Genomic DNA, 71,769 nt, shown 5'->3' with positions numbered 1-71,769 from the left:
TGTGAGTGTGAGTGTGTGTGTGTGTGTGTGTGTGTGTAAGAGAGAGAGAGAGCGCCTTGGCCACTTTCTTTGGAAAAACAAACATATTAAAACATTTCATTTGAAGTCGGTCTTTTTTTCTCCCAATAGAATAACAAGTCAATGCACCAGAGTGGTGAATCAGACCAGTGTGGCTTTACCCTCAACCCACAGAGTGTACCCAACCTGGACACACACACACACACACACACACACACACACACACACAGTACCCTGTACGTCTAGCCACCGTATAATGTGGGAACACAGTTCATACAAATGATTCACCTACGACTCCACAGACGCCACAGACCGGCGATACATGACCTGTAAGTGCTAATAAACCCTGTTTACAAATCCAACAGAAACACACTGCTGTCCTAATCACACCAAACATTTCTGGTGCACCTGCTGTAAAACACATAGAAACCCTTACATGTTTCTCTCTGGTGTTCTGTTTTTAAGTGTGTTTCCTGCCTCTACTCCTAATGCTTAAGGATCAACCTGCTATGCTCCAGTAATATACGCTTCCAACTCCATTCCTGGTACATGGCCTTCTTCACCTAAATACACCACTAAACAGAACCAAGGGCTCAACATAATGTCAGATAGGATGAGGCGTGTGGATGGAAGGAGATGGAGGAGATGGAGGCAGTGTCTGAGCTCACCTGTGCGAGTACTCGGCCACCTGCTGGAGCTCATCAGTCTCCTCATGGTTTCATACCGGCTGTCACAGTTCTCTTTACTGAAGCAGTACCATCCACCTGGAGACCAGAGACATTGGTGTAGTATTAATAAAAGATAAACAAAACTTAACCAAGCTTTTGAAAGCCCATCATTGGTATATTGATGTGTGTGTGTGTGTGTGTGTGTGCTCACCCTCTAAAAACACCAGCCACCTCCTGCTTCCTTTAGACTCCTTTATGTAGTACCTAAAGGCAAAAAATAAATGAAAATTATTAGGTTTGTGGTATTAATCCTCACAATATATTACATCGATTCTCATCTGTTCTGGAAATCCCTCAGCTGTGTTATTATCTTAAATTGATGCAATATATTTTGATGGAGATGTGTACACAAACCCCTAAGCAACACTTTTAAATCAGTAAAGCTGTTATTCTTAAGAGTAAAGTAAGCTGCTATATGTTTAATCTCTATAGAGAGATGCCAATTGTTTACACAGCAAGTTGTTCTCACCCCTCCACTTCCAGGCCCTCGTTGCTCTCCAGCAGCTCAACGTACACTCACAGTATTTTACACAAAAACAATCAACTGTGTTCAAGTTCTGGGTTCTCTCAGGGTCACATCAATCTAAGTGTGCACATCAAACTCTATGTGCCCATATACAAGCACAAGCTACAATTTCTCTAATAACAGCAGAACTATCTTGAAGCAGTTAGCTCTTGCTTCTGATGTAACAAATCTGGGCAGTTTTCCTTCTACTCCAAGCGTGTTGACTTTTCCGGAGCCATTGTGTTCGCAGCAATAGGAAAAGAAGCGGTAGTTGGCTTCACATCTCAGAGTAAGCATGTACTTGGCTCACTCTGTGGTGGATTTGTGTGGGAATCTGCGATTAATAATTTAGCGAGAAAAATTGGATGAAATGGAAAAAAGTAAATGAATGAGTTTTAAAAGGTCAAGAGAAAAACAGTCCAAGTACCTTGTAGTACCTTTTCCCACAAGCCCCTCTGTCCATCCCACTAGGTCCAGACAGTTCTGTGTCTCTCCAGAAGTCTCTGACCCGCACGCTTAAGGCTGCCAGCCTGCTTCACGTTACTGGCGTCCAAAAACATGCGCTCTAACCTTCGCCTTTGATCAGCAAATTGAAACATTTGGCTTTGATTTCACAGCTGAAGCCCTCACTCGCTCCTCATTTTATTTGGAGCCCATTTCAAAGAGTTCTGAAAACTATTATTAATTATTAAATTAGAGCACTATGTGTAGTGGCCTCCCAACAGGTGATTATGCTCAATTATCCAAGTGACCCGATTCATGCTAAACCCCAACATCCCCCCCCCCCCACCCTTTAGCCTTTCCAGGAAAAGAGGAACTTTCAAAGACATGGCAGTCTTGGGTTGAGCATCAGACATTCTGAAGTACTAGTAAACACATGCTTGGTTTGTTTGAGTTCATTTATGAGCTTTGAGTGGAGGAGGCAGTGTAATGGGTCACTAACAGAACGGCTATTTTGAGACAGGAAGGTCAGCGTCTCCGTGTGGGGGCCCTGCACTTTGGGTATGTTCCTAAACAACAGATTTGCGATTGATGGTACACAGCCAGATATGTGTCTGTGTAGATTTGCATCCAGAGCGGACAGATTTCAGTCTAGGAATGTGTCCACCACTTGTTTGAGTTGATGAAGCCCTTCGGGGGGATGAAGCCCATTGTTTTCAAGACTCCACTGCCAGTCCGTTCACTTGGACTTGCTACTAAACAAGACTGGTTGGGTTGCCAATTTATTCAGTACACATACATTCTCCTGCTACACATGTTCTATTGATCAGCTACTCACTGCCATTTTCATCAATTGAAAAGACCCACTATGGATATGATTCATGTCACGGGGCGTGAGGAGTAGATTTTAAGGAGGCGGACACACTCGCTACAACACAGAATTTAATATAGAAATGACATAACAAAACGAACTTGAGTAGAAACACGAAATAACACTACTAGACTGGGGCATGAAACAGGCAGGAGACAACGAGAAACGAGCTAGAGAAACAAAGACTATGATAACAATTGGGAAACAGAACGAGCAAGAGAACAAGACATGAACAAACCCTAACACAAAAACAATTCACAATGAAACAAAGAAACAAACAAAGAAAATGACCGATCCCAGGAAGTGAGGGAAGAGGGCTTAAATAAACGAACTTAACTAGACACACCTGACACAGATAACGAGGGACAATGACAAAAGAGGCGGAGGTTAGAGTGAAACGAGGGCGGGGCTAGAAATGACAACAAACAGACAGAGCCACATGGAAGAGGAAAACAAACCAGAAAGTGTCAAGATGTGACAATTCAGCTAATATTAATGAATTAATGGCCTGAAAAGTTGAGTAACAAATTCGATAGAAATGCCCAACTCTATTATTCAACTGATAATAAAACCTAGTAACACAGTGGTGATGATAGGAACCAGACGTCTGAAGATGCCTCACTTCCTTACTGAAAGTTGTTAAATGAAATGGTTATGAATGTACTGCTTAAATCCTGAAACACTGTTAAACAATAATTCATTCATTATCTGTAAGCGAGGAAACCCACGCAGACACAGGAAGAACACACCACACTCCTCACAGACAGTCACCCGGAGGAAACCCCCGCAGACACAGAGAGAACACACCACACTCCTCACAGACAGTCACCCAGAGGAAACCCACGCAGACACAGGAAGAACACACCACACTCCTCACAGACAGTCACCCGGAGGAAACCCCCGCAGACACAGAGAGAACACACCACACTCCTCACAGACAGTCACCCGGAGGAAACCCACGCAGACACAGGGAGAACACACCACACTCCTCACAGACAGTCACCCGGAGGAAACCCATGCAGACACAAGGAGAACACACCACACTCCTCACAAACAGTCTCCCGGAGGAAATCCACGCAGACACAGGGAGAACACACCACACTCCTCACAAACAGTCACCCGGAGGAAACCCACGCAGACACAGGGAGAACACACCACACTCCTCACAGTCAGTCACCCGGAGGAAACCCACGCAGACACAGAGAGAACACACCACACTCCTCACAGACAGTCACACCGAGCGGGACTCGAACCCACAACCTCCAGGTCCCCGGAGCTGTGTAACTACATGTAGGTTCACAGGTTGTATGAATAGTAAGTTAAAAGGCTACATTTGCATTGTAGACATCATAGATTCTGGTTTTCTGGAGTTTATAGGACTCTTTCCAACAAACCATTTGTCATAGAAGAAATTCAACTGGATCACAGAGAGATTTCATTAATAATGGAGCAGTTTCCTACAGAATCATAAAGAATCCAGTCACTGTGCGGTCACTGATTTATATCCCTGTTTGACACAGAGTGTTGGTGCCAGAAAGTTTTCCGGTTGAAAACACACGTATTTACACATTTCTATACTTGTGAGGACTTCCATTCATTAGCAGGAGACCTAACCCTAGCCTTAACACAGTAACTACATAGGAATAGTTTAGTCAATTTCCAGAAAAAAGGCAGGGATTTTGTGAGAACCATCTCAATATTCTCAGATCTTCAAAGTCTTCATGGGGATATTTGCTCCCCACAAAGACCTGAAAACAGGAACTGACACACTGTACATTAATCTCTCAGATGTTGTATTTCACACATAGACACTCTGTATGTCGGACTCTCTCTATTACACGGTGAGTCCATGTGGTCTCTGTTAGTGAAGTGAGAGTCCATCTCAGTGGCCAACAGCTGCTACTGAACCACATTCAACACCGGTTCCTCTCTCTCTATCTATCAACTTCAGTCGCTTTATCACACAGATCCAGCAGAAGCGAAGGAAAAAAAAGCCTCCAGAATAAAGCCATCAGACACACAAACACACACATGCACACGCACAGCCTCCAAGATGAGAGAGAGAGGGGCCATCGTTTCATCTCCCGGATGAGAGAAGTTGGAGATGGATGGAGGGAGTGAAAGGGAGAAGGAAAAGGGTAGGGAGGAGAAAGCGTCCATCTGTGTTTGGAGTTCAAACAATTTGAATTTACATCCTTCGGATTTACAGTTCTGTGCAAAAGCCAAAGGCCACACTTCTTTCGTTTAATTAATTTCCAGGCAAAACAGACACTGAGTGCAGGTTATCTGTATTTCAGGAGGTATTTCTGAAGAGATTAGAGGGATAATGTAGGTGAAGGTCAAAGGAAGTTACGTGGAAAAAAGCAAAGTGTATATGGGACTCCCAACAACCGTGCAAGACCTGGCTGACGTCCAAAACGCTTCTCATCTCGCTTTTCTCATTGAGAGACAGGAGTAAATCAAACTCCACTATCACAGATACGTCTGTCCATTCTTCCATTTTGAGAAGACTACTCAACACCGTGGGTCTGAAAGAATGTGGAAGCAGAACTTACCGATGCATATCTCTTTGAAACACTGAAAGCAAGTGTTTTGAACAGAATGGAAGCTGTAATAAAGGCAGGGTGGATACGCTAAACCCTGGGAAATGCTTCAGTGTCCAGGCTTCTTTGTAATTGACTGTTAAATATACGTTTCTGCTTTTTACTGACGCTGAAAAATGAATAACTAGTACTTCTTGGCTACGGGGTACTCTCTGGCTGCTGAACAGTACTGTATCTTCACATATACATCCATGGGCATAGACTGAAGTCACTCTTTGATCATAGATTAGCTTCAGCAGACAGCTGGAAGCATGTGTATGTGTGTGTGTGTATGTTTGAGAGAGGGAAAGACTGTGTGTATCTATAGCTGTGTGTAAGAAACAGCATTTAGATGTGGGCAGAAAAATGTGTAGTATGTCCATGTTTGTATGTGTGTGTGTGTGTGTGTGTGTTACTCGCAGTATGGCGGCCAGACAGCAGTGGAAGTGGAGTTTTTTGCCTCATATAAAGCACTGTGTCTCCTGTGGTGGAATCCCTTTGATGTGTCTCTGGTCTTGGTGAATAAACTGTAGGCCTCTAACATGTAAGGAAGAAACACAGCCTCATCTGCCTGATCCTGGATCAGTCAGAACATTAAGTTTCTAACAGGGAGCATTGCTGATACGACCTGCTGAGCTGCAGTGATATTAGGAGAAAATGTATTCAAACGCCACATTGTACAATAGACTCAGTAGTTGAGCAGTCATTCTCTGGGGAAAAAATAATGGTGTTTTTGGAAAATCACCACTTCCATGTGGAAGAATGAGACTTGAGGTTTTAACTCGGTTACTTGGGTATTGTTTCACTGGGACAGCTCTTGATGGCACTTCGAAACGCGTAGCAGAATGGAGAACATCTCTGTTCATTGTCTAAGGCAAATCAACAGCCCCGAGACCTTTATATCCTGAATTATTTAAAAACCTAACTCTGCGTGTGAAGCAAAAGTGTATGTGAAGCAAGGTTAAAGACATGTAAAGTGATTTTCCTCCACCAGTCCCAATAGATTACTGTAACAATAGAGTATAAGGGATTCTTTCTCTAACCTCTCACCACAACAAGGTCCCAGACTTCTGCATCACAGTTTGTGCCCCGACACCTGCTTAATTAGCAGCAGCTTCTAATTATGCATTATAGCCAATGGGACTCATTGCTGTTCTCAATCTGATGCATATTTATATGATTATACCATATCAGAAATGATTATCACACTATTGACTAATTACAATATACAAGCACAGACAGCGGCACGGTGGCACAGTCATAGTGTCGCTGTCACACAGCTCCAGGGGCCCGGGATTGTGGGTTTGAACCCCGCTCCGGGTGACTGTCTGTTAGGAGTGTGGTGTGTTCTCCCTGTGTCTGCGTGGGTTTCCTCCGGGTAACTGTCTGTGAGGAGTGTGGTGTGTTCTCCCTGTGTCTGCGTGGGTTTCCTCCAGGTGACTGTCTGTGAGGAGTGTGGTGTGTTCTCCCTGTGTCTGCGTGGGTTTCCTCCAGGTGACTGTCTGTGAGGAGTGTGGTGTGTTCTCCCTGTGTCTGCGTGGGTTTCCTCCGGGTGACTGTCTGTGAGGAGTGTGGTGTGTTCTCTCTGTGTCCACGTGGGTTTCCTCCAGGTGACTGTCTGTGAGGAGTGTGGTGTGTTCTCCCTGTGTCCGCGTAGGTTTCCTCCGGGTGCTCCGGTTTCCTCACACGCTCCAAAAACACAGTTGGTAGGTAAATTGGCGACTCAGAAATGTCCATCGGTCTAGTGTCTGAGTGAATGTGCCCCCTCAAGGTGGTGTTCCCGCACTACACCCAGTGATTCCGAGTAGGCTCCGGACCCACCGCGACCCTGAACTGGATAAGCGCTTACAGACAATGAATAAATGAAAAAGTACAGCAAGGTCTGTTCAAATGCTAATACATGCAAGTGATAGCTAAATGCTAATCAACACTATATATAGTGGCTTTAGTGAATGGTGCTCTGTAGTTTGTCTGCTCTCTTGAGTGGATAAGCTGGTCTACACTCCTTAGAAGTAATTTAATGTTATTCTACACACTTCAAGCATGGATATAAGCTAGTTTATAGTTTTATGCATGTTTATGTGCTATCCTAAGCTAGTTATGAGTAATTATATGCTAGTCAATATGTGCTAGCGGGTGATGAGCTAGTCTATATTTTGTACAGAGTTTTTACATGCCAGTTTATACTCCTTATGAGTGGTTATGTGCAAGACTATACTATTTTAGACTATACTATTTATTTGTAGTTATATGAAGCATTCAATCCTTCTTGTTTATAACCTGTTAAATGTAGTGGCTGGGTATTTGGCTGGAGGAAGTTGCCCTGATCATCAGGATGATAGAGAGAAGTGCAAGTATCTTCACTGGTCATGTTTTGGTTGATATTAATGTGGCATGTATTTCAGATCATGATGAAAAACTAATTTTAACCTCTTTATTTATGCTTATTCAGCAAATATACTGATTACAGTGTAAACTGGAGTTATATTAAGTTACAGTAGTGTGTAACGTAGGTTTAGACCCACCATCATCTTCTGATCTTTTGAATGGATTATTAAAACCTAAATGCAAATCTTAAACTTACTTCAAATACATTTATACATTTAAAAGTATAATAGCCAATACGGCCAATCAGGATTTTATTCTTTATTAAGTAAGGCATCAGTTACAATATCTTCATTAGCCATGCCAGCAGCCCTGCGAGCCGATGCCCAGTTTTATGGTTAGTGAACTCACCCGGCAGGTGAGCCATCGTTGCAGGTGACTGTGGAGTTGTCCAGAAAGTTCAGCTTCATGTCCTGGTCCAGTCTTCGAGCGGAGCAGGGGTACAGCGACTGGGCCAAGTTCTGCACCTGCCGCATCAGCGTGTCCATGTTCCCCTCCACAGGGGTGAAGTCAAGGGGAAAACTCTCGGTCCCCTCACTCCTGCTGCGGTAAGAGGGGGCTGAATGTGTCCGTCCCCCTCGTGTCCTCCTGCTCTCCACAGCTTCAGCCAAAAGAATCACCACCACCACAGCCAGGGCCAGCGTCCCAGCTCCCATCTCCATACAGGACAACGGTAACAGTCACTCTTCTATGAGTCCAGCAGTGCTTTTCTGTTCAGGAGGAAACCTAATAATCACTCCTGGGGATTTCTTCCAGAACTATTAGTTTGTGGTTCAAAAATTAAAAATTAAAAAAATTAAAAATTAAAAAAATTAAAAATAAAAAAAAACTTACTAATTTACAGATTAAAAACTATTGTTTAATTAAAAATGTCTCATATAAAATTTAAAATCTGTATTAACGTAAGTAGATTAATAACAAAATGTAGTAGCTTAAATATAAAAATTTAAAAAGTATTATAACATTTTTAAAAAAGGCTTTTTTATTTAAATAAATAATTAAAACCCCGCCCAAAAACTCCAAGTCTCTCAGCTCATTTGTCCAAAATATTAAAACACGTCCTGAGATGAAGGTGCCATTCAGCGCGAAATCAAACCGTAACAAAAATAAAATGACTCTTCAACTGATGCACGGAAGGCTGATGGACTGATTGATCTGGGTCTATTTCCTGTGGCTGATCTCTCTGTGGGTCTCCACGCTGCTGCGGTGGGTTTTATTGTAGACGCTCACTGCGCTCAGCCAATCAGAGCAGTGGGCCGGGCGAAGGGGGCGGGACTCCGGTACTACGCGCGCGTTCTTCTCGTGTTTTTTTTTTTTTCTCTCTCTCTCTCTTTGAAGTTTACGCAGATCGATCCTTTGATCTCTGCGAGTCTTTAACCGATGTCTGAAAATCAATCAGTCACTCAATAACACATCTGCCGCTAAAGGATTAAGCGTTATTTCAGGAATTCACATTTAGTTCAAAAGTATGCAAAATAAGGGAGAGACTTTTTTTTGGTCAAACATCAGTTAAATAGGAAAATAATCCCCTTTCTTATACATTCTAGAATTTTATCTGAATTAAACACCACCAACAAAAAACCACAACCATTTTTATTTGATTTTTACCTGAACATTACATTTATTTAGTAATTTAACGTGCCTTGGCTGTTGGTGTATTACAGGAGAGCAATGCAAACCTCTCTTTACCTCGTAGCTTATGTGTTGTAACTAGCAAATAGCCGTCATTCTGCAAGCTGCAAGTCAATATTTTAAAGTAAACGTTTGCTATATATTTGCTGTAAACATCTCCCCTCTTATAGTGATGGCACAGTAGTAGATTTTCTAACGTAAACACTGAGAATACTCCCTTCTGATCATAAGTCTTGGAGCTAGGAATCAGATTCACGTGTAAATACTTTAACGTTGATGCTTGGCACTGGCTTTTAATTCAGAAAAATATTGTTCAAACGTCGTGAGAGCTGTATCCCACCACTGATGGATTTATGAATCAAATCACACCCTAAGTCCCCTAAGAATATCACCATTACCTTTCACCATTAACAACGTTAACATGCTGTAACACTTATTTAAATGTGTCTCTGATGTGAGATATGGAAAAGGCAGGTCACAGATCTCAAAAACTTCCTGTTTTTTTTTTTTAAAGTGTGGTATGCTGGTGATTTAATAATAAAATAAAATCCAAACAAACAGAGCCCTTTTAAATGGGCTGGAAAAACACGCACGGGCGTTCAGATGAAAACTCCTTTCGCTAAATAACTTCCGTTCTGCTGTACACTTGCTTTGCTTTGAGAGGTCACACAAACACAGGGCTCAAAAGGCCCTTAGCGAAAAACTTCTATTTCCTTGCCCTGATAGTTTGGATGGATAAGGGACGGAAACTGTATGTTTATTCAGACGGCGGTAATTTCCCCAAGGCAAAAGCTGGCTCTCTTTCACCTTGGTAGCTTTGAACATGAATGAATAGGTATACAGGACTGTTCAGAGGTGCAGAAACGTACAACATTTGGGGCTTACAACAACTGGGTTAAGCCTAGGCTGGGACTAAATTGAAGACCTAATGATGAATCACCACTAAAAGTCCTTAAAAATCTATGTTTAAGCTCAGTTTGTGTCTGGGAACACGACACATGAACCTGGAGTTCAAGCCCAGGTGATAAATGCATACAGTGTCTGTTCAAAAAGCCCACTTTTGTTTATTTAAAATTCAGTCAAAATGGCATTGGAGTATATTTGAATGTCTATAGACAACAGATATAAATGAGCAATAGCATAAACAAAATAAGTAAAACAAAACTGTAATCTAAAACATTTTGAAAGTTGTGCATCAACAGGGACTCCTAACAACCACGCAAGACCAGGGAAACAACCAAAACAGTTAGACAAAGTTTCATCACTGAGACACTGAGAAATTCAAGCTCCATTCTCAATTCAGAGCTGAAACACAGTTGTTGTTTGTGTCCTTATTTCCAGTGTGAACATTCATTCATTCATTCTTTATCTGTAACCCTTATCCAGTTCAGGGTCGCGGTGGGTCCAGAGCCTACCTGGAATCATTGGGCGCAAGACAGGAACTCACCCTGGAGGGGGCGCCAGTCCTTCACAGGGCAACAAACACTCACACATTCAGTCACACAGTCACACATTCACTCACACACTCACACCTACGGACACTTTTGAGTCTCCAATCCACCTACGAACGTGTGTTTTTGGACTGTGGGAGGAAACCGGAGCACCCGGAGGAAACCCACGCAGACACAGGGAGAACACACTACACTCCTCACAGACAGTCACCCGGAGGAAACCCACGCAGACACAGAGAGAACACACCACACTCCTCACAGACAGTCACCCGGAGGAAACCCACACAGACACAGGGAGAACACACCACACTCCTCACAGACAGTCACCCGGAGGAAACCCACGCAGACACAGGGAGAACACACCACACTCCTCACAGACAGTCACCCGGAGGAAACCCACGCAGACACAGGGAGAACACACCACACTCTTCACAGACAGTCACCCGGAGGAAACCCACGCAGACACAGGGAGAACACACCACACTCCTCACAGACAGTCACCCGAAGGAAACCCACGCAGACACAGGGAGAACACACCACACTCCTCACAGACAGTCACCCGGAGGAAACCCACGCAGACACAGGGAGAACACACCACACTCCTCACAGACAGTCACCCGGAGGAAACCCACGCAGACACAGGGAGAACACACCACACTCCTCACAGACAGTCACCCGGAGGAAACCCACGCAGACACAGGGAGAACACACCACACTCCTCACAGACAGTCACCCGGAGGAAACCCATGCAGACACAGGGAGAACACACCACACTCCTCACAGACAGTCACCTGGAGGAAACTCACGCAGACACAGGGAGAACACACCACACTACTCACAGACAGTCACCCGGAGGAAACCCACGCAGACACAGGGAGAACACACCAACTCCTCACAGACAGTCACCCGGAGGAAACCCACGCAGACACAGGGAGAACACACCAACTCCTCACAGACAGTCACCCGGAGGAAACCCACGCAGACACAGGGAGAACACACCACACTCCTCACAGACAGTCACCCGGAGGAAACCCACGCAGACACAGGGAGAACACACCACACTCCTCACAGACAGTCACCCGGAGAAAACCCATGCAGACACAGGGAGAACACCCAGTGTGAACACTGGGTCTGAAAAGACGTGGAATTACCAAGAAACTTTTACTGAGAAAAGGACAAAGACACAAAAGAAAACATATTTACAATTTTTAAAAAAGCAGCTGCTTTTTAAGGATAAATGACCGGACACCCCACACAGCCCTGACCTCAAAGCCATAAGATGTGGTTGAATTTCGAATTTTGAGAAACAGAAAATGCAACCAACATCTATGACTGAACTTTATTCTTGTAGATTTCAATCTACCTATTGAATCTAAGGGTTAAATTTTAATCCCTGTTTTGTGTCAATGTCTGTGAAACACATGTTGGTAGGTGGACTGACTGTGTGACAGTGCAGAAAGGTGTGAATGTGAGTGACTGGCTGAGTGTGTGGTGCCCTGTCCATGGTGTGTTCCTGCCTTGTGTCCAGGTAAGTTCTAGACCCACAGCAACCCTGAGCAGGATGAACTGGTTACAGAAAATGAATGAATGAAGAGGCTGAACAGTGCCACTTAGTAGGTATGTCCAGTGTAATATTATGGGATTGAGCATGCAGTGCTTGGTATTTTACTGTTGCTGTGAAACTAATCAAAAACAATCAAAAGAAAAGTGTTCTTAAAGGCAATTAAACCTTTAAGTCAGTATGGAGCATTTCTATTGATCCAACTGTTATGAAAGATTTCACACATATAAAATAACATAACAAAACATACAGATTATATGAAACTGTTAGGGAGATATACATTTTTTACTGTGCATTGTCCAACCTCAGTGATGAGACGTATGGTGATTCAGACAGCAGGTGGGAATATGTGGTGACTAACATAGGGGAGATAAATTGGGCACAAACAAAAAACACCTTCCAGAGGAAATAGCCTAGTAATAGGGAGTCACACCCTCCACAGATCTTCAAAGGGATCATAGCTCTGTGCTGAGTGTAGTTTAGGAGGCAGCGGCCCACATACTCCCCACCCTTTCCCCCTACTGCACAGTAATGGATCTGAACATGATTCCTCCTGACATACCTCTCACTCCTCATACCCCTCAGACACCATCCAGTTAAAGAGCAAAAGCATGGCCTTTAAATCACTCACATGTGGTTCATTTACAGCAGACACAGCTCAACACAAGACAAGCACGAGGGGCTTGAGGGTCCTAAACATGAGAGGAAATGTTTCAGATGTGGATACATGGAAATCTGGCCAAAATGAATGGCACAGTATAATATTCTACTTGTTATTTTTCTTTTTTTAAACAATTCCACTGAGCGTATGTGTGCACATGGTGGTTTTTACAATTACGGACTACAGTCCATCTGTTGCTTTAGATACTGTTTGGGTCCCTTTTACTCTTTCCTTCTAAAGCAGGTATGATCTGGATGTTGGGTCATTGTCAGCGCTGCGGTGACGTAGTGTGTTATTGTGTGTTGTGGTGGCATAAGTGGATCAGACACAGCAGCAATTCTGGAGCTTTACATCACCCCACTGTCACTGCTCGACAGGAATTAATCCACCACCTAAAAATATTCATCCAAATGTGTTATGTGGGCAGTGTCCCGTGACCACTGATGAAGGACTAGAGGATTTGTAGTCCACTAAATTGGGTGTGTCTAAAAGAGTGGGCAATGTTGGAGTAGGTAATGTACTACTCCAGCAGCACTGCTGTGTCTGATCCACTCATACCAACTCACCACCATGTCAGTGTCATCGCAGTGTTGAGAATGACCACCAATCTGTGGTGTTGTTGTCGAGGGCCTGACAATTGCGTTGGATAGAGATACACAGTCTACAGACTGAATACTGTGTAGAACTAAAAAGTTCACATATGTAATAAGAGTAAAGTGAGACTTTTATCGCAGCTCTGAAATATTTTGTGGCACTTAAGTGTAGCTTTAACGTATTTCAACGTACAAAATCAACAAAAACGCGCAACGTCAACAGTGCACAAACCTTTGGTTCAGCGCTGCCTCAAATAAAGTTGCTTCAAACAAACACAGTGACGTCAGTGTGCGATGGCAGCCAGCAGTACTGCGGTGTCAGTCCTCACTCCAAACGGACGGAGACAGACCGTTAAAGTCTCTCCAAATACACCTTTACTGCAGGTAAACATGGTCCGTAACACGCAGGGGGTTTCAGCATACAGCTGTGGGTGCCATTTCTCACAGTCATGGTGTTATTTTATTGTCTTTTTTGGGAACAGTGCCTGCTCGTTCTCTAGCTCCTTACTCCAATTCTCCGTTCCACCTTAAATACCGCAGGAGTTCCATTCGTATCAGGACACACTACGCTAGATAGCATAATGGAAATGCAGGCTAATTTAAGGTGGAATGGAAAATTCGAAAACGGGGGATACTGCGAGCCAACGAACTGTCTGTAAATGTGAAAATACAGAAATAATAGATAAATTCACTGCTATTTTTAAAATCTGCAGGTCCTGGAAGAAGTCTGTAAGAAGCATGGGTTTAATCCAGACGACCACGGGTTGAAGTCAGTTTCTTTTTTTAATATTTAAAAGATGTATAGTCTTGTAAAGTTTAATATGTTCTGTTCCTGTTGACAGATATTTTAGTTCACATTAGGGGAAAACTCAGGAATTAATTTACTGTAGTGTGGTGCTGCAGGAATAGTTAGATAAATGTAGAAATGTTAAACAGCAGTATAAATTTCATAGTGTTAGCTAGAGATTTTATCCCTATGTTTTATGTAAACTGTACTTGGGTTGAACGTTTAATTGTGTTTGTATCAGAATTGAATTGTATGTGTTTATTTTATCCTGCGTTATTTAACATTGCCTTAACAAATGTTAATTGGGGAATATGCAGAGCTAGTGTGGCACATCACATTCTGTATGCTAGCTACAAATCCATAAATATGTATATACTGTTAGTTATCAGGTGAGCTCTGGGGTATATGCATTAAATATAATTACACAAAATACTGTAAGCTATCATGCAGTTACCTGACACTGTGTCCTTTTTATGATTTGCTAAATAATCAATCAGTGTCTTAATATGTCCAGGTTTTTGTTTCTTTCCTGTTTATACGTTGTTCACAAGAATACTGCTTATTAATTTTCTGGTTGTAAAAGTGATTTAGGTTAACCCGTTAACAGCAGATGTATGTGAAAGTGCTTCTTAATTTGAACTACTAAGTGGGCACTGTTGTAAAAGCAAGAGTATGAGGCACACACTTAACACAGAGCTGGAGAGTTTATCTGCTGCTGGTATGTGTCCTTTGTGTCAAAGTGCTTTTCTGCACCCAGTGCTTTGTATTACCTCTCTAACTGCGTGACTCTTTTATCCACAGGTTTCAGAGGAATGTGCTGGATCTGACACTGCAGTGGAGATTTGCCAGTCTGCCAAATAATGCTAAGCTGGAGGTGGTGCCAAGCACCCGGCAGCGGGGAGGGACAGAAGGCACGGTGGGTTATTAAGCCATCAGTAGTCTTCTTTGCCACATGGAAGCGCTTGGCTGATAGATTGTGTTGTGCCCTCTTCAGATTCACACGCCCAACTGTGAAGAGAATACTATAATATAGTCTTTGACATGAATAATAATATTAAAGGGTATTCCCTGTGTTCTATGTACAACATCTGGCTGAAATTATTAATGTCAGGGAACAGCAACAGACAATGAACTGAAAAAAATGACAGATTTTCAGGTTTTTTGGCAGCAAACACCTGCCACTTCTAATGTTTGCTCACTCCAGTCATTCCTGCCAGGTGTAGGTAGCTGATAGCTAATATACACATAAATCAGTGATATTTAGAGTGCCAGATTGGCAGATGCCCTGACATCTGCTTTTATAAATTTTGTTTTTATTTTCTTATCACAGGATACATGGACAAATTACGTTTTACGTTGTACATTGTGGGCCATAGTATTGGGCTGACACAACTGATTTAAAGGAGCTCCTTTCTGTCTTATATTGCACTTGCGATTCGTGAGAGAAAGTGCTTAAACCCCATGGTGCTGTGTGGTAGATTACTTCACCATCCCCAGTGTCCAGAACACAAAACGTGTGCGCTCACTTTACTGCTACAGAGTGGGTCATAAAAATAATCAGCGCCTTGTTTGATTCCTTGTTCCAAAACATTTATTCCTCGGCTTTGAACATTTAAAGTGCATTTTTCCTCCTCACACGCACGCTCACATCAGCCTACAGTGAACACTCTGTCTCTTTCTCTCTGTCTCTCTCTCTTTCTCTCTTTCTTTCTTTCTTTCTTTTTCTCTGCCCAGCAGTAATTTCCACTTTCTGTTTATGTGCTGGTGTAATTAGGCATCCCTATTACAGGGCCATGTGGCCGGGCCTCGCTGGGTGTTAACATGGTCATGGCATCCTTTTCAAGTCCATCCCAGCTGCAGGCCCACGAGGCCAGCTGCCTCCAAGCTCTGCATAAACAACCCTGCCTTGTCTGGCCTGTGTCACACAGTGCCATCGTAGTAGTGGACTCAAGTGGAAATTTCTTGAAGGAGAAGAATGGACACATCTGCCGAACAGGTTCCTTCATCAGAGCCCATCCACTCCAACCCCCAGCCCCCAAACTACGCCCCCACCCCTTTTTCTGACCAGGCCTCATATTGGTTGCAGATGGCTGCTTGTTTGTACAAGTAACTAATTATTTCAAGGCAGGACAGAAGCATTTTCATTGTGGCTGAGTTTTTTATGTAGCTCATAGAGGATCAGAGCCGGATGATTATTTTTCGGGTTGAATTCAAGAAAAAGTTTGAGGTTATGGCAGGTGCACTTTCTTGGCTTCACTTTTTATGAAATCCAAAAGTTTGCAGACACCTGCTTCTGCAGAATTCTGACATCAGTGGTGATAATAAGCAGTTTGCTGTAATGTCAGCGGCCTCTAATTTTCTAGGAAAGATTTACAGTACATGGAGCTGAGGTTGGATGATATTATTTGGTTCCAAAGCTCCAGATATCTTATTTTTTTGTAAAGATTTGTTATAGTGATTATACAATTTGTGTGTAATCCAAAGCCTGGTTGAGTAGATGTTTCTTTTTGTACAACCGAACAATGAATGTAGATAATGTTCTCTAGCACTCGCATGATTTCCCATTTGAATCCATTTTTAAAAGTGAACACAGACAGATGCAGCAAAAGAAGAGCTTCCAGTTGTGTTTAACCTTTTACTCTTCGTTGGTCACAGACAGTGATCTTAGCTCATTCATTCATTCATTATCTGTAAGCGCTTATCCAGTTCAGGGTCGCGGTGGGTCCAGAGCCTACCTGGAATCATTGGGCGCAAGGCGAGAATACACCCTGGAGGGGGCGTCAGTCCTTCACAGGGCAACACAGACACACACACACACATTCACTTACACCTACAGACACTTTTGAGTCACCAATCCACCTACCAACATGTGTTTTTGGACTGTGGGCGGAAACTGGAGCACCCGGAGGAAACCCACGCAGACACAGGGAGAACACACCACACTCCTCACAGACAGTCACCCGCAGGAAACCCACGCAGACACGGGGAGAACACACCACACTCCTCACAGACAGTCACCCGGAGGAAACCCATGCAGACACAGGGAGAACACACCACACTCCTCACAGACAGTCACCTGGAGGAAACTCACGCAGACACAGGGAGAACACACCACACTACTCACAGACAGTCACCCGGAGGAAACCCACGCAGACACAGGGAGAACACACCAACTCCTCACAGACAGTCACCCGGAGGAAACCCACGCAGACACAGGGAGAACACACCACACTCCTCACAGACAGTCACCCGGAGGAAACCCACGCAGACACAGGGAGAACACACCACACTCCTCACAGACAGTCACCCGGAGGAAACCCACGCAGACACAGGGAGAACACACCACACTCCTCACAGACAGTCACCCAGAACGGGAATTGAACCCACAACCTCCAGGCCCCTGGAGCTGTGTGACTGCGACACTACCTGCTGTTCCACCGTGCCGCCCATCTTAGCTCATTGGTATATTTAAAAAATAGAGGTCACCTGACTTGAGTTTTATTTGAACAAGCAAGTTTCTGGGTGTTTGTAGCTGCACTCACACATTCTGTCTCAGCACACAAAAAAGGAAATCGGATTCGGTTTGGGCACTGGACACTTGGCAGGTGAAATGACCCTACAATGCACTAGCATGGATCTGTGACCACACCACATGAAACTCTCATTGACGGAATGCCAAAAACATGTACATGAGAAGTATTAGAGGCTAATTTTCCATCGCTGTCACTGTGGCCACATGCTCGCACGCAGTTTAGCAGGTCGCTAACATGTAGGTTCGTTTGTTTACAGCCACTCTGCTGTTATTAATCAGTGTCTTGCAATCTATCTTTCTCTTTTTTTTCAGTATGTTCCATTTGGTTTGTTTGTTGACGGTGGGGGTAAATACCTTGAATAAATAAACAACACACGTGGTTCGCCCTTTCCTTTTTTTTAACCCTTATAAGATAATGGTTTGTCGTGAGAGGTTAGTGATGCGAGGTATGGGGTTTCGGTGGAATGCTCGGGTGTTTTGAAGGCCGGGGAAATGAGGTCAAGACCTGGGCCGAGGTTAATGACATCGTCGATCTGCTGCGGCCTTCGCTGCCCTCTGTCATCCATGTGTGCCGGCTGGGCCACCCACCGCCAAACACATAACACCGATTGTTATAACATGGTTGTCAGATTTACGCTCTGCATCTAAAACACGTGTTCAGCCCGCACACGTCCAATCAGTCTCAGCGGTCAGCCGTGGTTGAAGTGCGCTTATTTGTAGCTTATTATTTCCTGAAAGTTTAATATTAATTAAGTAATTAATTAATTTATTTATTTATTTTTACTTCTGCTTCTCAGCATTTAGCTGGATCAGGCAGTGATAATGCTTTGGTCCCTCATACAATGAATTCTTGCAGATGGTCAGGATAATTTTGTATTGATTTTCCACTGAGCGTATGGTAAACATAAATGGATCTATAATGTTCCTCGTATCAGGATTTTTGAAAATACCTGCACATCGATTGTTTATCGTAATTGAAACACTGGCCTTTGTGATACTGTCCCTAAATATCATATAAAAATAGGGATGTATGATATTACTGTCTCATTGCCATCAGCAGTGAACAGTTAAAAACAGTTTTAGGCTTTAAACAGATGATTAGAAGTTTGATGACGTATTCTGTACTGGAATTTTTACTGGATGCTTGGCTTGTGCTAAAATGTTTATTATTTTATTGCATTTATAATGTTTTACCATTCTCTTAGAATACATTTCTACATATGAATGTTTCTTTCAGCTGAAAACTGCGCTTTTACACTGAAGAGCGCAATGTTTGTTTTGTTGCTGGATGCGAGGATGAAAGCAGATGAAAGTCTGTGTCGCTCTCTCTCTCTCTCTCTCTCTCTCTCTCTCTCTCTCTCTCTCTCTCTCTCTCTTCCCCCCCCCCCCCCCCTCGCCCTCTCCCTCTGATGGTTGTTCTCATACCTCTCTGTTAATTTGTGAGTAAAGGATGAAGGGAACGGATGGCTGGCCAGAGTCTGACCGCACCCACTGTAAAGCACAGCGGGGAAAAGTGGTAACCACGCTCTTCACCTCCCTCCCTTATGTTTACGGGATGTCGGAGGGGGAAAAATGCTCGTCCATGTCCAAATGTGGTTGTGGTACATTTACCAAGCGCTGAATCATTACACCAGGACAATTCAACTTATACACACAAAAAACTCTGTCCCTGATTTCCTGCATTTATCCACAATTTTCATGCTGTTTTCAATTTTAGGGATATTTCCACTGCTATTTTTGTAGTGGATGCATCATAACAAAGAAGGGGTTTAACTGCATTGATTTTTGCAATGCTTGAATTTGGTTTCAAGGTTCCACATTTATATTCTGTGAAGTATACACTCATTCATTTGTCGAAATAAATTTCCAATACTGTTTTTGAAAGTGGAAAGCTTTTTGTGCTGTTTCCAATATTCCACTGTTGGTCAAAGCAAACAAAATGATCTAATCCAGTCTGGTTATAATGTGATAATTCATGATGATGTTTTTTTGTGGGTTACCCCGGTGGCACATGTCACGTCACTGGCACCCAGCTTCAGAGTCCTGTGGTTGTTGGTTCAATCTCTGTCTCAGGTGACTGTCTGTGAGGAGTGTGGTGTGTTCTCCCCGTGTCTGCGTGGGTTTCCTCCGGGTGACTGTCTGTGAGGAGTGTGGTGTGTTCTCCGGGTGACTGTCTGTGAGGAGCGTGGTCTGTTCTCCCCGTGTATGCGTGGGTTTCCTCCGGGTGACTGTCTGTGAGGAGTGTGGTGTGTTCTCCCTGTGTCTGCGTGGGTTTCCTCCGGGTGACTGTGAGGAGTGTGGTGTGTTCTCCCCGTGTTTGTGCGGTTTTCCTCCAGGTGTTCTGTCGGTAGATGGGTTGGCTGTGTGAAATTTCCTGTTGCTGTGAGCGAATGTGCCATTACGATAGACTGGCACTATACAGGGTGTAGGTTGCCTGAAGATTACAGGTTACAGGTCTCTAACTTTCACACTTGGTAGGGCAGGGGTTGGGAACCTGCAGCTCACAGGCCACTTAACGCCACCAGTCTTGGCCCACAAGGTATGTCCTAGATTTTTTACTGGGACTATGTATTTCTCCTATCTGCAATAGTCACTAGCTGATATTGAAATAAAATGAGCCCTGTGCACAGGATTCAATCAGCTGCAGGAACCGTGATCGCAGTTTCATCCAATAGCTGCATCTTTGATATGACCTAGGTCTAGTTTAGCAAAAATGGCTAAACAAAGGATAAACAATAATGAGTGTCATGTCTTTTTAAGAAGTATGGACAGTGCATATCATTTTAGCCGATGTGAAGTAATAGCTGGGTGTTTCATTTGGGGAGAAGCCCTGGCCGTTCTCAGTTATATCAGTACACAAAACACACCACAAGCCACACAATGCAAATTATGCCCTCTCGCAGGATTGCTGTGAGCAGAGAAATTAAGGTTGTGTAAGTAAAACTGAGGCTGTCGCAGATGGTCCTCACCACTGTAGCATTACGTTTTGAATGGAAGTATACATTAAAATGTGAAAGGTCAAGTGGCTCACAGAATCTCTGTGGCTCACTTCATATACTTCACTGCTTTTCAGCAGATTTGATCTGAAGTGTCAATTCGGTGTGTGTGTGTGTGTGTGTGTTTGATTTTCTCATGTTTAGGTGCGGATTGCGCTGCAGTTGGAGGATGGGTCTCGTCTCCAGGGCTCGTTCTCCAGTGGTCAAAGCCTGTGGGAACTGCTTCAGCACTTCCCCCAAACCAGGTGTGTTGAGGACCCCAATACTGGTGTCATCCTTTCTTGTAAATCTTTGATATACACTGGTCTAATGACACGTTTTGGTCATCCTCTATGTGACAACAATATAACACCCCTTCTAATGCTGTTAACTCAAGTTATCTCATCTGCTTGTGGTTATCTGAAAAAATGTAAAAGAAAAATCGCAGGCCAAAGGCAGTCTGCTTTAGGATAGCTGTTGCTTTTTTAAAACTATGCTCACGCTGTATTTTTGTGTAGCTGTAGTTTTCTGCATCATTTCAATAAGCAGGCGTTGAAATGAACTTGCATGTAGTTCTGATCCAAAGCCAAACACAACACCACGCCACTCGGGTTACGTTTTGGTTTTGAGACAAATTGAAAAGCAGAGCTGAAACAGACTGCAGGATACAATCTGAAATAAGTGTGTGTGTTTGTGTGTGTGTGTGTGTGTGGGTGTGTGTGTGTGTGTGTGTGAAACCCTAAATGAAATTGAAACCCAAATAGATGAAAACTATTAAACTTAAGCTATTATTAATCACTTCATCTGAATCTTTAACTACTTCAAATTTAGCACCCACAGGTTCAAATGTAGGTTCAAATTTAACTTAGTGTTGTTTTACGATAAATAAAATATAATAACTTGTTATATACTAGTATTTAACTCCTAAAGTAAATGTAGTATTGATGTATCACTAGTAATAACTGAGTAATTAGGCTATGGTTCAAGAATTGCATAAAACTGTTAAAGAAGATGAATAATGATTTAAAAAAAGGAACAACAAAAAAGGCAGTTAATTTGTTATTGTCTCTTATTATTTGTATTGCAATTAATCATCAGCTGAAGTTTCTTGAAGCTGACAGGCCTAACCTTTACAGCTTTTTGATGTGGTCAGTGTGTGTGAATACTGTAAATGCTGCACACGCTTGTCTTCCAACACCTCAGGGCCACAGCAGAACACACACACACACACACACACACACACACACACACACTCTCACACACTCTCATTGCTCTCATACCACAGTGTCTTTCTTATCAGGCCCCACCGATTCCACTGGGTGGTTTGGCACCTGTTCTTAAGCCTTACTCTTATTGGCTGTGGTGAACTGGCCACCATCCAGCTTGTTCTGCTCTCTGTTTCTGCCTGTTTCTCATCATTGTGACATCACAACTTCATTCTTTTATTTGTTTTTTTTTTTTGTTTTGTTTTGTTTTGTTTTTCCATGGATGCTTCCAGATTTTTTTGGAACATAGTAATCAAAGACAAAAGAATTTAAGCAAACTGTTTCCTTTGATATACCTTTACGAGCTGCGTAACGAAAATCTATTACACCTCACACATGGAGGACACACACATAAATTCCCGATAACACACATGCTGCTTGACACTTGGTCTTACTCACCGACGCGCTCGTAAAGCCCATCGTAAAAAGGGCTGAAGCATGACGTTCCTACGCACACACACATGCGCATTCATAAGGCACTTAGTCACTCTCTCAGAGACTGATTCATGGATGCTTAACATGATCACTCATTTGTTGGTATGTGTCAGTTTATTGAAATTTCCACTGTCTTGTGTATTTTGATTTATCTTGTGTGGTTTTATTAAAAACAGTCCAAATTCTTTTTTCCATTATCTTTTTCCAACTTCTCTTTAGCTTTTTTTTTTTAAATTAAAAAGACTAGGGTTTTTTTCTGTGATTTTAAGACGATCCACCATTGTGTCAGACACCCGCTGATCCAACATTTCTTTTGAAATTAAGAGTATTCATAGAGAGATGGTCCTCTCTCTGCTGCAGTAACAGCTTCTGCTTGCCTTTTGTTGTTAGAATATTTCTGTGACCATTTTAATGGCATTCAGCCAGCAAGTCTAGTACCAGTGCTGGATGATTAGTTTTGGCTCCCCAACGGCCGTTCATTTAATTCACAGCTGATTTGAATGGAGCTCTGTTACTCCAGGGAACAGCAAACAATCCGTTTGCAATCAATCAAGTTTTTAAAAAAGGAAATAAAGTGAATCCAAATCTCTAAGGCCAATGGACACTCAGACCACAGGGGGCTAAAATGTGAAGTGATTGTGGTCAGTGGCACTGGACGGTCCGCTTTGGCCACTCCAGTCTGTGTGTTTCTGTATTTGATTTCTCTGTTCTTATCAGGATATCTGAGTTGGAGGTGCCAGGATCTACACCAGTGTGTGTGTACATGAGAGATGAGGTAGAATATCTCTCTTTTCCTCTTTCATTCCACCCTTCTTCTGTCTCCTTTCTCTACAAATGTCTTTAAGATCTGATGAGATATTTATATATTTGTGTGTGTGTGTGTGTGTGTGTGTGTGTGTCTATAGGTTAGTGGACAGGAAGCTCTTCAGAAGACCACACTGAGGTCACTGGGGCTGACCGGAGGCAGTGCCATACTGAGGTTTATTTCTTTAGTTTTGCACTAAGAGACTAAAAGGCTAATGTAGATTAATGTAGACCAAATGTCAGTCTCAGTGCTCTGCTGGGAATGATCCATCATCCAAAGGGGATTTGACTATTGAAGAACCGGGTAAAAGGGGACTAGCAAAGTATGAGGAGCAGTGCATCTATATATTCTCTAGATCCACTGTTTTGAGTTCTATATTTTCATTTATTTAATTTACTCTGTATAGATGTCTTATCTATTTTAGACTGAGAAAAGAGAAAACAAAGAGATTGCAGTGTGAGCCATTACTTTAAACTGACTGTCTCTGTCGGTTCCTCTCAGATATGTAGTGAAAGGGAGTAACACTCTTGGGCCGAGTGAACCCATGGAGACAGCCGCCACGCCAACTGACAGCGATGCCACGGCAACCACATCCCATCCGCCTCCTGAGCACCTAGAGGCGCACAGTGGGGCTACCACAGCTGTCAACCCAGTCTCACCTGATAGGCCAGATGAGCCGACACCTGCTCCGGTTCCAATGGAAACCCCCAGCCCACCCCCACAGGGGACAGAAACCACTGCTCAGACACTTCCAGTTCAGCAGAAAGAGGCGGAGCCATCTCAAGACTTACAACAATCAGTACGGCCCAAAATCAGACAGACCGGTAACCAGGGGCAACAAGAGTCCAGTGCAGAGCAACAGGTGGATGATGAACAGCCAGGGCCATCCCACGCCAGCGCTCCCACACACAGTCACTTTGTGCCTTTTTCTGGAGGTGGACAGCGGCTCGGGGGATCCGGCGAACTTCCTCATTCTTCATCGTCCTCTCCCTCTTTGTCACCACATTCCAGTGGGCCGCCAAAAGCCAAAAAGGCCAAACCCAGCCTTGAAATCCAGGTAAGAGGATGAGAGCCTTCCTAGACAAAGTAATTGATTCTGAATATAAATAGAAGTATTAAAATTGTTTATGAATAAACATAAAAAATGGCAGATATTTGCATGAAACCTATCTGCTTGTTAGTCGTGACATATCGACCTTGAGGAACGTCATGTCCGGGTCCAAAGCGCTGCTCAGTATAGCGAACTCAGTGATTTTGCCGCTAGATTTAGTGACTTTTCAGACGTTCTAGGGAGAACACACCACACTCCTCACAGACAGTCACCCGGAGGAAACCCACGCAGACACGGAGAACACCCCACACTCCTCACAGACAGTCACCCGGAGGAAACCCACACAGACACAGGGAGAACACACCACACTCCTCACAGACAGTCACCCGAAGGAAACCCACGCAGACACAGGGAGAACACACCACACTCCTCACAGACAGTCACCCGGAGGAAACCCACACAGACACAGGGAGAACACACCACACTCCTCACAGACAGTCACCCGAAGGAAACCCACACAGACACAGGGAGAACACACCACACTCCTCACAGACAGTCACCCGGAGGAAACCCACACAGACACAGGGAGAACACACCACACTCCTCACAGACAGTCACCCGGAGGAAACCCACACAGACACAGGGAGAACACACCACACTCCTCACAGACAGTCACCCGAAGGAAACCCACACAGACACAGGGAGAACACACCACACTCCTCACAGACAGTCACCCGGAGGAAACCCACGCAGACACAGGGAGAACACACCACACTCCTCACAGACAGTCACCCGGAGGAAACCCACACAGACACAGGGAGAACACACCAAACTCCTCACAGACAGTCACCCGGAGGAAACCCACGCAGACACAGGGAGAACACACCACACTCCTCACAGACAGTCACCCGGAGGAAACCCACACAGACACAGGGAGAACACACCACACTCCTCACAGACAGTCACCCGGAGGAAACCCACGCAGACACAGGGAGAACACACCACACTCCTCACAGACAGTCACCCGGAGGAAACCCACACAGACACAGGGAGAACACACCAAACTCCTCACAGACAGTCACCCGGAGGAAACCCACGCAGACACAGGGAGAACACACCACACTCCTCACAGACAGTCACCCGGAGGAAACCCACACAGACACAGGGAGAACACACCACACTCCTCACAGACAGTCACCCGGAGGAAACCCACGCAGACACAGGGAGAACACACCACACTCCTCACAGACAGTCACCCGGAGGAAACCCACGCAGACACAGGGAGAACACACCACACTCCTGAGCTGCGAATGCGTAAACAGTGCTGCCAAAGACATGTTTGCTTCTTTTTTACGTTTAATTTATTCCATTTGAATGAACCCCTGAACCAAGATAACAGAATTGATTGAGATATTCAGCTTTATTCAAACCATAAACACATGCCTTATGAATGTATGAGATAGCACCAAAGGCGCGATTGGACCTGGAAACGGCAAAAAATCACGTGTGGCATCACACTTAACGAAATGTCTGCATTAGTGTGTCTCAGTTTAAAATGAACCCTGTCTCACAGTGATGCAGGAAGAAGCCAAATTTGCATTCCAGGGTGGATGCATATGTACATAGGGCACGAAACTATATTCTTGGAAAGCAATGTTTTGATTGAAACATGGAGCATGTGGTTGACCCCTGCTTGACTACTGTTTTAGTCCAGCTCATATATAATCTCTGTTTCACAAATTAAGGAATGCTTTCTGCTCATTTTTAGACTCAACCAACTTCTTTTTTTGCCTTTTTTGATGAAAGTGTAGAAGTCAAGCTCAACAACCTCAACCAAGTCTGACCTCCTTCGCTCTTAAAGCTCTAGATAAGATAACATTCTACGAAATTAGCTTATTCTCTTGGTGATTTCTATCTTCTATCAATTGGACCATTGCTTTATTTATTAGCACATATAAACAGGAGAGTAAAGCTGAATAATTTCCTGTTGATTTTTATTTTTTAACTTGTGGAGAGTGTCCGTCCTACTGAGTTTCTTTGTCGTACACTAACAGACCAGCCACTGGAGGCATGCTTGATTGCTAACATGCTGTTTGCTGTATCTGCTTTTTCCCCCTTTGAAACTCTTATGCTGGCGATGGCTTTGAAGTGCTCTTGCGGAGGAATAGAGACTTGAGGCTGTTGTGTCTATTTAAACATGTCCCAGCTGAAGGAAGATATCACTCACATGCACAAACACACACACAGTTCACATGCACGCTAGGGGTGAACAATATGTCAGCTTGTATTTGTTATTGAGATGAATTCTGTCATGATATGGTTTTTTGTGTCTTGTCATAGGCATCAGGTGCTCTTAGGATGCTGCATGTGTTTGCTTTTGCGGAGCTTGTGGTGGAAATGAATTTGAAATAAGATTTAAATGCTGCTACTTTATTAATAGCTTGAGGATGATGTAGCTGGAGATCTGTGAATTAGCTTTTTTCTAACTCATTCACTCATGGATGTTGAATAGTCTAAAGTTTCTCCACATGATGGGTACCAGTAGTACATAAGTCATACTTTCATTCATTCATTCATTATCTGTAAGCGCTTATCCAGTTCAGGGTCGCGGTGGGTCTAGAGTCTACCTGGAATCATTGGGCGCAAGGTGGGAATACACCCTGGAGGGGGCGCCAGTCCTTCACAGGGCAACACACACACACACACACACTCTGACACTTTTGAGTCGCCAATCCACCTACCAACTTGTGGGGATTTTTTTTTTTTTTTTTTGGACTGTGGGAGGAAACCGGAGCACCCGGAGGAAACCCATGCAGACACAGGGAGAACACGCCACACTCCTCACAGACAGTCACCCGGAGGAAACCCACGCAGGCACAGGGAGAACACACCACACTCCTCACAGACAGTCACCCGGACAGTCTTTCTCTTCTACTTGTTTTTCAGCATAATGTAATGGTCTGTTGCTCTGTTTTCTTAATTATGGGACACCATTCATCGCTTTCTACTTCAGGAGCCAATGCCTTTGCAGTAGCCACACTGTCACTCATCTGTCTGGAATAGTTTCAGCCTTGTCATTTGCCCCCTGTCCACCATTGGACGGGCGTTTCTGAGGTTTTTTCCAGTCCTCTCTTTCTTTTGTGGCTTCTGATGTGTTTTTTTTTTCTTTGTTTATTTTCAGAGTTTGGCTTGTGTCAAATACGGAGGAAAGGATTCAGAGAATGGAGAAGACATTTTGGAGGTAAACAAAGAAATATACATCTGTCCATTCATCCATTGACTGAAGCATAGTAGGCAGCTGGAGCTGTAGATTCAAATGAATCCTCCTTTTCATAAGTTTATATATTATAAAGCTTTTAAACATGGTTCATTCAGTCAGAGCCTTAATATTAATATAATAACACATTTATTGTGGCACTGTGATTAAGGGGCTGTGTTGACAACACAGACAAGGAATGGAAAAAAGAAAGGAGATGGCAGAGTGATGGCACACATGCCAGCTTAGCATGTGGCACTACAGCGGTGGCACTACAGTTGTCATGGCAACAGCAGTGGCCACACTCGTAGACACAAACACAACACACTCAGAGCCTCCATAGATGTGCTTTAAATAGCCCAATGATGGTTCAGGAAATGTCAGATTTAGGCCTCCTCACCTTATCTCCTAGAGAGCTCAGTTTATATTAAATAAAATAATATATTTTTAATGTATATAAATCCAGGGGCCTGTCTCACCAAGCCTTTCAATTTAGGTAGGCATTACAACATATATGAAGACTGTAAAGCATTTATGGTTTTAAAATAGCTATCACTATTGCCACTGTCTTGTGGTTGTTGGAGTAATAAAAAAACACAGAATGATGCATGAAATCCCTTGAGTGTTAAATGATGTAGCCCTTTATACCAGACTAGCGTGTCGTCTGACTTTAACTGCACACTGATTCTTGACAGTTGCCACAATAGGGGCATGTCGTAAGACAGTAGGCTGATTGGGAACCCTGGTTTTAAATTTTCTTACCTCTCATTATCTCATCCTGCAGCCGATGGATAGGGAGCCACTCGTCTACCATCTGGACACAGCACCCCGGCGTTCCAGCGGTGACGAGGAGCTGACAGACGAATTCTTCGAGGTGACCGTGGACGACATTAGGAAGAGGTTCTCACAGCTGAAAAGCGAGAGGTGTGTCTGGTACATGATGCTGAGCTCTATCCTAAGGTTCAGCCAGGAGACTGTATATAATTTTGCTTTAGATTGACTCCCAACCTGAATCAAGATGTTGAGGACCTGGAGTTGGGTTATGTGCATTACCAGGGGAACCTTTAGATGTGTAGGGTGGGCAAATCAGGAAGTCAAGTCAAAATCAACCCTAAATCTGTTCTTTTGGCTTTTACAATGAGGAGCAAACTTGTTTGGATATAGTATTAAAAAACATGTTTGTAGTTTAACACCGGTTGTAGGAAGCCAGCTGTATTTTGTTATGAAAGAATTCACAACTACAGCTCCCTTAAAGACTAAGCACCACTTAATGGACCTGCATGAATATTTAACATTATTGTAGTTACTGACAGATATAAGTATGAATTAAAGTGAAAATAGCAGCTTAATTTGCTTTAAAACTGACAGAAAAACCCGAGCTCGCTACGGAAATTCTTGAACGCGACCGTGACGTCACTGGTGGACAACAGCTGAACAACGCCGCGGTAAAACACCGTTATGACTGACTGTTATGACAGTATCTAGCTAAATAACCAACATTATTCATGACAATAGCCTAGCAATAAGCTAAACTCACATTTAGAGGTACCGTTATTCTTGTAAATGTGATCGAAGTCGAACTCGAATTCATCCGACACTATAAACCTCCGTAATGCAGCTACGTAGCCGAGTATAATCTGAGCCACCGAGTTTAGCGAGTCAAGCTAACGTTAACTAACACCAACTAAAACAGGCGAAGTGAGTGTCCTTACCCTGTTTACCTCCATGTTACAGAGGCTCTTGAACACCTTTCGTTGGTGTCCTTACATGCCCATATTGTTGGAAAAGCGCCAGTGAAATGAGCTACAGATAACGGAGTGAGCGGATGGTCCTTTCCAAAGTGCCCGTTTAAAGTGGACAAATTTAGTCCATTTTCTGGATATTTTGGGATCTTTGGGCCATTTGTTCACAGATGTCCCACTGTACATTGAATGATTGCAGCCAAAAACAACACACCTTTTCATCATTTTGCATTAAATTAAGTGCAGCTTCTAGAGTGTTGTCCACCATCTACGTCACAGGCAAGACGCCTATTAGAGTTTCCGAACACCGTTGGGGGGGGGGGGGGGGGGGGCTGGGGGGAACCAACGGTCTTTTAAACCTTATTCCTTCAATTAGTGAGAAATAACATGTTTTCTGACTCTCAATAAACACAAGTTAGGAACTCAGATTCCACTGTATTTATTTGTTTGACACTTTCATATCGCTGGTGCTTAGCCTTTAATATACAGCTTTTGTAAATGGCTTTTAAAGCAACTCTTCAGCACTTTTGGTAGAGTGTGTGGGACCGAGCTTGAAGGAGACGTGTGTAAATGAATGAACAGCAAATTAACAAAAGCAGTAGCAAAGTGAATAGTTGCGGTTACTCCGGCAGTTGGAATGCTGAGATACTTTAACTTTGAGTGTTGCAAAAAAGCGAAACCATTTCCAACCTCAAGCCAGTCTTATATTGTTTGTTGTCACATCCTTCATTTAATGTTTATCAGGTGCATTTTTTGTATTTACTAAACAGTTTGTATGGTTACGTAATACTTTGCACTCTCTTACACATCACAAGAATGTGGAGCCACTAATGAGCTCTGAAGACTGTTGAGAGAGTGAGAAAAAGATGATGACAGTGATGAAGGTAGAAAGACTTTTCATAGGCACTTTGAGGCTTTTGAGGCTGAAGCTGAATGAGGTTCAGCTCGGAGGAGGCCGAGTGGATGGAGGGAGAGGGAGAGAGGCTTGAGCTTTTGTGGTTGGGTAACCTTTGCCCTTTCCCCCATACATGCTGTCCTCCTCAGACAGGCTTTCATTTGGGAGCAGGAGAGTTATTCTGGCTCTAAATTACTGCCTTCCAACCCCACACGTACACTCGCAGCAGTGAAAACACATCTCTCTCTCTCTCTCATATTCTCATTCTTTCATTATCTAGCTCTCTCATTTCTTTCTCTTCCCCACTAATATCTTCCATCTGTTTCTTTTGTTAACATCTTTCTTCTTTCTGTTTTCTTGCTCTTTTTCCTCTCTTCATGGTCCTCACTCTTTCCTTTTTTTTTCTTTTTTAAAAATTTTACAAGCATCTTTTTGGGGGAAAAAAAGTACGCTGTGTGTGTTTCTCAGTATGCGTGTGTAATGCCATTTGAGTGTTACCGCAGCAGACATGCGTCTGTTACTGAAAGCCTCATCTCCGTCTCGGCTCTTTGAACTGCTCGGTTAGTGTGTGCGAGTGTAGCGTCTGTCTTTTTTGCAACGTCTTATCTACAGTACTGTGTAAAAGTCAGAGACCACCCTTCATTTATTCATTTATTCAATCTCTTGACAAAATGACAGTTAATAAACACAGATTCTGATATATTTCTGAGAAATGTGATACAATACTTGTGTAAAAAAAAGTAGAGTTAAAGATATAATAAAAGATAGGCAGCACGGTGGTGCAGCAGGTTAGTGTCGCAGTCACACAGTTCCAGGGACCTGGAGGTTGTGGGTTCGATTCCCGCTCCTGGTGACTCTCTGTGTCTGTGTGGGTTTTCTCCGGGTGACTGTCTGTAAGGAGTGTGGTCTGTTCTCCCTGTGTCTGCGTGGGTTTCCTCCGGGTGACTGTCTGTGAGGAGTGTGGTGTGTTCTCTCTGTGTCTGCGTGGGTTTCCTCCGGCTGATCCGGTTTCCTCCCCCAGTCCAAAAACACACGTTGGTAGGTGGATTGGCGACTCAAAAGTGACCGTAGGTGTGAGTGAATGTGTGTGTGTGTGTTGCCCTGTGAAGGACTGGTGCCCCCTCCAGGGTGTAATCCCGCCTTGCGCCCAATGATTCCAGGTAGGCTCTGGACCCACCGTGACCCTGAACTGGATAAGCGCTTACAGATGATGGATGGATGGATAATAAAAGATACCACTCTGAACAGCTATGATCTGGTAGACCACCAAAACCGTCCCCATCAGATGTTTTTCAACTTTGAGAAGAATAAAATGTGCTGGAACAAATAGGTCTTACATTTTGTATCATGTGTTTTACAAGCTGAGTTTGCACAGTATTGTTTACTCAACTTACTCTTACAGATTGTGAACAGAACAGTTGAAATTATTATAGAATCATTATTTAATTTGTGTACATTCGATTTAAGAACAATTTATTTCTTCTTTAAATGTACAATACTGCAAGATATTTTTACTATAAGGGTGTGTGTGTGTGTGTGTGTGTGTTTCCAATCCTCCTGTTATTTTGGTTCTAAACAGGGAGTCCAGCTTGTGTGGATATTAAAGGGTTAGTCTGAAGCCGCGTGTCACTCCACTCTCAGTGGGGAACGTCTCAGGGCTCTAATTGACTGATTTGTAATCTTGTTTATTTTGGGCAGGAGCCAGACACCCCGAGGTGTTCCGCCCGCTTCCCTTAATTGGCAGTGAGCTCACTGTCGCCCCATTGGAGGATCAGACAGGCTGATGGTGCGGTTTCTGCTATGTAATTGGTTCCAATTATGAAGTATAGAATTAAGGAACCACAAGGATCTGTCTGTCTCTGGCCTGCTTTTACATACGCACATACATGCGCACGCACACACACAAACACACGGCAGTAAATGTCAGTCTGGAATGGTATTAATCATTTGTGGGATGGCTAATCAGATGCCTTTTCTTCATAATCGCTTCTTTTACTCTTGTGTGCCAAACAGATCTTTTCATCTCTCTCCAGTACTTCCACTAGTCAGAGTGTGATCTTTCTCTCTCTCTCTGTCTGTCTCTCTCCAGTGTCTTTTTTGCCTCTCTCTCTCTCTCTGTCTCTGTTTCTTCACTCTTTCTCTTTCTGTCTGTTTCAGGAGGGCATTAGAGGAGGCCCCTCTGATGACGCAGGCTCTGAGGGAGGCTCAGATAAAAGAGAAAATGGACAGGTATCCCAAGGTCAGTCTTGTTCCTATTCAGAGAATGTGTTAACCCTTTTCAAATGGAGGAGGCAATAATCACAGAATCAGATGGGTTACAGTTTTGAATTATGATATTACCTTTTTTTTGTCTTTAATATTTTACCAGGTGGTGCTGCGAGTCCAGTTCCCTGACCGCCGAGTGCTCCAAGGCTTTTTCCGACCACAAGAAACCGGTTCAGTTGTCTTTCTTTAAAAGGGGATGGGCAGAATTGAGAGGGGTCACATATTAATTCATCATTATATCATTGTGACTGGACATTTAGTAACTGGCGGATGGTCTCTAGTTTTTTGCCGTAGTGTGTTTTAGGAACCATACTTAAACACTACTTGCAATGGATCCTAGATCTTTAATCCTCCAAATTAAGCCTAAACCTAGACTGCATGATAAGCCAAGACTGAGCTTGCTCCCTGTCCAATGCATAAATAAACTAACTTGACGTTTATGTGCTTGATATTGGGAAATGAGCAATGTGTGTTGTGTCTTCAGTTGCTGCACTGAGGCAGTTTGTCAGAACTCATCTACAGGATCCAGAGCTTCAATTCTACTTGTGTGAGTTTATATATAACCACACACACACACACACACACACGCACACACACACACACACACACAAGACACTTGCACAACATGGCTTCAGGAAATGTACAGTTTGATCAATGATCAAATGCGCAGTTTGAGATGCTGTATCAGATGCTTGTTTCTGAAATGTAATCCAATCATATTCAAGTGAAAACATTGAGCACCCCAGATATATTTATGTACACATCCTCTAGAGACAACCCACTTCTGTGCATTTAAATGCGTCTAAAGCAGTTGCAATTACTGTTATCTGTCGAGTTCAACATATTTTTGAAAAAAAAAAACAAGATTATTTGCTGAATCTTAACATAAAAACTGAAATGTCAAATATTTGACTTGGGTTATTTACAATGGTGTGTATGACTGTCTCTGAATGATACATGACTCTTTTTTCCCCTTTTACTCTGGAGTACAGCTGTTTTATTTAAATGCTTTATTAATTGCAATGTAAACCAAAATCCAAGTATTTGAATAATGATTGTGTTTTCTTTTCTCTGCAGTCATCGCTCCTCCCAAAACTGTTCTGGAGGATCCTAGTGTATCTCTGTTTCAGGTGAGGGCTTGTGTGTGTGTGTGTGTGTGTGTGTGTGTGTGTGTGTGTGTGTGTGTGTGTGTGTGTGTGTGTGTGTGTGTGTGTGTGTGTGTGTGTGTGTGTGTGTGTGTGTGTGTGTGTGTGTGTGTGTGTGTGTTTGTGTGTGTGTGCCTGTTTGAGTTCTCTGTGGGTGGTCATGGTTTGGTCAGTACTACGGGGATAATGGTTTGATTACAGTGGAACTGATGGTGTGCTATTCCTGTGGACCCCCTGTGGCCCCCTGAGCAACTACACGGACTCTTTCTCTTTCTATACCTCTCACTCTGCCACTTTCTTTCTCATGCTAACACGTGTGTGTGTGTGTGTGTGTGTGTGCTAATTCCTACACACAAACACACACACGCTTAGGTCAAGTACTGAAGTTGAACCATTAGAATTCATCCCAAATGCACCATACTGTTTTCCGTCACTCCCAAGAACACAGTTCCACTGCTTCCACTGCTTCAGATCATGCTTGGCATTGGCTGAGGTGATCTTTTGCTCATATGCACATGTGCATAAGCATCCTGTTTAATTTTTTAGATTTTTCTATAATATAAAAAAAAGCTATGTGTGTACAGTTGAACATCTGCTCACTCCGCGCTTAAGGTTAGGAAAAGTCAAAGCTCATAGTCAGTCTGACGTCAAGGCCAGTTGCCCACTGATCTCATGAATGAGTTTAGCAGCATAGGTCTCGGTGACCAGGACTGTGAAAGTGGGATATAAAGGAGTGAATGGAAGAGGACAGGCTGATTTGAGGCGCCTCTCCTCTCTGTTCAAAAGGAAAAGGCCAGAACGTTCCCTGAGTTTGCCCTGACCTCAGCTGGCTTTCATTTGGCCAGGTGGAAACTGGCATATGGGGTGCGCTTTGATCCCTACCCTCCTTCGTCCCTCCCTCCCTCCCTCTCTCCATCGCTCGCTCTTTCATGAGTCTGCTTTTGGGACAGTATATCGTGTGTAAATAGTGGTCAGGACATCTCGATGTAAAGAATAACAAATGGTTTCGGCTTACAGCTGTGTTGCATTCCACAAACTCTTGAATATTCTTGAATACTTTGAATAGCATGCACTGATATGGACATTCTGGCCCGACGATGATATCCACTGTATATTAATTAGGCCCTCCTTTCTAGCATCTCCTTAATTAATATTTCTAATATATTGACCAAAGTTAGCTGCTGATATTTCCTTATTACCTGTCTATTTCAAGACTGAACTAGTTTTAGTAAAGGATGCTGTATAGAGACACACCTCTCTCTCTCTCTCTCTCTCTCTCTCTCTCTCTCTCTCTCTCTCTCTCACTCTCACTCTCACTCTGTTTCTCTGACCTGCTGCCCAGTGTCATGCTTTTGAAGTGGCCTTGCGGTAGATGAAACAGAACTTGAAGCCTGATTGTTGAAACGTTAGATTCTCTCGATAAGAGCTCCAGGAATAAACTTTCCACTCATGTGACCAATTGGAGTGTGTGTTGTCGTTTTGGGTGGATCAGGGGTGGGGAAAGATGTGCTTGTTGTGAAGAGTATGCTTTGTTGGTAAGTCAGTCTCTCGAGACATCTGTTGTGGAATTTGTGTGTGTGTGTGTGTGTGTGTGTGTGTGTGTGTGTGTGTGCGCGCATTTTCACAATTTCAGATACTGCTTTGGCGAATAAAAAAAAAGTGTAGCTTGCCAACATGAGCAGAACAGATTCTTGCTGGTTCTTGAAGTTAACTTGAGATTTCCAAAATTCTCATATATTCATCAATTGATTCATTTGATGAATCAGCAGATGAATGATTGAATGCAAATCCATTGATTCATTCGTTGTCTGTAAACACTTAACCAGTTCAGAGTCGCGGTTGGTCTGGAGCCTACCTGGATTTACAAAATTCTTATTATGTAAAAATACAGTGGAACCTCTACCTACGAACTTGATCCGTTCCGTGACCCGGTTCGTAAGTAGAAAAAATTGTTTCTCGAGTCAATTTTCCCCATTTAAAATAATGGAAAAGCAATTAATGTGTTCCAGCCCCCACCCCGAAAGTCACCCTTTTTGCACTGATATGTGTTTACAACACTCTCAAATTAGTAAAAAAAATACGTGTAGCGTTACTAAAAATAAAAGAGAAATACAGTGGTAACAGTAATAATAAAGTTGTAAGTGGTTACACATCGCTACCTTGAAGACGTGACGACTGGCTGGAGGAGGAACACAGGCACTGGCTGTATGACGGGAGGTGGGGGGTGGTGGAATAACAGAGAGTAGGCGGAGGCTAGGGTTCGTTTGCATATATCTAGTGTGTAGAGGTATAAACTGGATATTATACCTATTTACTAATTTTCAAGCATAATTTAATATCTGTAACAATAGTAGGTGCACCTTAAAATAGCTGAGTTTACACATCTTAAAGGATGTTTAAAACGGTGGCATAAGAAATGATTCTTATATTTTGAGCCTCATCATTATCATTAGTGTTTTACCATTACAATTACAGTTTATCTGGGTTTAAGCCAAGTCTGGGCCTAACAAAACAACATGTAGGTGCTTCCATAAATATATCACAAGGGATTACTGAACACTCCACATCCTGACCTAAACGTGCTGGCTGTGTGACACCATGTTCTAAACGCCACTTGCTTCCCAGAAGTCAGTCGAGAGATGATATATGATGGATTTAGAGACTAAGCCAAACTGAAGAGTCACCACTTATCCCTCTGTACACACACACACACACAAACGCAGTGTTATGAATACCAATTCAGTAATGTCATCTGCAGAATATATACTGAAATAAACCATACGCCAGGACGTAAAGCACTGGTTTTCTGCTATTTATTTTCCAAAGCTGTAGGACGTACACCTCTGTTCATCATTAAAAAAATGTCTTTACATGGCTTCCCTAAGACTGTTTGTAATCAATAAAAGTTAACATAACAACAGGTTTGTATCTGCCACATTTGGTTTGGAATGATTGTTCTGTTATTATTCACTGCCTCAGGAGCAGTCCATTTACTTTGTGTTGACCACTACAAGCCCAGCGTGTTCCACAGTTTTGGTGCCCCCCCCCCCCCCCCCCAGGCACACACCAAGAACAACACACACGAGAACCACAACAAAAACAACCATGATACGACAGATCTTAGCAACCACAAAGCATTTTCCCTTTCTTCTTTGTGTGTGTGGGTCTTTTAGACTCTCTCTCTCTTGTTTTTTAATTACAGGACATAATTCCTTTATTATGTAGTTTCTGTCTTTCGTTGTGCCTTCTTTTTTCCTTGTGGTCATCTGAGGAGTCCCAGAGCTATTGTTTGGCACAATGACAACAAAGTAACACACTTTTTCTCTACGCTTCCCAGCAGGAGACAGCCATACGACAATATGATATCATTATGACAAATGTCACAAATGTTTAAGATTAAATTGTGGGTGGTTTTTTTTTTTATTTATGTTTTTGTTGTTTAATTACTGTACACTTGGAGTGTCTTCACCAATCACAATTCAGCTTGAGAATTTGTGCCTGGGTTTTGCGTAATTGTGATATTTTGTAATTTGTGATTTTTTTTTCCAGTATTTTGACAATACATTTATGTGTTACCCACTTTGTCGTTCCCTTGTTTTGTTGTATCTCCATCACTCTCCCCTTTTGCTTTCTTTTATTCCTTCTACTGTACCGTTTCTCTCTTTCCCTCTCTTTCTTTTCTCTCCTTCTCTCCCGTGCTGTCTGCCTCTCTCTCTCTGTGATTCAATCTCTTTCTCCTTTCTGTCTCCATCTCTTGTCATCCTCTATTAGGACTTAAAAGCATTAAAGGCACACAAACAGAATCTTTAATCACTCTGTGTCATGTCACGGAAGGAATGTTTCCCATCCCAGCTAGCCTTTGATAGCATGCCCCCTCCCTGCTTCGTCTCCCCTGCACCCCTCCCACCCCTCAGACCAACCCCTCTCCTTCTTCCCCAACAACTACTTTTGGAGCCACTGTTCAAACGGGGGGCACTTGTGGCTTTGTGGGGGCCGAATGCCTGGTAGCCCATTTAAACACATTGTTTCCCCCTCAAAGAACCCTAATAATAGCAATTAGGCCACAGTTCTGCCCACTACAGAGCCAGGGCAGGGTCCACAGGGCCGGCAGCCATGTGAGCTCTGAGGTAAGACCCACAGTGTGTGAATGTGTGACACTGAAGAGTTTGATGGGTTCAAAAGTAGTGATGTCCCAACCAAGGATTTTGGACTGAAGGGCTCTATTAAATCACGTTTGAATTCTCTTATGCCCTACAGATTGACATACCCCATGGTTTCAGGATGTGGGTGTGATTGGTCTCCTTTATCTGTGCTCTTAATGTTTTAGTTGGTTTTTATGTTTACATTAAATAACATTAGTTGTAAACACAAGTTGTATTAATGTGGATGTATTAACTTTGTGTCTGCATGGGTTTCCTCCGTGTGACTGTCTGTGAGAAGTGTGGTGTGTTCTCCCTGTGTCTGTGTGGGTTTCCTCTGGGTGACTGTCTGTGAGGAATGTGGTGTGTTCTCCCTGTGTCTGTAGGTTTAGTACCTGTGTGTGTTGGTGTACGTGTTCCTTGCTCCTCATAGCAACCCCATTTTTTTTATTTTTTTTTATTTTTTTTTGCACTTTCCTTTTACCACGGATAGTTCTGCAACATAGAGGCTGATTTTGTTGTGATAGTAACCATATCATTCTGTCTCTGCTCTCTGCCCTCTCCTGTCCTCTCCCAGGCCAACCTCTTCCCTGCTGCTCTCGTGTACTTTGGCTCGGACATGAAGACAGGTTTGTTAACAGCGACTTCCATTTCTGTGCGTCTCTTTCACCTCCTGTCCAAAGCAATGCCATCAAATTAATCCTGTTTACCCCAAGCCCCCTCGCCACAGAGAGCACGCTGGGTAACTGTGTAGAGCGGACGCTGCAGACTCAAGTGTGATCAAGTGCGTGTTTTGGTGTGTTGTCACTTAATCACACGTTCAGAAATGCAACTCTAGTCGTTTTTGCCAAAGAGTGGCTTTCGGGAGTAGGTCGTTATAACAAGCGCCCCGCTCCACATCACTCGGTGATACAGTTCAGATGTTTCTCATTTTCGTTTTGACCTTTCCCCTGGTGTTTCATTCAATTTCCTATCTGCCTATGTTAAGTGGTTTTGGCAGGCTAAGATTGGTGAAATAACTGTCACTGTGTGTGTGTTGACAGAGTGCTACCTTCGTGGTGATCTGGTGGACAGCAGTGTGTCTGCCCTGCAGGCTGATGAGCTCATCGCTGGGTAAAGTATTTCATATTCTCAGTTTTATATTGCTTATGAAGTTTCTGGAGCTATGAACAGGCCAAACATTCCCTTTAAATCTGTAATCCCAGCGTTTTTGCTATTTCCGTGCCTAACATCAAATGATGCTCAGGAGTTATTCCTTTATGACACTGGAACTAGTCAGTTAATTATTCCCAGCTCTGGAGGACCCTGAATGCCCTCAAAACACGCACGCACGCACGCACACAAAAACTCACGCACACACAAACACACATTGCCCTCATTTGCCGCCCCAGCTTCAGAATACAGTTACACAATCACTTCAGCCACTTGCTATCTCTCCCTCGTCCCCACACTGGGACTGTTTTTCTGGGAGGATACTCATCCGCCTGGTTGGAATGCCTTTGAGGTTCAGTCCAAATGAGAGTGTTCCATTGAAACCACAGCCACCCTCCCTCCCCCCAGCAACACACACACACACCTTCACGACCCTCATTCCCCATTCCGCCCTCATTTCCTCGAGCCCTGCACACATTTCCCCTCATCCTCTCCTGTCTAAAGATAGCAGCTTTTTCCAGTATCCCTGACCCTCACCCACACATTCCCTCCCACCTGTTTCTCTCTCTCCTTCATCAGGGTATACACACGCTCACTCCTCTTGAGGATTCACTTCAAAGGGGATGCCATTTCCTGCTGCTGTCTGGCATGACATGTCAGTATGATGACTTAATGGGACAGTCTGACACACATTCTCACACACACATGTACACTACATGCTCACACACACTGGATTGGGATAATTGTTTTATATGATATGTGTATGTAAATATACAGGGCAGTAAGTCATTTTCAGCGTAAGATCTGACCCCATCATCTGAGTTTATAAAATGTGTATTATTATTTATCAGACTTATTCTGTTATTTAATTTATTTGTCTGTCAGGGACAATAATAATCATCAATTAAATTTCCACATCAATGTAAATGTGCCACAGTTAGGTAATAAGCTAAATGTCATCTATATCTATATAATTTAATATGACGTATCAGTCCTTTAGTGGCCATTAATAACTCCGTGTCCATCTGAAAAAAATAGTCCATTAAGAGAGCACCTTTTTTGTTTGGGTTTTAAAAACATTTTATGTGGCGGCACGGTGGTGCAGCAGGGAGTGTCGCAGTCACACAGCTCCAGGGGCCTGGAGGTTGTAGGTTTGATTGCTGCTCCGGGTGACTGTCTGTGAGGAGTGTGGTGTGTTCTCCCTGTGTCTACGTGGGTTTCCTCCGGGTGACTGTCTGTGAGGAGTGTGCTGTGTTCTCCCTGTGTCTGCGTGGGTTTCCTCCGGGTGACTGTCTGTGAGGAGTGTGGTGTGTTCTCCTTGTGTCTGCATGGGTTTCCTCCGGGTGACTGTCTGTGAGGAGTGTGGTGTGTGTTCTCCCTGTGTCTACGTGGGTTTCCTCCGGGTGACTGTCTGTGAGGAGTGTGCTGTGTTCTCCCTGTGTCTGCGTGGGTTTCCTCCGGGTGACTGTCTGTGAGGAGTGTGGTGTGTTCTCCTTGTGTCCGCGTGGGTTTCCTCCGGGTGACTGTCTGTGAGGAGTGTGGTGTGTTCTCTCTGTGTCTACGTGGGTTTCCTCCGGGTGACTGTCTGTGAGGAGTGTGCTGTGTTCTCCCTGTGTCTGCGTGGGTTTCCTCCGGGTGACTGTCTGTGAGGAGTGTGGTGTGTTCTCCCTGTGTCTGCGTGGGTTTCCTCCCGTGGTCCAAAAACACACGTTGGTAGGTGGATTGGCGACTCACGTGTCCGTAGGTGTGAGTGAATGTGTGTGTTGCCCTGTGAAGGACTGGCGCCCCCTCCAGGGTGTATTCCCGCCTTGCGCCTAATGATTCCAGGTAGGCTCTGGACCCACTGTGACCCTGAACTGGACAAGGGTTACAGATAATGAATGAATGAATGAACATTTTGTGTAAAGTATAATTGTAATTGTAAATCAAAATTCAAATACTCTCCCTCTCTTTTAAGGTAAAGATTGTGTAGTTTTAAAAATAGTGTATGTTTTATACATAAAAAAAACTTTACAACTTTAAACCTAATATAATGTAAATCATGTTTTATGTCTGTTTTATATAAGTTTGCCCTGGTTTAATGTTATCTGGCCTTATTTTTGTCCAGTGGTTCAAACTCCCTTGATTCTTGTGTGATATGGGAGCAAGCAGTTCATAAAAACAAACGACACTGTAGATTCAGATTGGAATAAAGTCAGTGATAGACACCTGTAATATTGACCACATGATTTCCTCATTTACAGCTGATTATGTCCAAGTAGAACCTAAAACTCGTGTCTGTGCCTTTTTTGATTCAGGCTCTGATCAGAAAATGTGGCCCATGTTCTCAGACATTCAGATTTCTTCCTCTGTGCAGGGATGTGTACATCACATAGCGCCTGTGGCTCCTCAGTGGAGGAGGATATGGATGTTGGTGGAGGAGCAGCAGGTGGCTGGTGTCCTGCGCTGCGGAAATGCTTGTAGCCGGAAAGATTAAGATGTTTGCAGTGAAGTGGCTCTCCACAGGAAGCTTCTAATAACAGCAGCCTCTCAAGAGGTTGTGACCTCTCACCTCTTTACTCGCTTCTCCTTCACATGAAAGCGATCAAGAGAGACTGGGTTAACCCTTCAAATCACACACACACACACACACACAAAATACATAGTGCAGCCTAAAAGCCCTTTTAGACGACCAAAGCATCGGAACTTGTTGTCTCTTTAAGCCTCTCTGTTTTTTTTTTCTCTCTTCCTTCCTATTTCTCTCCAAATGTTTGATATCCTCCCCTTTAATCTTTGTCCCTCTCTCTCTCTTTTTTTTTATCTCTCTGTACTTCCCCACCCCTCTCCCCCATCCCATTTAGCTGCATTCCCAAGTCTCCAGCTCCATCCTCCAGCTCACTGCCCCCTGAAGACCCTCTCCCTCTAGAGACAAGTGACTCCTCCAGCACACAGCAGCAGGGAACAGAAGACACTGCAGATGCCCAAAGCCAGGCAGTCAAACCCACTCGCACTGACCCGGCCAAAGTGCCCAAATGGTTCAAACTACCAGGTGTGTTCAAGTGTATGTCCATCACTATAAACACTCTTGGCCCTTGTGGTTTGTATTATATATCAGTACATTGATAGAAGATAGAAGCAGAATATAAATAAGTCATTGATCCGTAGGTCACTGCTGAGACAATGGGGTGATTCTGCTTTAAAACGTCCTTTTTATATATAATTTAATATTTTTCCCTTGAAGTTCACTTTACAAGGATTCTGTGGGTTTTATTTACCAAAAATCTGTCAAAACACACAGTTTTGTTCAACATTTTAAACCTTTCTTAGTCCCTTACTGGAACAGAGAGTCAGTTTACTCACTTCTTCCACTCCACTAACTCTGCCACAGACTGTCTGCAGAAACAACACTCCTTATCACTTTAATACGCCAGGACAGGATTGAACTGCTGTAAACCGAATGGCGGGCTAAATCCAAATGTGTTTCTGGTTGTGTTCTGATGTTGAATAGTGTTGTACCATCGCGACCATGATGAATTCAATAAGGCTGTTTTTCCAGGTTACTTTCCTAATGAGGACCAGAGCTTGAATAGTATTCTATGAAATATTATGTGTTTACGTAGCACAAAACAAATCCTGCGTACTATCCTCAAGGCACGCTCCTAGGACATAGGTCTCACAGCACTTTAATAACACAGGTATTCCGTTATTTCAGCTTCTTCATAAGGAGTTAGGGGACATGACAAAGGAAGGGGATGGTGAGGTTGGTCGTTACAAACCGTCAGAAATCCCCTCTCACTTCCCTCATCCCACTGAACCACTAAGACTCATCCTGCCTTCTCTTCTGCCGGAGATAAGGGTCTTCAAAACAAGGCACCTTCCTTCTATCTCTCTGTTGTCTTATGGCCTCCACCTCCACCAGGCCTCTGGGGGACTCCAGGCTGTCACACAGCCCCAGCAGAGGGGCCCAGTCTGGACCACATGAAGCAGCGGCAGGCCCCTGGCTCCGGGGGGCCCCTGGGCCTCCTCTCTCTCTCTGTTGTGTGCTGAGCTGTGGTCACGGTGGCATCTACAATGCAGATCCATTTAGTTTTCTCATGTCTTTATTGTGCTTTGTTGTGTTCTTCTGGACAATTCTCACACGCAGTGCAGCCCTTTTGTCTTCTTGGATGGAAAATGGAGGACGAGAGAAATGAAGCAGTGTTGACTGATCTCTGCTACACGGCTGAATGTTGTTTCAGAAGCTTCAGAGGGTTTATACATTGAACAGAGGAAGAAGAAAGTATTGGAAGTTCTCAAAGGACAACACTTGTACCGACATAACCATTTCACCATGTTTTCCCGAGGACATTCTTTCAGCAACACTATTAAAGATTGACATTTATCATCAGAAGACAGTGACAGTTCATCTGTTTTATTTAGCTTTTATTTAAGGGTCTGTACTTGAGTAATTCTGCTTTTAGCTCCAATATGTTCCACTGCATTTGAAGGGAAATGTCCCTGCTTTAATCCATTTACATTTTTCCAAACAACTTCTGTAATAATTTCATCTGGATCATGGTTGCGGTGGGTCTGTAGCCCACCCAGAATTATTAGCTACGAGGCAGGGACACAACCTGTACAGGGCCAAGTCTATTTATCTGAAGTGACTGTTACATAAAAACAACCTTAATATTATTGATCATGTTCATTTAAATATCAGAAGTAACAAATGCACTCATGGTGGTGATTTATTGGCAGAATGTGGAGGTTCACTACTCACTTTCTTTTAAATTCCTCTATTTATTCATTCATTCATTTATTCATTATTTGTAACCCTTATCCAGTTCAGGGTCGTGGTGGGTCCAGAGCCTACCTGGAATCATTGGGCGCACACACTCACACATTCACTCACACCTACGGACACTTTTTTGAGTCGCCAATCCACCTACCAACATGTGTTTTTGGACTGTGGGAGGAAACCGGAGCACCCGGAGGAAACCCACGCAGACACAGGGAGAACACTCACAGACAGTCACCCAGAGCAGGACTAGAACCCACAACCTCCAGTTCCCCTGGAGCCGTGTGACAGAGACACTACCTGCTGCTCCACCGTGTCGCCCTTGAATTCCTCTAATTATTCCTAATTCTAACATTTCATTATTTATAATTATTTCTAAACCTTTCTTTCCTCAGGTAAGAAATAACACTGGAGTCATGGAGTCACTGGAAGATGTCTTAAAAGCCGGCTGAAGGACTCCTCAGCAGAAAGCCTCCTCAGATGATGACGCTAAATAGCAAAATCAGTGTATGAGAATATGGTTCAGCGTGAATACAGAGCCAAATCCACAATTTTGCAATAATTCCTTCTTAATTAAAGCAGACATGTTCATTGCCAGTCGTTCTTGAAGTTCGTTTTGTTTTACAGCAAAAAGAAAATGTCTACTTTGTACTCTTTGAAGTTGACCGAGACTAGAACAGCGCTTCACATATGTGCCATTTTGGGTTTGTAGTTTGACGCAGGGCCTTATCAAGCACTCTTTGATTCTATGAAAAATTCTCTTGGTGTTAAGAGCCGTTTAGGGGTTCAAAGAATGTAGAAAATTAAAATAGAACAGATACATGACGTTCTGTCAGGTGTGATGTTTGTGATCTAGTTTTCCTCAATGCTTTAGACGGCGGAATTTGGCTCTTTTTTCAAAAGTGAGTGCATTTTGACCAAAAAAAAAAAAGTGGAAATGGCGGACCGAATGGTAGCCGTCCTTCAGAGAAGTTCCCGTTTGGCCACTTATTATTCAGATGTTTATTTATATATTTATTTTAAACCCTATCCAATGCTTTGAAGTTCATGATCCCTCTGTTCCTAAACACTTTCTCCCTCTATCTGCTGCCCATCTGAGGGAACTTCAAAGTGTCCAGAGGGGGGTAGCCTGGTGCTCCTGGCACTTGTCATTCCTTAACTAGCTGACTGCCCCTCAGTGCCCTGCTCTTCCAGCCCTCCATCCCCATCCAGCCCCGTAATTACTTCCAGCTGTGGCGGGGCCTTTGAAGAGGGGTGGAAAGGTGGGGGCTGAGGAGAGGGCACATGCTGCACGCACCTGCTGGGTGGACTCCAGGCTCCAGGCCCATGTGCAGGTGACACTGGGGAACGTTACGGATGAGCGATCCTGATAAAACCGACCAAAGCCACCATTTGCCCCCCCCACCCCCTTTTACTTTTCAAAGCACTTTGGCCAGATGGACTTAAAGTGGCTTTTGTTTTTCCCCAAACCCTGCTCCGTACTCCAGCCAATGAGACAGGAGTGACTTGATGGCGATGGGCTTATAGAGGGCCTAGTCACGCACACTTTTTATAGCACAATCATCGTTATTAGAGTAGAAGGGTCGTGTCAACTCTCTTTTGCTTTTAAGGGGTCGATTTTGTGTATTTTCAGAATAATTTGCCCATTCCCATAAAACCACCATGTCTTTATTAATCAAAAGCAGTCATCATTCAATTTTTAGTAACCGTTTTAATGAGAATATAGCCATGACTTTCTGAAACTTTTTTTTTTGCGTATGTTTTTGCTTAACACCGTTAATATTGTTCAATCCTAAAATTTACTTTAAAAATCGACAACAAAAACTCTGCCAAATCAGTTTTCAATTAGGTAGTCCTTTATGGGCTCATTGTAATGTTGTGGGGGGTGGGGGGGGACAAATGGTTACAGACACTGAATGATTAGATGGTAAGAAAAATTAAGCCTATAGTCCCTTTAACACAAAGACCTTTCATAAGGATTTAGTTCTAGGATCCAGTGAACAGTGACGTATTAATAGGTGTAAATATAAAGAGTATTCGGTGCTGTGTCATCCTCTGTTTTATTTCACTTTAGTTTAAATTTCATAACCCCCCCCGCCCACCCCACAGATTACAATGGAACAGATTAAATTATTTTCCAGGGATATTTCAAAAGTTGGTGTTCCTAAGGACTGCTGTGTGCACAGTGGGAATGACTTGCCCAGAAAAACTCAGAGATAAAAGAAAGTCAGAGAAAATACCAGTGCCCGTGTCAAGCAATAGTTTGATGGGTTCGCTTTTCCTTGTAAATCTCACAAGGGATCTGTCAGATCTGCCCTTATCAGAGAGAAGGAAACCCTGGGGAAATCATCTGATCAGCTCCACTGCCCTACAGCACCCTACTGAGAGGAGCCGGTGAGCTTAGGAGAGAATGTTACATTTATAATAAGCAAACTGGACCAAAACAAGGTGAGTCTGAAGATGCTGAGTCTTCCCTAGTGGCCTGAGAGCTGTAAAAGAAGTGTTGCCAGTTAGCTGAGACATTAAGACAATTAATTAAATGGTATCGGGACTCTTAATCTTTGGACGATTTAAATTATAAGGTTGAAAGAATGATTGAAAAAATGTGATTAATAAACTAACATTACACACACACAGACACAAGGAGAACACACCACACTCCTCACAGACTCACCCGGAGGAAACCCACGCAGACACAGGGAGAACACACCACACTCCTCACAGACAATCATCCAGAGGAAACCCACACAGACACAGGGAGAACACACCACACTCCTCACAGACAGTCACCCAGAGGAAACCCACACAGACACAGGGAGAACACACCACACTCCTCACAGACAGTCACCCGGAGGAAACCCATGCAAACACAGGGAGAACACACCAAACTCCTCACAGACAGTCACCCGGAGGAAACCCACACAGACACAGGAAGAGACACCACCACTATGGAAATAATATACAATATGTGTTGAATTAACTTAACGGTATCTACAAAAAAAAAAAAGCCTTGCCCAAAATTTGTTATTATTAACAAAAAATAAAAAACAACAACAACAACACATTTGTTTAAAAACGTAAGATTTCCACGTGATATCACAGAAAATACTTAATTTTTAGCATGTTTGTGTTGTGTTCTGTTGCTTATACGTTAGCACATGTATCATATGTTGATAAAAGCAATCACCCCCATGGCCCAGCAGTTCAGGTTTGAAAATGCATTGTTCTCACATGGCCAGAGTTTCTTGCATCATAAACCTTTGTGACCAATCATATCACCTTGCAATGGGGTGGGGGGGGGGGTTAGGAGCAGAGAAGTGGGTGCAGATACAGCTGAGGACTTAACTGCTCATTCATAGATCAGCACGTACTAAATGAAGGCAAAGTTGTAAACTTAAATCTCAGTCACTTAAAAGGCAACAGAGAACTCCTTAATTTGTTTCACTTGTGAAAAGAGATCAGTATTTGGTGGTTTACTTAGTGACCGCATGGGGACGTTTTAAAACGTATGACTGTATTGAACGTATTTGTCCACAAGGTGGCGGTATACACCACAACTACTGTCTGAGAAAAGCCGCTTGCCCTCAACAGGTCACTGTAGATTCAGTTTAAATATTTGATGTGAAGATTTCAGCAGCGTGACGACAGCTGTGTGACAGTAATTTTTTTTTCTTTTTAGTCAAAACTAATGTTTAGGTTTTTATTAATATTACTTTTAATCCACGAATGATATTAAAGCTATTAAGCAGTACATGTTCTGTAAATTTAATAAGTGTAGAGACAATCTTACAAAATGGCCGTTTATAAATAGAAGGGACTATTTTGCCTCACAACGCCCTGGATATTTATGTTGAAGATATGTTTTTAAATATACGTTTAATGCCTGAACCTACTGATAAATTAATTCCTTAACACGAAGCAGGAAATTCGTAACCGTTCAGCAGGTTTCTGTGAGGGATTCAGCTTTTTTAAAACGCCTGTTTTTGAGTTTTTCAGTTCAGGAAGTCTGAATTCCTGTGGCGGAATTTCAAATGGTCCCTTGCTCCCTACCTAGTGCACTACACGGGGCCGTTATTTCACCTACGCACCGACATGGAAAATGTGATATTAGAAACACATTTCACAGACACAAGTTAAAGGGTATCTTTATTAATGAAACTAGATGGTTGTTACTTCAATGAAATATGTTATATTTGCGTCCATGTGGCTTAGTAACCATCTCTGGAGTCTAGTCCCTCCTGAGGAAAGAGGGCATGTTGTAGAACTGCTTGGCTGTCAGTACTTTTACAGTTTCTTTGTGGAGTCATCCGTGCCTATTTTTGCCTGAACTATAGTCGTGCCCCTTCAGTGTCTGGGGCAGGGGGCCTGTTGCCCCCTGCCTTGCCTCAGAGACACATTCCGACCCTCAAGCATCCACACCCTGCAGTGCCACACCCCGGCTTAAATAACTTTCGCTTCCCCAGGCCTCTGTGTCTACATTTGGTGGGCTAAGGTCCGTGCGAGCACATGGTTAGCGGACATGGTAGCCGTGTGTTTTTTTTCTTGTCCTGAAAAGACCCTTTCAACCTGTTGGACCATCGCTGTGTGACAAGAACAAAACAGGCTTTTATCAAAACTTTTTATTTATTATTATTTCTGTTTCTGGTTCGATTGTTGGCTTAATGAAATCTCTTCAAATTGTTCATCTCTGAAGAGCGTGGAAGGACAGAACCAACCGGGACCATAGGAGTCTCATCCATAGCCAGCCGAGGGAATTCCTCCGGTAAATATCTCACACACTGGAGATTTTATGTGATAAAAGCGGATTGATACAGTTGATAATTAACTGTGACGACGGTAACGCACTGAGCACTTTCTCAGACGAAGGCCTGAATCAGCTTGTGGTTGGAGGCGCAGTCCACAGCCATTTTGACGGGTTTTGTTTGTGACAGTTTGTGAGTCACACGCTCCAAAATAGAGACAGAAATACTTTGCGTGCCCGTGAGGAAGAGACAGTGCTCCGAGGAGCTGGAAGGAAACGTCTGAAAGAAAGAAAGAGAGAGATCCTCAAAAACACCCACTGTCATCTCTCCTGCTCCAACGACAACAAGCAACAGGCAGCCGAGGGTCAGCATCACATCGAGAGGAGAGCATCACCTGGACAAGCTGACATCCCTCGTACACAGCTGTGGTCTGGAGTGATCAAAGTCAACAGATCACGGTTTGAAACTTATAGTCACGGCCATAGACGCCATCTTCTGGAATCCTGTTCATATCCCGTACGAACCATCAACAGCAAGTGTGCGAAACTAATTAGGCCTGTTTTTGAAAGGCTCCCTGTACCCAAGATCCTTTCTGGACGTCTTGCTTTTGTTTGTCACTGTGTTGTTTTTCTATTTTAAAATGCTAAATCAGAAGAGAAGGACTGCCAGCTTAAACACTCAGGGGTCTTATTTAAACAAAACAGCTATACTGTCCCCTCTGGGTGCTGTCCATTTGACCCAGCTTGCTTTAGACTGTGCAGTCATTTCCTTAGTGGCTCATGCTGCTGGCTATAACGCCCCCTATGGTGTATTCTGCATGATAGCATGGTGTACTTGCTTTGCGTTCTCCGCGGCTGTCTTCATCCTAGACGTGACACGGCTCCACTCTTGCGTTCCCGTGTCCTGGGACAATCTGACCGTGACCCTGGCCATGTCGTCCACTCTGCTGTACCTCATGGCTTCCACATTGTACCCAGTGTTCTTTCTGAACCTAGAGTGCCCCTATAACGATTGCGAGGTAAGAAACTTCCGAATAGCAGTAACGGTCTGCTCCTGGGCGGCTTTTGTGGCATACGCTGTTGAAGTGTTCCTCTCCCGGACCAAACCGGGCCAAGCAGCAGTTTACATGGCTACGCCTTCCGGCCTTCTGAAAGTGGTGCAAGTTTTTGTGGGCTGTGCCATCTTCACCACCAGGAGTGAGTTCTCTGGCCACCCGGCCACCATCTACTGTGCTGCGGTGTTCGGCGCCTGCTTGGCTGCCACGTTTCTGGTGGTGGCCCTCAACGTGTGCGGCCGCTCTGCTCCAATTAAGCCGCCCTCGGATCGCTTATTAACGCTGTATTCCTTCGCTGCCATGCTGCTGTATTTGAGTGCTGCTGTGGTGTGGCCTATCTTCAGCTTTGATAAGAAGTATGGGACACCTATCAGACCCCAGGGCTGTCCAAGGGGGAAATGTGCATGGGATGGTCAGTTGGTTGTGACCGTGCTCTGCTTCGCCAACCTGGCCCTCTACGTGGCGGACCTCTGCTATTCACAAAGAATACGGTTTGGGACACAGCATCCGCGAGTGTAGAAACTTCACAGAAACATTATATTACTCTTCCATGTGTTTGGACATTTCTATTTATTTTTCAGAACAAAATACCTTGACTTTTAACCAGACCGGCTTTCTAGTTAATAATTAGGCCTGTGGTTTGCATGAAGTTCAAGCTCAACTTTCATGTTTGATGCAGTTTTTCTTTGTAAAGGCCTTTAATTGCTTGTTTTGATCTCTCAATATTAGCAGTTATAATAACTTTGCATTATTGTTAGCCTATTGCTAATGTGAATATACTATACATTTCTGTACAATTAATTTGTTAAGACATGGACGTAGTCATTGTGTTGCAATCAAAATTGCATTGATCTGAAATGCACTGTTCTGCAAAAAAAAAAAAAATTGTTCTTGAATTGTTCACACTTGAGATGAAAGGATGGTAATAAGTTTTTTTTATCTTTTATATTTCAGTCCAAAATAAATGTTCTCAACCTGGAATAAAAACACCTTGAATCAGCTGTGTTCTCCCTGTGTCCGTGTGGGTTTCCTCCGGGTGACTGTCTGTGAGGAGTGTGGTGTGTTCTCCCTGTGTCTGCGTGGGTTTCCTCTGGGTGACTGTCTGTGAGGAGTGTGGTGTGTTCTCCCTGTGTCCGCGTGGGTTTCCTCCGGGTGACTGTCTGTGAGGAGTGTGGTGTGTTCTCCCTGTGTCTGCGTGGGTTTCCTCCGGGTGACTGTCTGTGAGGAGTGTGGTGTGTTCTCCCTGTGTCTGTGTGGGTTTCCTCCGGGTGACTGTCTGTGAGGAGTGTGGTGTGTTCTCCCTGTGTCTGTGTGGGTTTCCTCCGGGTGACTGTATGTGAGGAGTGTGGTGTGTTCTCCCTGTTTCCACGTGGGTTTCCTCCGGGTGCTCTGGTTTCCTCTCACGCTCCAAAAACACCTGTTGGTGGGTGGATGGTTGACTCAAAAGTGTCTGTAGGTGTGAGTGTGTGTCGCCCTGTGAAGGACTGGCGTCCCCTTCAGGGTGAGTTCCTGCCTTGCGCCTAGAGATTCCGAGTAGACCGGGTTACAGACAACGAATGAATGAATGAATTCTAGCTAATGCTAAAGCTACAACTTTTAGGCAACATACTGAATGTAAAATGTGTCACATTGTTGTGGGCTAAGTGTTGTGCCACACAATTAATTTTTATTGGAAATAAAAAAATAAAATTGTCCCTTTTTCTAAAACTGAATAAACAATCTTTCGGTCATTTTGATGACCAAGTATCACTGGCCTCTAACTGCCCTCGTGCTCATTCTTACAGATCACTGCATTAGACTGTGTCCAGCATTCCATTCATTCCTGGTAGAAGTGCTGAGGGTGAGTCTACCTCCACTGCGTGACCCAGGATACCGTATTAGTTAACCCCGAAACATCATACACACACATGCTCTCTGGCATTCTTTTTAAATGTGGATAGCTTATACTGATATGTCCTTAAAAGCCCACTCTGGTATGACCACCTTAATCCTGGAAGGCCACCACAACCCCCTGCCCACAGCTCTGTTCTCCGACTGGTCCTGGGGGGTCTCTGCACCCCCCCTGTCCAGCTGCTCAGTGTCTTTCTCAGTCAGCATGTTCACTCTTCTGGAGGACACACAGCAGCTAATCCAGCCCAGTCAGCAACCAACAGGATCTGCACATTTTTTACTCAGCTCTTCATTTTCTATCAGCAGTACCACTCTCTCTCTCTCTCTCTCTCTCTCTCTCTCTCTCCTCTCTCTCTCTCTCTCTCTCTCCTATATTTACTGTTACGTGGCTGTTACTGATCCTGTAAAAGAGGCTGTAGAGAAGAGACACAGGAACCAGACCCGAGGTTCCCATAGAGACTTAAAGCATGTTACATGTTATTTCTTTGCGTTTTGTGTTGTCAGGTTTTCTGAAAATTGTTCTTAGAGATGTGTGTGTGTGTGTGTGTGTGTGTGAACTGCAGCATATAAAACATCGCTCAGATCCTCAGTGTTCACTGTTAATGGGTGTTTTCTGGTGTCTGATAAAGCATCAGTGATCATAATTAGAGAACAAGAGCAATCTGCAGTATCTGGGAGAGAGAGAGAGAGAGAGAGAGAGAGTGTGTGTGTGTGTGGTACCTTCAAAAGGTGCTTACTGATAACAGACTGAGGAGAAGAGTTGCTGACTCGCTGATGTAGATAATCGCTCTCATTTTTTTCGGGCTGTCGCTGAATTTTCTGCTTGGCTTTGCTTTCTCTCTTTCTCTCTCTCAATCTCTCTCATTCTCTCCATTTCTTTCTCTTTCCCCTTCTTGATGATGTTTTACACTGTCCCTGTCTCTTGTTCACTTTCTTTCTTTCACACTCCCTTCTTTCACAACACACACTCCCTTTATTGTCTTCTCTGTTTCTTACTCCCTTTCCCTGCCTTTCTGTTTTTTCTCTTTTACCTACAGTTCTCTTCACCTCTGTCCCTTCCTGTCTTTCCCTACCTCTTCTCTTGTTTTTATCTCTCTGTTGTGTCTCCTTCTCTCCACTCTTTTTGTTTAATCTCTTTCTCTCTCTCTCGCTCTCGCTCTCTCTCTCCTCTCTCTCTCTCTCTCTCCTCTTTCTCTCTCGCTCTCTCTCTCTCGCTCTATCTCTCTGTTTATTCAGAAATAGACATGAGTGTTGACTATAGATTGGAAATAGAGGAGGACCTCGGTGTGTGTGTGTGTGTGTGTGTGTGTGTGTGAGTGTGTGTGTGTGTGTGTGTGTGTGTGCACATGTGTTTATGCAGCCCCCTTAGGTGACAGTCCATTGAGATCAGCTCAGCCTCTCACCGCTGAGCCAGCTTGTGTGTGTGTGTGTGTACATGCACAGTGACGTCTTGCCCATCTCCCATCAGCCCTTGGGGCAGCTGTAGGGCTGTGACATCTCAGCATCATCCATTTGGCTCCGACACCCACAGTCTGGCAGACCTCTCATCACACACTGTGTGTGTGTGTGTGTGTGTGTGTGTGTGTGTGTGTGTGTGTGTGTGTGTGTGTGTGTATGTATGTGCCAGGTTTTACTCACATTTCTGGGACTACAATTTGTTTACACTTTTATTTACACGTTCTTCCTAGTGCGGAAAACAATGCGTATCACTCCATTTTAAGGTGAAGGTGTTTTAAAATTAAGGTAAAGTGAGTGCAGTGAAGCAGTGGAAATTCCACACAAAAATATTGTACATCTCTGTAATGTCCTCACAATGCATTGACACGTGTGTGTGTGTTGCACAGGAGCTCCCAACAGGAGGCCCACGGGGCCCTTCACTCCTCTTCAGAATCACTGGAGTGTTCCTTCACATTCAGAAACCAGACATGGATCCCTCCGTCTGAGCTCCTTTTATATACTTCGTGTATTACAGAACTTCACTTTCAATGAGCTGCCTGCATTTGCACTGAGAAAATTGTCTCGCAGCACTACACCCTACCAGCCTTTAACTGGATCCAAATGTCCAGCGAAAGCAGCTGAAGTTTACCCACTATCACTGAGGATTTCAGTCAGAACTGCATCCTACCTGGACTTCTCTTTGAACAAGGCAGCCAATTAGAGCAGATGTAATGTACAAGTCAGCCTTAAAGGGACAGTACCAAAAACAGATCAAAGAAATGTTACATAAAATACATAATTTAGAATGTTTTTTGAGTTAAACCCCCCCTATAAAATATTTAGGGAAAAATGAAAAGCAGACATTAGATGAATATCTTTCTTTTCTTTTTTTTTTATGGAACCCAGCAGTGAAAAGTGGTATGGACACAGTTAGGGTCCTCTTCTGTGGATATCTGCCCGCTGTGGTGTGTGATGGCGTTCTGCTCTGTGCCCACGTCTTCACGGCACTAAGATCTTGGGCGTGTGAGTGAGATCAGGCCGGACAGCTGTCCATCAGCAGGCGGAACGCTCCACCGCTGCAGGCCCCTGCACAGGAGCATGAATAGTAGCCTCCTGTCATGACCCATCAGTCTCTCTCTCTCTCTCTCTCTCACACACACACACACACACACACACACACACACACACACTGGCTATGATGGCTGTGCTGTCTGTCAGAACCAAGATTGTGGGTGTAAGAATGACTAACTGAGGTCATCTGAACCTAAAGGGTGCACACACACACACACACACACATACACACACAGAGGATAAAATTCAGGAGAAAGGAAAACAGTTAAATATGTAGTAATTGAAAAATATATAAAAAATAATTGTGGAAAAACGCCCTGTGGAAGATTAGCGCCCCCTCCAGGGTGTGTTCCTGCGTTGCGCCCAGTGATTCCGGGTAGGCTCCGGACCCACCGCGACCCTCAATTGGAGAAGCAGTTTCAGACAATGAACGAATGAATGAATGAATGTATATTTGTGGAAAAAATTTCCAAACAAGACAAATCTTTAAGAGGTAGGACCCCCATGAGACCACCACATTGCACTGATACTCACTACTCATTTTCTGCTGAAACTCCAACACTTTTTGTGGTTCCTCCTAACCACTGAACCTCTATTGTCTTTTGTCTATATTGTACTGAGTGTCTCTACATATCTGTCTATGTACTTTATGTACTTTTTATTGTAAGCGTCTTTGGGTTTTAGAAAAGCACTATATAAGAATAAAGTATTATTATTATTATTATTATGTTATTGGCTGGTGGATCATCTATAAGGTGTATATATACAGGGAACAGTGTTTAAAAACTCCAGCAGCACTGCTGTGCCTGATCCACCACTCAAATCTGCTCTGTGGCGGTCCATTGAAGAACAAGGGGAAAGTATGCAGAGCAACAAGTGGAAATGTAACTGTGGAACTGTAAAGTGCTCCTGTGTGGTCAGTGGTCAGCGCGTGTGGAAAGGTCACCTTAATGTTCTGGCTGATCTGTGTACAGTTTGTTTCTAACAGCTGTTGTAAGTGAATCTTTATAAAGTCTCTATGGGTGTGACGTACTGAAGCAGTAGTTGTTCTGCGCGCGCGCGACGGGAGTTCACGCTGTTATTTTTTTTATTATTATTTTTTTCGCGCGTCAGTCAAGACGAATAAATCAATATGAAGTAAAAGTAATTAGGCACCCGCCTTTAATCAATTACTGGCTTTGTTTATTGTAAACTGCGCGAATGCGCGCGGACTCTTAATGACGAGCTCGTGCAGCGCGAGTTCATCAGTATGCGCGGGGAGACATCAAAAAGAGTTAAGCGCACCTGAGGAAGGGTGAGTGTCTCTGAGCCTCCAGAGCTTTAATGTGGACAGAGATCACCTCTCTCTCTCTCTCTCTCTCTCTCTCTCTCTCTCTCTCTCTCTCTCATTTCTGCGTTCAATTTCGACCTTCCATCTCCTCCTTTTCTCCTTATTTTAGTTCTCTCTCTCTCTAGGTATCGTTCTTTTTCGAGATTTCTTCTCTTTTTCTTTCTACTCTCTCTCTCTAGGTATCTCATTCTTTTTCGACCTTTCATCTCCTCCTTTTCTCCTTATTTTAGTTCTCTCTCTCTCTAGGTATCTCATTCTTTTTCGAGATTTCTTCTCCTTTTCTTTCTACTTGCTCTCTCTCTCTCTGGGTATCTCATTCTTTTTCGAGATTTCTTCTCCTTTTCTTTCTACTTGCTCTCTCTCTCTCTGGGTATCTCATTCTTTTTCGAGATTTCTTCTCCTTCTTCTCATTTTCTTTCTACGCTCTCACTCTCTCTCTCTCTCACCATTCCCCCTCACAGTTTCGCTCCGTTTCTCTCTTAATTCCTTTATAGTTTATCATAATTTCTCTGTATATCCCACCTCTTTCTTTCTCTCATTCCGTGTCTCCCTCTCTCTGTCTTTAGTCTCTTTCTGTGCCCCGCCAACCCACCTCTCCCCCTCTCTCCCTCCCCTCCTCCCCTAATCGCAGAGACGGAGACAGGAGTGGTGGTCCGCGCTTCGCCTGGGTTCTCCTGTAGTCGGGACTGATTCGTGTATTTCTGTATTTTTAATAAATCTGAGGGGATTTGAGGGTGAAGGCGAATGAGTGTCTGCACGCTCCGGCGCGCGCACACAGCCACATTGTGCCCACGCGGGGAGGATTTAATTGAGTTATTCAAAAAATCCACTCGCGCCTTCAGAGCAAACTCTCAGTAACTTTCCGTCAGGAAATAATAAAAACCCCACCTCCAACACGCAGGTTACATCTGAGCAGGCTCTGTCTGCTGCGAGCGTACAGGGGCCTGAGACCACAGACAATAACCCAGAAGCCCCCGCTGCAGTCAGAACAGCTTTCACTTTTACTGAAACAGACAGGCTGGTAAAAGTTACTACCTAACAGAGTAAAATTATTAAATCCAAAGGTAGCATGTTGCAGTATATAATGTGCTTAATATACACCAGAGATGTAAATATAATTTTAAAAATGTTAAAAAAAAACCTCAAAAACGCACTTCCCAGTAAACAAGGAACGTCCCTGGACGTTCAAAATAGGTCTGTCCGTCAAGGACATATTTTAAACGTCGATGGACGTCCAAAATCCATCTTAATAAGTTAGTTAAGTGGTGACCAATCGATAACGTCAGCGGACGTCCAAAACGCGTTTTATACAAGTAATTTATTTCGGGAACAACTAATAACGTCAATGGACGTCCAAAATACGTAGAATAGTCGTCTTTTCAATGTCTGTGTTTGGACGTCTTTTCAACTTTCATTTTCAACCTTAAGAGAACGTTGATTAGACGGCAGTCATTACGTTATTTCAACGTTGAATCAACGGCTAATTGTTTACTGGGTTGCCTTATTTATGTAACAGTTTCCTCAACAGACATTTTGTAGCTCTGTCGAGGCTGTGCTGGAGACTGCCAAAACTTTCACAGATATCATGTCCAAACACAGCATAAGTTGTCTGAAAGATACTGTGTGATTGATATATGTGCCCTCTCCATGAGCTACACAGGTGGGATTAAAACTTTGTTCAGCTTCACAATTAGAGAATCACTCGCATGTTTCAACAAGGTGAGTCAGGCATGCTCAAATGGCAAATGTGTCTTCTTGTCAAATAACTGTAGCCTAAAGACCAAACTGCTGCTACATTTATGCGATGTACCCACAGCAGACCGTCATAAAGTGTCAGAACCTAAACCAAACTTAAGACACGTCTAACATTTAAGTGATAGTCCTGCATTCTGAGTTTTAGTTTGAACCATCACTTTAAAGTGTCCCTGTGTTCAGTAGCCATGTGATCCGTGTTTCTCAGTGTTTTCTCATTTCAGTGTGCTCACTGCACCGTCATAAACGGGCTTGTGCTGAGCGTGTGGGTTCAGCAGAATTAGGAAATGACTGCCCAGCCGACAGCGCCAAACAGGTGCTGTATTTTCAACACTATCTTTACATTCAGCTGTAAATATAGCTGCGAGGCATGAATACAATTCCACAGATAGCATTCCAGCCCTCTTTCCATCATTACATTTGGGTGACAAACATCACAGCACAGCACATCACATCGTCACCACCATTTTGTAGAATCCACTTAGGTACAGATTACAGTGATGAGTGATATCAACTCCTTTAATGTGCGTTCGGAGTGGACGCAGACGTTCTTTACCCAAAGCTTGAAGGAGCAGCAACACATCAACGTAGGTTTACCGTGCCAACAGAAAGTGTCATGTACGTGTAGAGCACTTTTGGCCAAATATTTTAGGTGCCTTTGGGTCCATCTCATTCCAGTCAAATGATAGCATTTGGAATTTAAAATATCAGCTGCCATTTCATGATTAAATTTCACTTCTCCTGTAAAGATCCTGTTTCTGAGACATTAACTTTGGCTCCGATAGTGATAACATGACGTTAATTTAATGCTTTGTAAGCTAGTAGTGATGACTCATTCTTTGGTCATCATGTGGTAATCCAGAGCCTAATCTGTAATTAAGACTGATTTGTCGGATGTGAATTATGAGAGCTGCACATTTTGATCAGAACTGAAGTATTGAAGGCATGTCTGACAGCTTGGGTACAGGCATTGTTTGGATTCTGGGATAATCCAACTTAAGTCATGCACAGATTCTCAGACGCAGTGTGTGTCCTGATCCCAGTGGAAACCGCATTGAAACTGCTTCTGACAAGTGCCTCTGACCTGATTGGCCTAAACAGATGTGTTTAGGTCAAAGGTAGGCATGTGAACAAGGCATGTGGACTATGTAGCAATGAATTATACTCTCTTTCTTGCTGACCAAATGTACCGTGTTCTTTTAGAAAGCTTAACCAAACACTGAATGGTAATTTGGTAAAAGTAAAGGAAGCTTTGTATAGATCTGTATTTGACACAGAAGTAGCTTTTAAGTGTCGTGGTGAGAGAGCTATGCAAAGCTTGTGGTCCTAAGACATTTGGAAAGGTCCAGATATCTTATTTAAATTGATATTAAATGAAATAACTATATATTTTTAAGTAATTTACCTCAAGGGAATGTTTTTATATCTCAGTCAATCTTTAGAATTACAATCACTTTATTGGGCACTGTGCTTGCACACAGAGGAATTTGTTCTCTGCATTTAACCCAATCCGTGCAGTGAAACACACATTTAAACACTAGTGAACACTAGGGGGCAGTGAGCACACATGCCTGGAGCGGTGGGCAGTCCTAGCCACGGCGCTCGGGTAGCAGTTGGGGGTTAGGTGCCTTGCTCAAGGGCACTTCAGTCATGAACTGCCGGCTCTGGTTACAAGCCCAGTTCCCTAACCAAAGGTCCAAGGCTGCCCCACTTCTCTGGTTCACTTTACTCATTCACTCATTCATTCAAATCACTCTTTCAGTTCAGTGTTGCGTTGGGTCCTCAACCTCCGAAATTATCAAATGCAACTTGGCCAAAACACACCCTGGACAGGGTGGCAGTCCATAACATGGCATCACACTCAGTCATGCACACACTCCCACCACTGGACACATTTGTAATCAATGTAAATGACTTGTTTTTCTTCTCAGTCATTCATTCAGCAAATACAGAAAAATGGTTGCAGTGGGTCCAGAGTTTGTAGGAATACACCTTGCAAGACTCTGAATAATACTAAGTAATGCTTAATTTGTATATTTTTTCTTGACAAATAATAAGTTAATTATGGTTTGATATGAAACTCGGTTGTACAGATCTTTCAGAGTCATAATTAGTCCAAGCAGTGGAAATATAGATTCTATACATCTAATACAATCTACTTCGGTAACACTTTAAATTACATCCCGCTAATTACTGGGTGGACCTGAAGGTTGTGGGTTCGAGTCCCGCTCCGGGTGACTGTCTGTGAGGAGTGTGGTGTGTTCTCTCTGTGTCTGCGTGGGTTTCCTCCGGGTGATTGTCTGTGAGGAGTGTGGTGTGTTCTCCCCGTGTCCACGTGGGTTTCCTCCGGGTGACTGTCTGTGAGGAGTGTGGTGTGTTCTCCCCGTGTCCACGTGGGTTTCCTCCCACAGTCCAAAAACACACGTTGGTAGGTGGATTGGCGACTCAAAAGTGTCTGTAGGTGTGAGTGTGTGAGTGAATGTGTGTGTTGCCCAGTGAAGGACTGGCGCCTCCTACAGGGTGTATTCCCACCTTACGCCCAATGATGCCAGGTAGGCTCTGGACACTGGATAAGCGGTTAGAGATAATGAATGAATGAATGAATAATTACTGGGTAACTACAGAGTAAGTACCTGTTAAGAAAGCCATAAGATAAAATAAGTAGTAGTAGTAGCTGCTTTCCTTATTTATAAAAAATTACAGTAATAGTCATTTTCATAACCTGTCATACTTTTAATTTAATTTTGTAATCTATAATTATGCTTAGAAGTACAATGTATTCGGAACCTAGTTAAAGTGCCTTATTTGTAAAGTGTTTGTAAGATACCCATTAATAACCACATATTTTTAGTATCATACTTTTTACTTATTCAGTACTTATCTTACACATTACTTAACAGGTACTTACTCTGTACTCGCCCAGTAATTAATAGGCTGTAATTAAAGTGCTACCTCTACTTCATAATATTCTTGATAACCTAATGAACTAAATCAATTTTAAACTCCATGCTGTATAGAGGTAATTGGAGGCAAGTACCTCTCAGGCATGTTATCAACATAGATTTAAAAACTCAGACTTATATTAACCCGTTTTCTAGCACCAATATAAATAAGTTGTTGAGGTTATACCACAGTTAAACCACTGCCTCACTACCCAGATTAGTGAGAAGGTCGCTTTTTATCGTCCTCCATGTTTTACCCCCCGTGTATATGCCACGCTGGCGCATTTTACGTTAAACTGTTCGAGCTTAAGTGGTTTAAAAGTGTCTATAATCACAGACTAGTCTAACGCGAACGTGGCTGTGGACTTGACCTACATTCCCACAGACCCCTCTACATATTTACTACCGGACATGATGCAACGGCGTCTCTGTTTTACAAGCCCCGCCCATGTCTGTGACGGATGTTATTATCTGCTCAATGATTGGCTAAAACTGGTTACATTCTTTCCTTTCATTGGTTGACGGGTGTGCCACTCAAAGCTGCGGTTCAGAGCACATGGGGTGGAGAAGAAGGAAGCCACGTTGACGCAGAGCTAGTGTTTTTATTTGGCCTTAAACCGGGAAATAATACTGGTTTTACTCAAGAGGAGCCGTAAGAGGTAAGAATGAGAGCCTCCAAACGATTTTATATGTGTCTAATTATGGGGAAAATTGTTATTAATAATGCTAAAAGGGACAAAAGAGGGGTGTTGGGTCTCTTTAAAATCTATAGGCAGATTATCAACAAAGCCTCGCTACCGTTGTGCTGCTGTAAATAAGGCAAGGGCTATCAACCAGTAGTTACAATTGGATAACAAATTCCTTCATTCTGTTCTTCAACAGTTAAATATCTTGCTGATAAATTTTGTTTAGGCCCAATATCTACTCTGTGCACTTGCTAATCCCTGTAAGATAAAGTCTAATTTCAGCATTATAAAGGAAGAATTAATTCTGATTTCATTGAATGTTATACCTCTTATGGCATTAATCAGATTTGCAATGGCATTGTGATGTCACACATAGCTTTAACACAATTTAGTTAATTCAAGTGCATGCATTCAATTCTGCACACACCGCTTGTGTAATCTCCATAAAAAGACTCTGACCACAATGTGATGCTCTGGGGCAGCTGCACATGATTCTTGCATAAGGTCACCATGCATAATACCAAGTTTGGGCTAGAGGGATAAATAGCCCCCCAGTGCGGGACAGCAGAGGAATGGAACTGTTTGCTGAACTAGTACGTTTTGGGATCAAGCACCTCTCTATACCCTGACCTCACTAATGCACTTGTGGCTGAACAGCATTATTTCAACATCTCTTCCCAAAAGAGAAGAGGCCGTTACAGCAGCAAAGCAGGGGCCGACTCCCTATTAATACCGTAGGTTTCAGAAAAAAATGAACCTTTTGGCCATTATTACGTATGTTGATGTATAGAAATGACCAGCCATGCAGCTGATTAAAGGAATGTGTTTTGATGTACTTTCCAGTTTATTCTGTTGTATTAGTTGATACGCATGCACTTCTGATACATTTAATAATGTAAATATGCAATACTAAGCCAGAGGTTACTAAGCACGGTGGCGCAGCAGGTAGTGTCGCAGTCACACAGCTCCAGGGACCTGGAGGTTGTGGGTTTGATTCCTGTTCCAGGTGACTGTCTGTGAGGAGTTGGTGTGTTCTCTCTGTGTCTGCGTGGGTTTCCTCTGGGTGACTGTCTGTGAGGAGTGTGGTGTGTTCTCTCTGTGTCTGCGTGGGTTTCCTCCGGGTGACTGTCTGTGAGGAGTGTGGTGTGTTCTCTCTGTGTCTGCGTGGGTTTCCTCCGGGTGACTGTCTGTGAGGAGTGTGGTGTGTTCTCCCTGTGTCCGTGTGGGTTTCCTCCGGGTGACTGTCTGTGAGGAGTGTGGTGTGTTCTCCCTGTGTCTGCATGGGTTTCCTCCAGGTGACTGTCTGTGAGGAGTGTGGTGTGTTCTCCCTGTGTCTGCGTGGGTTTCCTCCGGCTGACTGTCTGTGAGGAGTGTGGTGTGTTCTCTCTGTGTCTGCGTGGGTTTCCTCCGGGTGACTGTCTGTGAGGAGTGTGGTGTGTTCTCTCTGTGTCTGCGTGGGTTTCCTCCGGGTGACTGTCTGTGAGGAGTGTGGTGTGTTCTCCCTGTGTCCACGTGGGTTTCCTCCGGGTGACTGTCTGTGAGGAGTGTGGTGTGTTCTCCCTGTGTCTGCGTGGGTTTCCTCCCACAGTCCAAAAACACACGTTGGTAGGTGGATTGGCGACTCAAAAGTGTCCGTAGGTGTGAGTGTGTGAATAAATGTTTGAGTGTGTGTGTTGCCCTGTGAAGGACTGGCGCCCCCTCCAGGGTGTGTTCCTGCCTTGCGCCCAATGATTCCAGGTAGGCTCTGGACCCACCGCGACCCTGAAGTGGATAAGGGTTACAGATAATGAATGAGTACTGTAATTGTACTAAGAATATAAATCTTAAATCTTTTTGACAGTGCTACTGGAATAAACAGCATGAGTGTGGGGTTCATTGGAGCGGGTCAGTTGGCCCATGCATTGGTCAAAGGCTTCACATCTGCAGGTAAGACCTGCAGACCTTCATACCAACAACGGTGACAATTACCTAAAAATATCTGGGTGTTGTTTAAACAACGTTTCACTTGTTTATTACTGATTCTTTTTTACTTCATTTTATTGAGTTAATTAACACCTGGCTTGCCTTGTGCTTCTCATTAATGCAGCTCAGGTTATTTATGGGTTACCTGCTTTCAGTTTTTCAAAGAAATATCCATGTATAATTTTCCATATCTCCAGAGTTCAGTTTTAGAAATTGGTTTTGGTTTTTCGTTTTCTAATAATTCCTATTTTGATTGGTAATTAAGCAATGGGTGGTCTCTGACTTATGCACGGCACTGTAAATCCACTTACAGTATGTTTTCTGAGTAGTTTCAGATGTTAATGTTTGTAACTGTAATCAAATGTATCATCGAGTAACGTCGTTTATTTTAAGTTGCATTTTTATTTGCGTTTACTTTCATCCTCTTTTGGTTGTTCAGCTCCTGAACCACTTCACAGTTGCTCACACATTGTGTTATTGAGCTTTAGTATTTTATTTTAGAGCAAAAGGATCCAAAAATAGAAAGAATAGCACCTTTTTAAAAGACTTCAGTTCTTGTTAGATGCTGATACTGCAGTTCTGGAGGGAACGGAGGGAGAGGGTTTTTTTTTTTGACCTGATAACTTTCTTACTCCTACTCAATTTGTCTGCGAGCCTACTTTGACTTGAGTCATCTTTTCATTGAGTGATGGGGCTGTGCCTGTAGTTGAGTACGGGTTTAGGCTGCTCCGTCCACCTCGTCTCCCAATGTCTGTTTCTCTCTTTCTCCCCTTGGCTTTCCTCTGTCTCCATCTCAGGTGTAATTGCAGCACATCGGATCACAGCCAGTTCCCCAGACACAGATCTGCCAACCGTGGCTGGACTCAGGGTCAGTGTATTAAGTCTCAGAAGACGAGTGTATGTGTATATTTAGAGAGATTGGCTTTTCTGTAGGCTATGAGCATGCTTTATGTCTTCTACAGTTTGCTTTGATTCACTCGAGACTCTTCATATCCCCTCCTCCTTTCAGAAAATGGGGGTGAACTTCACAACCAGCAACAAGGAAGCCACGCACAAAAGTGATGTTCTCTTCCTGGCGGTAAAGCCCCACATTATCCCCTTCGTTCTGGATGAAATCGGACCAGACATCGAAGACCGGCACCTCATCGTCTCCTGTGCTGCTGGAGTCACCATTAGCTCTATTGAGAAGGTGGGGAAAATATGGATGCAAATCTTTTTGTTGTAATGTATTTAAAGATAAATTGCAGCAAAACTTTGGAGATAAAGCTTAAATATTAGTGAAAATAATTCTACTTTGTGTCCCAAGTGGCACTCCAACTCTGAATGAGCCGAGAGTGCTCCATAACTGGCTCCACAGCCCAATGCCAGGGGGCATCACACTCATCTAGCCAACACTTGGCATTAAGAATGGTAACCATAAGCTCAGCTAGTCCAGAGCATACCATTTCATTTCATACTTTTCACTGGAGATAAAACAAGCTGAGTATGCACAACTGAATGCCTGTGTCAGCTGAATTCACTAATTTAAAGGGCTGTCTACCACTATTAAACTTTGGACATATAGTGTTTTTCAGGGAGCAACACAAAGATTAGGCTAAAACATTCATTCATTATCTGTATCCTTATCCAGTTCAGGGTCGCGGTGGGTCCAGAGCCTACCTGGAATCATTGGGCGCAAGGCAGGGAACACACCCTGGAGGGGGCGCCAGTCCTTCACAGGGCGACACGCACTTATACATTCACTCACACCTACGGACATTTTTGAGTCCCCAATCCACCTACCAACGTGTGTTTTTGGACTGTAAGAGGAAACCGGAGCACCCGGAGAAAACCCACACAGACACAGAGAGAACACACCACACTCCTCACAGACAGTCACCCAGAGGAAACCCACACAGACACAGAGAGAACACACCACACTCCTCACAGACAGTCACCCGGAGGAAACCCACGCAGACACAGGGAGAACACACCACACTCCTCACAGACAGTCACCTGGAGGAAACCCACGCAGACACAGGGAGAACACACCACACTCCTCACAGACGGTCCCCCGGAGGAAACCCACACAGACACAGGGAGAACACACCACACTCCTCACAGAGGGTCACCCGGAGGAAACCCACGCAGACACAGAGAAAAAACCACACTCCTCACAGACGGTCCCCCGGAGGAAACCCACACAGACACAGGGAGAACACACCACACTCCTCGCAGACGGTCACCTGGAGGAAACCCACGCAGACACAGGGAGAACACACCACACTCCTCACATACAGTCACCTGGAGGAAACCCACGTAGACACAGGGAGAACACACCACGCTCCTCACAGACGGTCACCCGGAGGAAACCCATGCAGACACAGGCAGAACACACCACACTCCTCACAGACGGTCACCCGAAGGAAACCCATGCAGACACAGGGAGAACACACCACACTCCTCACAGACGGTCACCCGGAGGAAACCCACGCAGACACAGGGAGAACACACCACACTCCTCACAGACGGTCACCCGGAGGAAACCCACGCAGACACAGGGAGAACACACCACACTCCTCACAGACGGTCACCCGGAGGAAACCCACGCAGACACAGGGAGAACACACCACACTCCTCACAGACGGTCACCCAGAGCGGGAATCGAACCCACAACCTCCAGGTCCCTGGAGCTGTGTGACTGCGACACTCCCTGCTGCACCACCATGCTGCCCAGGCTAAAATATGTAAAACTATATTACAATTTGTGTCCAGTATACAACTAAAACTAATGTAAATTCATGTAATATGTGTAACTTTAAGAAACCTAACTTCAGGGAAACTCTCCTTTAACCCTTATAACTGCAAGAGGTCCAACAATTAATAGTATTTAGTGAGTACTAAGTTGTCGGATTAGCGACTGAATAATGATGATGCAGTTTAAGGGGTTAAATCTGGCATTAGTTGCATCAAGCCATAAATCAGACAGGCTTCATTTAATTCCTTTCCCAAAATCCCACCCAATATAAACAGGCAGATTCAGCCGGCTCTCTGCTGTTAAACCCACAGCAAGTCCAGAGGCACTTCTGGCTCTGTTTCAGCTTTTCCTGACTGGCTTTAAATGGCTGCGTTTGAGTTTGATTGGCCTTTGCATTTTCAAACATGTGCTTGCTTAAGCATGCACATTGTATTTATTCATTTTCTTCCTTCCTGCCAAACAGGCTGCTCCCTGAGGCCATGCATTATTCTCTTTTATGAACCCAATCCATGTTTTATACTGTATCTCGCTTGCATTGCTTTCTCCTTTAGAAAGTGCCCAGAACACTTTGATTTCCTCAATTAGGCGCTTAGTTTTCTGAAAAGTATCACAGTGGGCTTCTCTGGTGGGGTTTGTTTGTGTGAAAACCAACTCTGCTTTAGCGTGTGCTTTTTGTTTTCCTCATCAAATCAATTTCAGAAGCACGCACTGTACAAGTGCTGGTATTTCTTTTTTCCTTATGCCAAATTACATCCATGAATTTTCACGCTCTTATTTTTCACTCTCTCTTTCTATGTCTCTCTTCAATTCCAAGTAGCTTCGTCATCACTGCCCTAAGTACAAAGTTGGAAGAATCAATACTTTGTAACTTCCAAGAAAGCACTAGAATTCTTCCTAAAACGAGGGTTCTTTCTCTCTCTCTTTTTCTCTTTTCCTCTCTCTTTCATGCTTTCACTCTTTTCCTCTCTCTCTTTCACTCTTTTCCTCTCTCTCTTTTCCTCTCTCTCTTTCTCTTTTCCTCTCTCTCTGTCTTTCTCTCTCTTTCACTCTCTCTCTTTTCCTCTGTCTTTCTCTCTCTTTTCCTCTTTCACTCTTTCTCTTTTCCTCTCTCTCTGTCTTTCTCTTTCTATTTTCCTTTCTTTCTCTCTCTCTCTTTTCCTTTCTTTCTCTTTCCCTCTTTCTTTCTCTAATTCTCTCTCTCTCTCTCTCTCTCTCTCTCTCTCTCTCTGTGTAGAAACTGATGCAGTACCGTGCAGACCCTAAGGTGATGCGCTGTATGACTAACACTCCGGTGGTGGTGCGAGAGGGGGCCACAGTGTACGCCACGGGGACTCATGCTGAGGTAGAGGATGGAAAGCTGCTGGAGCAGCTTATGGGCAGCGTGGGCTTCTGCACGGAGGTGGAGGAGGACCTGATCGATGCCGTGACTGGCCTCAGCGGCAGTGGACCAGCTTATGTGAGTGAGTGAGTGTGTGTGTGTGTGTTTCAGACTGGGGGGCTCAGGGCTACTGGAGGGGAATAAACGGTGAGTCAGGTGAAACTGATGTTGGACAGGTGGATGAGCTATTTGTTTAGCCAGACCTCTAGTTGTATTTGTTCAGTCTTGACGTAGTGTCCATCTTTTTATACATTTTACTACAGTGTAAATAATTCCCCAAGACTTGTCTCTACTTTAGGTGTATTTTTAAAATGAATATACAAACGAAGTACGATAATAATGATGATAGTTGAAGCATCGTGTTTAAATCTGAAATGTCGTGATCCACTGAGTCAATGTAAGATCATTAGAGGTTTGTCTCTAATATTGGATCATTCTTTATGTACTTTGTACTTGGCTTAAGTTCAAAGCTGTCGTGAATCGATTTTGTCCTATGGATTTAACCCCTCAGTTATTTACCTTTGATGTAGTCTGATTAATCTAGGCGTCTTATCCAGTAACTACCATGAATTATTCAGTAACCACTAGGAGCCTCCTCTCTCAGGCGCATTGTTGTGAGAGTGTGGATTATAATTGCAGAAGGGGCTAATTATGGGGTGTAATGTGGGGAGTATTGAAAAAAGATGCCATCCACTTTAAAATAATCGAATGTGAAATCACATGTAATATTTATTATACACGTTTACTTCCCCTTGCCTTGGACGGACGGACGGAGAACACCACCACCACCACATAGTCATTTAAACTGACACTACCATATGAAAAGATTTTGGCCCTTAGCCTGTAATGACTCTGTGTATATTATGACAGATTATGACAAGTTGACAGTGGTGGCATTTGATTGACTTTTGCCTCTTGTGCTGCGTGGCACCTTTGTTAAAATGGTTATTGCTTGTGTGTTTTTTTTATTCCTTGCAGGCTTTTACTGCTCTGGACGCTCTGGCTGATGGAGGGGTTAAGATGGGTTTACCGCGGAGGCTGGCAGTGAGGCTGGGAGCACAGGCTCTGCTGGTAAAACCAAAAAACAACTTTCAAATCACCTAAAGAGTCTGATTAGAAAATACCCTCTGTACCATTGCAGTGCTGACAGTGATTTAATGGGTAGTCATGCTGCCCCACTGCAATCTCCTACTGGACGTAGACTGTGCAAAACTGGCCTTACTCTTAGTGTCATGAGCCAAACACTCTAGAAGAACGGGGTATTTAATCCTAATAAATATTTGATGTGACTCCGCTCGATTGTGTAGTTCTAATAATACACTTCACCGTTTTTATGAGTGGTGTTAAACCTACGTTTTGTGTTCTCCTGGCTATAGGGTGCTGCTAAAATGTTGCTGGACTCAGAGCAGCACCCAGGGCAGCTGAAGGACCAGGTGTGTTCACCAGGGGGCGCCACCATCCACGCCCTGCACTTCTTGGAGAGCGGAGGCTTCAGGAGCCTTCTCATCAATGCTGTGGAGGCATCGTGTATCAGGACCAGGTGCTCTCACCTAACTTCAGGCTTCATCATGGCCTCTCTCCTTCAGCTCCTACAAAGTGCTCTTAGAGAATGATGTTAAGACAAATGACTAAATACCTTCTTTCTCCCTGATTTACAGAGAGCTGCAGTCTCTCGCCGACCAAGAGAACATTTCTCCTGCTGCTATCAAAAAGACCACACTGGACAAAGTGCTCCAGCAGCCGGGCATCTCCAGCTCGTCAGGGGACACCAAGAGCAAAGTCAACCTCTTTAACAACAGGAGTGGAGTCAAGAAAGTCTGAGAGGGAGCAGTTCTACATCCCCCCCCTTACACACACATACACACACACTTCAAATTCCTTCATATGCTCCTTGGGGCACGCTCAGATGTTATCCAGGCATTCTGACAAATTTTGGACAGAGTAGTGGGAGATCAAATCCGTCCAGACACACACACACACACACACAAGGTTTCAGACTGAGATGAACAGAAGTGCATTTCTAGCATGTTATCTGTCACCTAGTGCCTCGTTGCGGTGGCAGACAGAGCGTTCCCTGGGGAGCAGAGTTGGGAGTTAGCACACAGCAGATGCTCCATGTGACGTTATAGACTTCCTGTCTTTAAGAAAAACATTCAACCACAGCCTGTGGAAACCTTTTTGTCCGTTCAAGGGGAATTCCACAGATTTTTTTTTTCCTAATTTCTGTCTGATTCAGAAATTAAGACCTAAACAGAGGAACGTATATTAAACACTAAAAACTAAAGAAACAGATTTCAGTATGAACTTCCTGTGGTGGGAATACAGGCCCTGATTTATCAGATGGTTCTCTGCGATGCCTAGAACACACACTTATTGCCAACGTTCTCCCGCACTACAGCATTTTTCATCTAGAAATTATGGGCCACATATTCACAGTCTATTAGCCACTACACAAACTGAATGGTCCTGATTTCCAGGTTTCAGCTGGTACCTCTATTTCTTGTGAATGGATTTCTTTCTAAACACCAGCTAATATTTCTATTAGTTTGTAATAAATTGGTAGACTCTTAAGATGTCGGGTTCCTGTCACGATCGCCATGAACTTAAGTTTCAGTCGAATGGACCACTTCATCATTTCACATCAGACGACTCTGAATTTCTACATTTGGGAAAATAAGTGGAATTCCCCTTTGGTCTTCACTTGCACGACAGCTTCACGGTTCTCGTTTATAATTTTTTACGGCCCGAAATTGAAAGTTAGCTCCAGGTTTTCAACAGGTGTTTTTTTTTCTTTAATATAAATTTTCTTTGACTATTTAAGTGTTATTTTTGTCCACCATTTTAATGTCCCCATCATGGAGATATGAGGTTTTTTATGCATCAGCATTGATGTGTTTATTAGTGCTGCATAATGGTTCCCCTGTGTACAGAATCTGTATATTTCTTATATAAGAAATGACTAAGGTTTCCTTTCCTTCTCCTTTTGCAAATCTCATTTGTCCTCATTCTTTGTAAAAGCCCTTTATGACACAGATGTGAATACAAAGTGCTCGTCTTGAAAACATACTTGAGATACAATGCCTTGTATTTAATATGCATTATATGCTCTGTCTCTCTTGAAGTTTAATGGAGACAAATGATTGTCTGCCAACCAAAGCATATATTTTGTAATCTGCTTATGAGAAGATACAGTGTGCTGTAAATGGTGACTGAATGGAACTGTGTTTAACTGCTTCTGCGTCACATCTGAGCGTTTGTTACAGCAGCATTAAACCTTTTGTTACAATTATTAAAGGTGCAAATGAACGACTGAGCACTGTTTGTTATTATTTTTGTGCCGTTTTTAGCCGACCGCACTGAAAATGCCCGATTCCAGAGCACCTCGGAGGCAATGTGGGTCTCTGATTAAGGGAAAAAGTTCCTTTTATTTGTTCCTGGTGTATAATTATAGCAAGGGAATGATATGAATAATTAATATCTTTGTAATTGAATTAACTGGAGACCTTTCCCTGAAACCCATTAGTCAACCTTCCTGGACATGCAGCTTTAGGACCCTGTAATTACCTGTGTGCTATATCATTTATTTGCAGGTCTGCGGGACAAAGAACAGCCCGCACATGCTGAAATCCAACAGCAGACCGTGGCTTTTTCGCCCTAGTTGTTTGGTTTGCTAAAGCTGTTTTTAATCTTTGACCTGCTTTGCCTGAAACTGCGAATCCAACCAATGGAAAAAAGATCCCCTTCACCTCGACAACAGTGACTCAGCTGAGATATGTTCAGTGTCTAAAATGTGCTTTAGTTCAGTACTGGAGCAATAAGCCAACTGTAACTGTGACATTATGATTAGTAATAGATGCTAATCATCGCTCAAAACAACTTGCGTATGTCTTTTCCAGGGTTGTGGCAGGATGGTGCAACAGGTAGGTCACACAGCTCCAGAGTCTTTAGGTTGTGGGTTTGATTCCTGTCATGGGTCACTGTCTGTAGGGAGGTTGGCGTATTCTCCCTGTGTCTGTGTGGGTTTCCTCTGGGTACGCTAGCCTCCTTCCACACTGATTGGCTGTGTGAGACTGGTGCTTTGTACACAGTGTGTTCCTCCCTGGCACCAGTGATTGCCAGTGTCCACTTTGGGACTAAGTGGAAATTGCCTATACTGGACTTTCCACAGAAGCGTGGCTTTCAGAAACAGCATTGTTTTTGGGCGTATTCAGCCAGCGACAACATCTAGGAGCTCCAAGTCTCATTTTTAAAAAACCTTTAATTGATTACTTCTCAGTAAATAAAAGCGAGAGATGAATGGCAAGTGGAAATAGCTGTTACATGAATCAGTCAGAAAAGTAATGTTTCCCAGATGATTCGAATCGAGGGCATAACCTTGCTTTATCATCACTCACTGTTTCCTACAGATGTTCAGAAAGGTCAAGAGTTCATTGCATTTTCCTTTCATCTCATGGTAACAACCTAATTTTCTTGTGATGCTACTATTTGTGACCTCATCATTATACAGGAGTTCCATAACGAACCTCTTAAGTTCCATCCATTGTAGGAACTTTGTTGTTACCACGGAGATTTTATAATATTTGGTAAAAACATAACTCCAACAGTGACACTTTGGTGAAGCTGCAGATGAGACAAAGATCACGGTGCCAAGCTGAGAGTGGGCTACAGTGGTGTAAACCCTCTCTGGAAGGATGCAACACTCATCTGTACGTTTGGAAAGAGATAGAGAGGCGTTCCCACAGCAGAACCTGAGCTCACTAATGTCCTCATAGCTGCCATCAATGGCCTCACATGTTCCAGTATCTCGTGTAAATCCCTCCCAGAAGATTAAAGGCTGTTACTGCAGCTGGGAGGGGGACATGTTCCTTATTTATACTGCTGATTTCAAGAGAAAATAATTAACTGCACACTAGTAACATAATACAGTCAAAAACAATAGGTGTTCCATGAATCAAAAGTGATTTCAAATATTTGAATGACAGTTTTGGAAAGAAGTGCAAGTAAGTATTTGATCTAATTTAAAAGTCTATGAACCTGAATCAGCAAAGGGCTACTGTTGACATCCTTGTTAAACAGGTATTGCGAGGCATGCTTTAGTCAGCATTTAGAAAGAAAACATTGTGCAAGTGACCTCTGGGCCCGGGTTGCTTCCTTGATGTT

General features: G+C 43.6%; 4 protein-coding genes across 4 annotated transcripts in view; 3 read left to right on the top strand and 1 right to left on the bottom strand.

Annotated features, from left to right (window-relative positions):
- Nucleotides 1-8,304, bottom strand: part of notum1b (notum, palmitoleoyl-protein carboxylesterase b) — a 15,956-nt gene extending 7,652 nt beyond the window's left edge. Inside the window, exons 1-3 of the mRNA XM_066646995.1 lie at nt 7,882-8,304; nt 898-950; nt 687-782 (exon numbers count right to left, since the gene is read on the bottom strand). Of these exons, the coding sequence (XP_066503092.1) occupies nt 687-782; nt 898-950; nt 7,882-8,192 (460 nt within the window). The 5' untranslated portion in view covers nt 8,193-8,304. The remainder of the gene's footprint in view (nt 1-686; nt 783-897; nt 951-7,881) is intronic.
- A 5,385-nt stretch (nt 8,305-13,689) lies between these two features.
- aspscr1 (ASPSCR1 tether for SLC2A4, UBX domain containing) lies at nt 13,690-44,324 on the top strand. Its single transcript, XM_066646994.1, has 17 exons — nt 13,690-13,812; nt 14,142-14,197; nt 15,017-15,131; nt 20,888-20,988; nt 23,140-23,197; nt 23,328-23,401; nt 23,729-24,284; nt 27,460-27,519; nt 28,319-28,458; nt 32,329-32,410; nt 32,540-32,606; nt 32,921-32,983; nt 33,514-33,566; nt 38,298-38,349; nt 38,764-38,833; nt 41,713-41,900; nt 44,024-44,324. Exons 1-17 carry the CDS (start codon nt 13,723-13,725, stop codon nt 44,032-44,034), a joined length of 1,836 nt encoding a protein of 611 aa, XP_066503091.1. The 5' UTR covers nt 13,690-13,722; the 3' UTR covers nt 44,035-44,324.
- Nucleotides 44,325-47,564: 3,240 nt separating this feature from the next.
- LOC136672251 (myeloid-associated differentiation marker-like protein 2) lies at nt 47,565-50,385 on the top strand. Its single transcript, XM_066648236.1, has one exon. It carries the CDS (start codon nt 49,011-49,013, stop codon nt 49,941-49,943), a length of 933 nt encoding a protein of 310 aa, XP_066504333.1. The 5' UTR covers nt 47,565-49,010; the 3' UTR covers nt 49,944-50,385.
- Nucleotides 50,386-60,378: 9,993 nt separating this feature from the next.
- Nucleotides 60,379-69,913, top strand: pycr1b (pyrroline-5-carboxylate reductase 1b). Its single transcript, XM_066648293.1, has 8 exons — nt 60,379-60,505; nt 62,373-62,458; nt 63,292-63,362; nt 63,504-63,683; nt 66,466-66,687; nt 67,588-67,680; nt 67,986-68,149; nt 68,268-69,913. The coding sequence occupies exons 2-8, from the start codon at nt 62,392-62,394 to the stop codon at nt 68,428-68,430; spliced, it is 960 nt and encodes a 319-aa protein (XP_066504390.1). The 5' UTR covers nt 60,379-60,505; nt 62,373-62,391; the 3' UTR covers nt 68,431-69,913.
- Nucleotides 69,914-71,769: the final 1,856 nt, after the last annotated feature.

The sequence above is a fragment of the Hoplias malabaricus genome, chromosome 16, assembly GCF_029633855.1.
Source record: "Hoplias malabaricus isolate fHopMal1 chromosome 16, fHopMal1.hap1, whole genome shotgun sequence".
NCBI lineage: Eukaryota > Metazoa > Chordata > Actinopteri > Characiformes > Erythrinidae > Hoplias > Hoplias malabaricus.
Note: the sequence above shows the minus strand (reverse complement) of the source record. Positions and strands in the feature narration are given on the sequence as shown.

Bases quoted from the DNA above. Each gene is read 5' to 3' on its own strand.
- aspscr1 (XM_066646994.1), top strand. From the start codon at position 13,723: ATGGCAGCCAGCAGTACTGCGGTGTCAGTCCTCACTCCAAACGGACGG. The intron at 23,198-23,327 runs GTAGAATATCTC...GTGTGTCTATAG, and splicing joins GTGTGTACATGAGAGATGAG to GTTAGTGGACAGGAAGCTCT. The intron at 27,520-28,318 runs GTAAACAAAGAA...CTCATCCTGCAG, and splicing joins ATGGAGAAGACATTTTGGAG to CCGATGGATAGGGAGCCACT.
- pycr1b (XM_066648293.1), top strand. From the start codon at position 62,392: ATGAGTGTGGGGTTCATTGGAGCGGGTCAGTTGGCCCATGCATTGGTC. The intron at 63,684-66,465 runs GTGGGGAAAATA...CTCTCTGTGTAG, and splicing joins CCATTAGCTCTATTGAGAAG to AAACTGATGCAGTACCGTGC. The intron at 68,150-68,267 runs GTGCTCTCACCT...CCTGATTTACAG, and splicing joins GCATCGTGTATCAGGACCAG to AGAGCTGCAGTCTCTCGCCG.
- LOC136672251 (XM_066648236.1), top strand. From the start codon at position 49,011: ATGCTAAATCAGAAGAGAAGGACTGCCAGCTTAAACACTCAGGGGTCT.